Source organism: Salmo salar, unplaced genomic scaffold (assembly GCF_905237065.1).
Source record: "Salmo salar unplaced genomic scaffold, Ssal_v3.1, whole genome shotgun sequence".
Taxonomy (NCBI): Eukaryota; Metazoa; Chordata; class Actinopteri; order Salmoniformes; family Salmonidae; genus Salmo; species Salmo salar.
The window spans coordinates 96,084-168,172 of NW_025548770.1; the positions used below are offsets into that span (position 1 = coordinate 96,084).

The following is a 72,089-nucleotide window of genomic DNA, read 5'->3' on the forward strand; positions in this document are numbered from 1 at the left end:
CTCGTCTAGAGGTTGGTTAACACAGTGTCCAAAGAAGGGCCAGAAGTATACAGAATAACACCAATAACAGAGGAGGTCTGATCTTTGTGCCTCTGTAAATTTCTCATTCATCATCATTATTCATTCATGATTATTCATAATCATGGTAGCATCCACATGAATGTAGAAGTGTTCAGAAACATCTTCTATTCTTACTGACAATACAAGTGAAGTGACTCCAAAATGACAGGACATTATTCACCATTCAGTTTCTATTAGGAAAAACATCATCCATACACAACCAAGACAAACTGAAAAATGAATTCAACAAGTTTGTAGAATCACAAGCTTGATGTAATCACTGCAGGCATGGAATATGGGACTAAATACTAAACTTATGGCTACTTTAATACAATATAAGTGAATTTGTCCGAATATGTCCAACTTTTTCAAATGGGAGAACTAAATACATAAAGTGCTTTCCTTTCTTAACAGTAACACAGCTATGTATGAAAATACCCTCAAATAAAAGGTGACATTCTGTACTGTCACCTAATATGAAACATTATATCTCAAATCCAATATGCTGGAGCATAGCACCACATTTAAAACTGTAAGCTTCACTGTCCAAACACATATGGTGTGGACTTTGTTTGTCTGGTAAACACATGTGGATCTGGTGAACAGTTATCACTTGTTGACCAACTACAGGAATACTGACCTCAGAGTCTCCAGTCTGCAGTGGGGATTCCCCAGTCCAGCAGAGAGCAGCTTCACTCCTGAATCCTTCAGGTCATTGTTACTCAGGTCCAGCTCTCTCAGGTGTGAGGGGTTTGACTCCAGAGCTGAGACCAGAGAAGCACAGCCTTCCTCTGTGACTCCACAGCCTGACAGCCTGCAAAGAGTCAAATCATATTAAAATTCACTGCTATGCTTTGGTGGTGAAAATAGTGGCAGTATCATTTTTCAACATATTCAGATATCAGTGTCCTGAAACCTTACATATCTATTCGTAAATTAATGTATCATCATTAAAAATGACAAATTATCAAAGTTTTGCCTGCAGATAGAAACATGTATAGTACAAATATTTGAGTAGACTGATCAGACCAGTTTAAAAGCAGTATCAGTCAGAAGACAGACAGTGAGGTATCAGATTTAGATTGTATTGAGTATACAGTCCACACCATATCTATTTTGACAGTGAAGCAAACATTTTAAATGTGGCTCTATACTCCAACATTTTGGATTTCAGATCAAATGTTTCATATGAGGTGACAGTATATAATGTCACCTTTTATTTGTGGGTATTTTAATACATACAGTTGAAGTCAGAAGTTTACATATACCTTAGCCAAATACATTTAAACTCCATTTTTACAATTCCTGACATTTAATCCTAATAAAAAATTCCCTGGCTTAGGTCAGTTAGGATCACCACTTTATTTTAAGAATGTGAAATGTCAGAATAATAGTAGAGAGAATGATTAATTTCAGCTTTTATTTCTTTCATCACATTCCCAGTGGGTCAGAAGTTTACATACACTCAATTAGTATTTGGTAGCATTGCCTTTAAATGGTTTAACTTGGGTTAAACGTTTCGGGTAGCCTTCTACAAGCTTCCCACAATAAGTTGGATGAATTTTGTCCCATTCCTCCTGACAGAGCTGGTGTAACTGAGTCAGGTTTGTAGGCCTCCTTGCTCGCACACACTTTTTAATTCTGGCCACACATTTTCTATAGGATTGAGGTCAGGCTTTTGTGATGGCCACTCCAATACCTTGACTTTGTTGTCCTTAATCCATTTTGCCACAACTTTGGAAGTATGCTTGGGGTCATTGTCCATTTGGAAGACCCATTTGTGACCAAGCTTTAACTTCCTGACTGATGTCTCGAGATGTTGCTTCAATATATCCACAATTTTTCCTGCCTCATGATTCCATCTATTTTGTGAAGTGCACCAGTCCCTCCTGCAGCAAAGCACCCCCACAACATGATGCTGCCACCGCCGTGCTTCACAGTTGGGATGGTATGACGGCTGTGTGGTCCCATGGTGGTTAGACTTGCGTACTATTGATTGAACGTGTTACCTTCAGGCGTTTGGAAATTGCTCCCAAGGATGAAGCAGACTTGTGGAGGTCTACAAATTTTTTTCTGAGATTTTGACTGATTCCTTTTCATTTTCCCATGATGTCAAGCAAAGAGGCACTGAGTTTGAAGGTAGGCCTTGAAATACATCCAAATTATGTCAATTAGTCTATCAGATGCTTCTAAAGCCATGACATAATTTTCTGGAATTTTCCAAGCTGTTTAAAGGCACAGTCAACTTAGTGTATGTAAACTTCTGACCCACTGGAATTGTGATACAGTGAATTATAAGTGAAATAATCTGTCTGTAAACAATTGTTTCAAAAATTACTTCTGTCATGCACAAAGTAGATGTCCTAACCGACTTGCCAAAACTATAGTTTGTTAACAAGAAATTTGTGGAGAGGTTCAAAAACACGTTTTAATGACTCCAACCTAAGTGTATGTACACTTCCGACTTCAACTGTATGTGATTGACGATTAAAAATTTAATTCTGATGATGCCATGATTAAGAAAAATCATGAATAAATCATGAATCAGAATGAGTGAGAAAGTTACAGAGGCTACAACAAAACATGCTAACCTCTCACCATTACCAATAACAGAGGCTACAACAAAACATGCTAACCTCTCACCATTACCAATAACAGAGGCTACAACAAAACAGCTAACCTCTCACCATTACCAATTACAGAGGCTACAACAAAACATGCTAACCTCTCACCATTACCAATAACAGAGGCTACAACAAAACATGCTAACCTCTCTCCATTACCAATAACAGAGGCTACAACAAAACATGCTAACCTCTCACCATTACCAATAACAGAGGCTACAAGGCCTCCTGGGCCATATGCAGTGTTCCTCACTGAGTTCCCTGAATTCCTATCGGATCTTGTAGTCATAGCAGATAATATTCTAATTTTTGGTGACTTTAACATTCACATGGAAAAGTCCACAGACCCACTCCAAAAGGCTTTCGGAGCCATCATCGACTCAGTGGGTTTTGTCCAACATGTCTCTGGACCTACTCACTGCCACAGTCATACTCTGGACCTAGTTTTGTCCCATGGAATAAATGTTGTGGATCTAAATGTTTTTCCTCATAATCCTGGACTATCGGACCACCATTTTATTACGTTTGCAATTGCAACAAATAATCTGCTCAGACCCCAACCAAGGAGCATTAAAAGTCGTGCTATAAATTCTCAGACAACCCAAAGATTCCTTGATGCCCTTCCAGACTGCCTCTGCCTACCCAAGGACGTCAGAGGACAAAAATCAGTTAACCACCTAACCGAGGAACTCAATTTAACCTTGCGCAATACCCTAGATGCAGTTGCACCCCTAAAAACTAAAAACATCTGTCATAAGAAACTAGCTCCCTGGTATACAGAAAATACACGAGCTCTGAAGCAAGCTTCCAGAAAATTGGAACGGAAATGGCGCCACACCAAACTGGAAGTCTTCCGACTAGCTTGGAAAGACAGTACCGTGCAGTATCGAAGAGCCCTTACTGCTGCTCGATCATCCTATTTTTCCAACTTAATTGAGGAAAATAAGAACAATCCGAAATTTCTTTTTGATACTGTCGCAAAGCTAACTAAAAAGCAGCCTTCGCAAATGGAGGATGGCTTTCACTTCAGCAGTAATAAATTTATGAACTTCTTTGAGGAAAAGATCATGATCATTAGAAAGCAAATTACAGACTCCTCTTTAAATCTGGGTATTCCTCCAAAGCTCCATTGTCCTGAGTCTGCACAACTCTGCCAGGACCTAGGATCAAGGGAGATACTAAAGTGTTTTAGTACTATATCTCTTGACGCAATGATGAAAATAATCATGGCCTCCAAACCCTCAAGCTGCATACTGGACCCTATTCCAACTAAACTACTGAAAGAGCTGCTTACTGTGCTTGGCCCTCCTATGTTGAACATAATAAACGGCTCTCTATCCACCGGATGTGTACCAAGCTCACTAAAAGTGGCAGTAATAAAGCCTCTCTTGAAAAAGCCGAATCTTGATCCAGAAATTATAAAAAACTATCGGCCTATATCGAATCTTCCATTCCTCTCCAAAATTTTAGAAAAAGCTGTTGCACAGCAACTGACTGCCTTCCTGAAGACAAACAATGTATACGAAACGCTTCAGTCTGGTTTTAGACCCCATCATAGCACTGAGACTGCACTTGTGAAGGTGGTAAATGACCTTTTAATGACGTCAGACCGAGGCTCTGCATCTGTCCTCGTGCTCCTAGATCTTAGTGCCGCTTTTGATACCATCGATCACCACATTCTTTTGGAGAGATTGGAAACCCAAATTGGTCTACATGGACAAGTTCTGGCCTGGTTTAGATCTTATCTGTCGGAAAGATATCAGTTTGTCTCTGTGAATGGTTTGTCCTCTGACAAATCAATTGTAAATTTCGGTGTTCCTCAAGGTTCCGTTTTAGGACCACTATTGTTTTCACTATATATTTTACCTCTTGGGGATGTCATTCGAAAACATAATGTTAAATTTCACTGCTATGCAGACGACACACAGCTGTACATTTCAATGAAACATGGTGAAGCCCCAAAATTGCCCTCGCTAGAAGCCTGTGTTTCAGACATAAAGAAGTGGATGGCTGCAAACTTTCTACTTTTAAACTCGGACAAAACAGAGATGCTTGTTCTAGGTCCCAAGAAACAAAGAGATCTTCTGTTGAATCTGACAATTAATCTGGATGGTTGTACAGTCGTCTCAAATAAAACTGTGAAGGACCTCGGCGTTACTCTGGACCCTGATCTCTTTTTGAAGAACATATCAAGACTGTTTCAAGGACAGCTTTTTTCCATCTACGTAACATTGCAAAAATCAGAAATTTTCTGTCCAAAAATGACGCAGAAAAATTAATCCATGCTTTTGTTACTTCTAGGCTGGACTACTGCAATGCTCTACTTTCCGGCTACCCGGATAAAGCACTAAATAAACTTCAGTTAGTGCTAAATACGGCTGCTAGAATCCTGACTAGAACCAAAAAATTTGATCATATTACTCCAGTGTTAGCCTCCCTACACTGGCTTCCTGTTAAGGCAAGGGCTGATTTCAAGGTTTTACTGCTAACCTACAAAGCATTACATGGGCTTGCTCCTACCTATCTTTCCGATTTGGTCCTGCCGTACATACCTACACGTACGCTACGGTCACAAGACGCAGGCCTCCTAATTGTCCCTAGAATTTCTAAGCAAACGGCTGGAGGTAGGGCTTTCTCCTATAGAGCTCCATTTTTATGGAATGGTCTGCCTACCAATGTGAGAGACGCAGACTCAGTCTCAACCTTTAAGTCTTTACTGAAGACTTATCTCTTCAGTAGGTCCTATGATTAAGTATAGTCTGGCCCAGGAGTGTGAAGGTGAACGGAAAGGCTGGAGCAACGAACCGCCCTTGCTGTCTCTGCCTTGCCGGTTCCCCTCTTTCCACTGGGATTCTCTGCCTCTAACCCTTTTACAGAGGCTGAGTCACTGGCCTACTGGTGTTCTTCCATGCCGTCCATGGGAGGGGTGCGTCACTTGAGTGGGTTGAGTCACTGACGTGGTCTTCCTGTCTGGGTTGGCGCCCCCCCCTTGGGTTGTGCCATGGCGGAGATCGTTGTGGGCTATACTCGGCCTTGTCTTAGGACGGTAAGTTGGTGGTTGGAGACATCCCTCTAGTGGTGTGGGGGGCTGTGCTTTGGCAAAGTGGGTGGGGTTATATCCTGCCTGTTTGGCCCTGTCCGGGGGTATCATCGGATGGGGCCACACTGTCTTCTGATCCCTCCTGTCTCAGCCTCCAGTATTTATGCTGCAGTAGTTTATGTGTCGGGGGCTAGGGTCAGTCTGTTACATCTGGAGTATTTCTCTTGTCTTATCCGGTGTCCTGTGTGTATTTAAATATGCTCTCTCTAATTCTCTCTTTCTCTCTTTCTGTCTTTCTCTCGGAGGACCTGAGCCCTAGGACCATGCCTCAGGACTACCTGGTATGATGACTCCTTGCTGTCCCCAGTCCACCTGGCCGTGCTGCTGCTCCAGTTTCAACTGTTCTGCCTGCGGCTATGGAACCCTGACCTGTTCACCGGACGTGCTTGTTGCACCCTCGACAACTACTATGATTATTATTATTTGACCATGCTGGTCATTTATGAACATTTTAACATTTTAACATTTTGACCATGTTCTGTTTTAATATCCACCCTGCACAGCCAGAAGAGGACTGGCCACCCCTCATAGCCTGGTTCCTCTCTAGGTTTCTTCCTAGGTTTTTGGCCTTTCTAGGGAGTTTTTCCTAGGGAGTTTTTCCTAGCCACCGTGCTTCTTTCACATGCTTTGCTTGCTGTTTGGGGTTTTAGGCTGGGTTTCTGTACAGCACTTTGAGAATATCAGCTGATGTACGAAGGGCTATATAAAAATAAATTTGATTTGATTACAACAAAACATGCTAACCTCTCACCATTACCAATAAAGGAGGCTACAACAAAACATGCTAACCTCTCACCATTACCAATAACAGAGGCTACAACAAAACATGCTAACCTCTCACAATTACCAATAACAGAGGGGGTATGATCTTTGTACCTCTGTAAATTTCTCATTCCTCATTATTCACGAATAATTCCTGATTATTCATAATCATGGTAGCATCCACATGAATGTAGGAGTGTTCAGAAACTTCTTCTATTCTTACTGACAATTCAAGTGAAGTGACTCCAAAATGAAAGGACATTATTCACCATTCAGTTTCTATTCGGAAAAACATAATCCAAAACACAACCAAGACAAACTGTAAATGAATTCAACAAGTTAGTAGAATCACACGCTTGATGTAATCATTGCAGGCATAGAATATGGGACACATCACTAACTTTTGACTAAATTAATTTGTCCAAATGATTAAGACTTCTTCAAATGGGAGAACTAAACTCAGCAAAAAAGAAACGTCCTCTCACTGTCATTTGCGTTTATTTTCAGCAAACTTAACATGTGTAAATATTTGTATTAACATAACAACATTCAACAACTAAGACATAAACTGAACAAGTTCCACAGACATGTGACTAACAGAAATTGAATAATATGTCCCTGAACAAAGGGGGGTCAAAATCAAAAGTAACAGTCAGTATCTGGTGTGGCCACCAGCTGCATCAAGAACTGCAGTGCATCTCTTCCTCATGGACTGCATCAGATTTTCCAGTTCTTGATGTGAGATGTTACCCCACTCTTCCACCAAGGCATCTGCAAGTTCCTGGACATTTTTGGGGGAATGGCCTTAGCCCGCACCCTCTGATCCAACAGGTCCCAGATGTGCTCAATGGGATTGAGATCCGGGCTCTTCGCTGGCCATGGCAGAACACTGACATTCCTGTCTTGCAGGAAATCACGCACAGAACAAGCTGTATGGTGGTGGCATTGTCATGCTGGAGGGTCATGTCAGGATGAGCCTGCAGGAAGGGTACCACATGAGAGAGGAGGATGTCGTCCCTGTAACGCACATCGTTGAGATTGCCTGCAATGACAACAAGCTCAGTCCGATGATGCTGTGACACACCGCCCCAGACCATGACGGACCCTCCACCTCCAAATCGATCCCGCTCCAGAGTACAGGCCTCGGTGTAACGCTCATTCCTTCGACGATAAACGGGAATCCGACCATCACCCCTGGTGAGCCAAAACCTCGACTCGTCAGTGAAGAGCACTTTTACCCAGTCCTGTCTGGTCCAGCGATGGTGAGTTTGTGCCCATAGGTGACGTTGTTGCCGGTGATGTCTGGTGAGGACCTGCCTTACAACAGGTCTACAAGCCCTCAGTCCAGCCTATCTCAGCCTGTTGCGGACAGTCTGAGCACTGATGGAGGGATTGTGCGTTCCTGGTGTAACTCGGGCAGTTGTTGTTGCCATCCTGTACCTGTCCCGCAGGTGTGATGTTCAGATGTACCAATCCTGCACAGGTGTTGTTACACGTGGTCTGCGCTGCGAGGACGATCAGCTGTCCGTCCTGTCTCCCTGTAGCGCTGTCTAAGGCGTCTCATAGTACGGACATTGCAATGTATTGCCCTGGCCACATCTGCAGTCCTTGTGCCTCCTTGCAGCATGCCTAAGGCATGTTCACGCAGATGAGCAGGGACCCTGGGCATCTTTATTTTGGTGTTTTTCAGAGTCAGTAGAAAGGCCTCTTTCATGTCCTAAGTTTTCATAACTGTGACCTTCATTGCATTTACATTTACATTTAAGTCATTTAGCAGACGCTCTTATCCAGAACGAATCACAAATTGGTGCATTCACCTTATGATATCCAGTGGAACAACCACTTTACATTAGTGCATCTAAATCTTTTAGGGGGGGGGGGGTTAGAAGGATTACTTTATCCTATCCTAGGTATTCCTTAAAGAGGTGGGGTTTCAGGTGTCTCCGGAAGGTGGTGATAGACTCCGCTGTCCTGGCGTCGTGAGGGAGCTTGTTCCACCATAGGGGTTCCAGAGCAGCGAACAGTTTTGACTGGGCTGAGCGGGAACTGTGCTTCCTCAGAGGTAGGGGGGCCAGCAGGCCAGAGGTGGATGAGCGCAGTGCCCTCGTTGCCTACCGTCTGTAATCTATTAGTGTCTTAACGACCGTTCCACAGGTGCATGTTCATTAATTGTTTATGGTTCATTGAACAAGCATGGGAAACAGTGCTTAAACCCTTTTCAATAAAGATCTGTGAAGTTATTTGGATTTTTACGAATTATCTTTGAAAGACAGGGTCCTGAAAAAGGGATGTTTCTTTTTTTGCTGAGTTTAGATGCATAAAGTGCTTTCATATCTAAATGGTAAAAAATACAGTCTTGGCCAAAAGTTTTGAGAATGACACAAATATAAATTTTCACAAAGTCTGCTGCCTCAGTTTGTATGATGGCAATTTGCGTATACTCCAGAATGTTATGAAGAGTGATCAGATGAATTGCAAATAATTGCCAAGTCCCTCTTTGCCATGCAAATGAACTGAATCCCCCCAAAAAAGTCCACTGCATTTCAGCCCTGCCACAAAAGGACCAGCTGACATCATGTCAGTGATTCTCTCGGTAACACAGGTGTGAGTGTTGACGAGGACAAGGCTGCAGATTACTCTGTCATGCTGATTGAGTTTGAATAACAGACTGGAAGCTTCAAAAGGAGGGTGGTGCTTGGAATCATTGTTCTTACTCTGTCAAACATGGTTACCTGCAAGGAAACACGTGTCGTCATCATTGCTTTGCACACAAAGGGCTTCACAGGCAAGGATATTGCTGCCAGTAAGATTGCACCTAAATCAACCATTTATCGGATCATCAAGAACTTCAAGGAGAGCGGTTCAATTGTTGTGAAGAAGGCTTCAGGGCGCCCAAGAAAGTCCAGCAAACGCCAGGACCGTCTCCTAAAGTTGATTCAGCTGCGGGATCGGGGCACCACCAGTACAGAGCTTGCTCAGGAATGGCAGCAGGCAGGTGTGAGTGCATCTGCACGCACAGTGAGGCGAAGACTTTCGGAGGATGGCCTGGTGTCAAGAAGGGCAGCAACGAAGCCACTTATCTCCAGGAAAAACATCAGGGACAGACTGATATTCTGCAAAAGGTACAGAGATTGGACTGCTGAGGACTGGGGTAAAGTCATTTTCTCTGATGAATCCCCTTTCCGATTGTTTGGGGCATCCGGAAAAAAGCTTGTCCGGAGAAGACAAGGTGAGCACTACCATCAGTCCTGTGTCATGCCAACAGTAAAGCATCCTGAGACCATTCATGTGTGGGGTTGCTTCTCAGCCAAGGGTGTGGGCTCACTAACAATTTTGCCTAAGAACACAGCCATGAATAAAGAATGGTACCAACACATCCTCCGAGAGCAACTTCTCCCAACCATCCAGGAACAGTTTGGTGATGAACAATTTCTTTTCCAGCATGATGGAGCACCTTGCCATAAGGCAAAAGTGATAACTAAGTGGCTCTGGGAACAAAACATCGATATTTTGGGTCCATGGCCAGGAAACTCCCCAGACCTTAATCCCATTGAGAACTTGTGGTCAATCCTCAAGAGGCAGGTGGACAAACAAAAACCCACAAATTCCGACAAACTCCAAGCATTGATTATGCAAGAATTGGCTGCCATCAGTCAGGATGTGGCCCAAAGGTTAATTGACAGCATGCCAGGGCAGATTATAGAGGTCTTGAAAAAGAAGGGTCAACACTGCAAATATTGACTCATTGCTTCAACTTCATGTGATTGTCAATAAAAGCCTTTGACACTTATGAAATGCTTCTAATTATACTTCAGTATTCCATAGTAACATCTGACAAAAATATCTAAAGACACTGAAGCAGCAGACTTTGTGAAAATTAATATTTGTGTCATTCTCAAAACTTTTGGCCACGACTGTATATGTATGAATACCTTTAAATAAAAGGTGACATTCTGTACTGTCACCCAATATGAAACATTCTATCTCGAATCCAAAATGCTGGAGCATAGCACCACATTTAAAACTGTAAGCTTCACTGTCCAAACACATATGGTGTGGACTATGTGTGTCTGGTAAACACATGTGGATCTGGTGAACAGTTATCACTTGTTGACCAACTACAGGAATACTGACCTCAGAGTCTCCAGTTTACAGTGGGGATCCTCCAGTCCAGCAGAGAGCAGCTTCACTCCTGAATCGTTCAGGTCATTGTTACTCAGGTCCAGCTCTCTCAGGTGTGAGGGGTTTGAACTGAGAACTGAGATCAGAGAATCACAGCCTTCCTCTGTGACTCCACAGCCTGACAGCCTGCAACGAGTGAAATTATATTAAAATCACACTGCTATTATTTGGTGGTGAAAATAGTAGCAGTATATTTTTTCAACATATGAAACCTTCCATATCTATTCGTAAATTAATATATCATCATTAAAAATGACAAATGATCAAAGTATTGCCTGCAGATAGAAACATGTATAGTACAAATATTTGAGTAGACTGACCAGACCAGTTTAAAATCAGTATCAGTCAAAAGACAGACAGTAAGGTATCAGATTTAGATTGTATTGAGTATACAGTCCACACCATATCTATTTTGACAGTGAAGATAACATTTTAAATGTGGCTCTAAACTCCAACATTTTGGATTTCAGATCAAACGTTTCATATGAGGTGACAGTATATAATGTCACCTTTTCTTTGAGGATATTTTCATACATGTCTGTTTCACCATTTAGAAAAATGAAAGCACTTTATGTATCTAGTCCCCCTATTTAAAGAAGTCATAAGTATTCTGACCAATTCACTCATAGTGTACTAAAATAGTCCAAAGTTTTGTATTTGGTCCCATATTCCATGAAAGCAACGACTACATCAAGCTTGTGACTCAAACTCGTTGGTTCCATTTGCAGTTTGTTTTGGTTGTGTTTTGGGTTATGTTTTGCCCAATATTAAAATGGTGGATGTTTTCTAAGTGAGAAGATACATGCTGGAGTATAGCACCACATTTAAGACTGTAAGCTTCACTGTCCAAACACATATGGTGTGGACTATGTGTGCCTGGTAAACACATGTGGATCTGGTGAACAGTTATCACTTGTTGACCAACTACAGGAATACTGACCTCAGAGTCTCCAGTCTGCAGTGGGGATTCCCCAGTCCAGCAGAGAGCAGCTCCACTCCTGAATCCTTCAGGTCATTGTTACTCAGGTCCAGCTCTCTCAGGTGTGAGGGGTTTGACTCCAGAGCTGAGACCAGAGAATCACAGCCTTCCTCTGTGACTAGACAGCCTGACAGCCTGCAAAGAGTCAAATTATATTAAAATCACACTGCTATTCTTTGGTGGTGAAAATAGTAGCAGTATATTTTTTCAACATATGAAACCTTCCATATCTATTCGTAAACTAATATATCATAATTAAAAATGATATGAGGATATTTTCATACATATCTGTTTCACCGTTTAGAAATGAAAGCACTTTATGTAGCTAGTCCCACCATGTGCAGAAGTTATAAGTATTCTGACCAATTAACTTATAGTGTATTAAAATAGTCAAAAGAGGCCAAAGGGGGTGAATACTTTTGCAAGCCACTGTATATACATAAAATTCTTTCATTTCTAAATGGTAAAACATGAATACTCTCAAAAAAGGTGACATTCTGTACTGTCACCTAATATGAAACATTCGATCTCAAATCCAACATGCTGGAGCATATCTCCAAAATGTAAACTGTAAGCTTCACTGTCCAAACACATATGGTGTGGACTATGTGTGCCTGGTAAACACATGTGGATCTGGTGAACAGTTATCACATGTTGACCAACTACAAGAATACTGACCTCAGAGTCTCCAGTCTGCAGTGTGGATCCTCCAGTCCAGCAGAGAGCAGCTCCACTCCTGAATCCTTCAGGTCATTGTTACTCAGGTCCAGCTCTCTCAGGTGTGAGGGGTTTGACTCCAGAGCTAAGACCAGAGAAGCACAGCCTTTCTCTGTGACTCCACAGCCTGACAGCCTGCAACGAAATCATCATGACTTCACAAACACACTGTTAATTTAACACCAGTAGTGTAGAAGGACAACGGTCGATGCATTTGGTTCATATTCCCAAACAACATATATATTCATCTTCTGTCTCCTAGAATTGTATGGTCATATTGTAATACTAGATTGAATATCTGATTCAATATGTTATGCAATATAATATTATATACATATTGTAATACATATAATATTTCTTCCTGATGATTAGTTCTTATATGTCATTTTATGTACTCACAGAACAGCTCTGGAGGCTTTGACCACTGGCAGCAGCCTCAGAAGACCTTCCTCTGATCTGGAGTATTTCTTCAGGTCAAACACATCCAGCTCCTTTTCTGAAGTCAGCAACACAAAGACCAGAGCTGACCACTGTGCAGGTGACAGGTTGGGTTCTGAGAGACTTCCTGAGCTCAGGTAGCTTTGGATCTCCTCCACTAGAGAATGGTCATTCAGTTCATTCAGACAGTGGAACAGATTGATGCACCTCTCTGGAGAGGGATTCTCCCTGATCTTCTCCTTGATGTACTTGACTGTTTTTTCATGGGTCTTTGAGCTGCTTCTTGTCTTTGTCAGTAGATCTCGTAAGTGCTTCTGATTGGACTCCAGAGAGAGTCCCAGAAGGAAGCGGAGGAAAAGGTCCAGGTTTCCCATCTCACTGTGTAAGGCTTTATCCACAGCACTCTTGTAGAAAGAAACTTCAGACTTGTCTCTGAACAGCGCAGAAAGGTTCCTGGACGTTGATTGCGGTTCGGCCATTAGATTCTCATTGTTGTTGATGAATGAGAGGAACACATATACAGCAGCCAGAAACTCCTGAATGCTCAGATGAACAAAGCAGTACACCTTGTCTTGGTACAGAACACATTCCTCTTTAAAGATCTGTGTGCACAATCCTGAGTACACCGAGGCTTCATTGACATCAATGCCAGCCTCTTTCAGGTCTTCTTCATAGAAAATCAGATTGCCATTCACAAGCTGTTGAAAAGCCAGTTTTCCCAGTGACAGAATGCTCTCTTTATTCCAGTGTGGACCTGTCTCTTCTTTCCCAAGATACTTTTCATTGTTCTGTTTGGTATGAAACACCACAAGGTGTGTGTACATCTCAGTCAGAGTCTTGGGCATCTCTTCTCTCTTATGTTTCAGCATGTGTTCGAGGACTGTTGCAGAAATCCAACAGAAGACTGGAATGTGGCACATGATGTGGAGGCTCCTTGATGTCTTTATGTGTGAGATGATTCTGCTGGCCAGGTCCTCATCACTGAATCTCTTTCTGAAGTACTCCTCCTTCTGTGGGTCATTGAACCCTCGTACCTCTGTCACCTGGTCAACACACCCTGAAGGGATCTTATTGGCTGCTGCAGGTCGGGTAGTTATCCAGAGGAGAGCAGAGGGAAGCAGATTTCCCTTGATGAGATTTGTCAGCAGAACATCCACTGAGGTTGACTCTGTGACGTCCCAACAGATCTTGTTCTTCTGGAAGTCTAAGGGCAGTCGGCACTCATCCAGACCATCAAAGATGAACACAACTTTGTACTTGTCGTAGTTGGAGATTCTTGATTGTTTGGTTTCCATTGAGAAGTGATTGACAAGTTCAATCAAAGTGTGTTTGTCCCCTTTCATCAAATTCAGCTCCCGAAAAGGGAATGAAAACACAAATTGAACATCCTGATTTGCTTTTCCTTCAGCCCAGTCCAGAATGAACTTCTGCACAGAGACTGTTTTTCCAATGCCAGCGACTCCCTTTGTCAGCACAGTTCTGATAAGTTTGTCTTGTCCAGTTAAGGGTTTGAAGATGTCGTTACATTTGATTGCAGTCTCTGGTCTTGCTTGTTTCCTGGTTGTTGTCTCAATCTGTCTCAGCTCATGTTCATTATTGACCTCTCCTGTTCCACCCTCTGTGATGTAGAGCTCTGTGTAGATCTTATTGAGAAGTGTTGGGTTTCCTTGTTTAGCGATCCCCTCAAATACACATTGAAACTTCTTCTTTAGATTAGATTTGAGTTCACGTTGGCAAATCACAGCAAGCTCATCTGAATGAAGAAATAACACAAAGGATATTAATATTACATCTGTTTTAATGCCTACAGTATTGTAGGACTGTTATAAAGTTTTACATTATAACAATTATTCTCTTAACTGACAGTATAAACGTGTAAGTGTTTTCATAATGCATTACAGACTGGTGTGACTGATTATATTATTATTGGTATTATTGATGGTATTATTAATGATCTCTCTCTGTCTCTCTCTCTAAATTAATCACCACATCACATCCCTTCTGCTACTTGATGAGGTCACTAGGTGTTGTGTTAAGGCTGCTACAATATCTTGAGTTACACAGCTACTTTAGCTGTACTTTAGCTACAGCTTTTAAATGTTCTAAAACAGCATTCAACATGATGCAGAAAGATCTTACAGTTCTCCAGTGTGTCAGCAAGCTCCTTCTGGTTCATTTTCCTCAGGACGTGCAGTGTGATCTTCAGAGCCCCCTCTCTGGCACTGCTCTCCTGCTTCTCATCTTCAGCATCCACCACTTCCTCATCCTGCTTCTGACTCTCAAAGCCTTCTGGGAGTTCTGGACTAAGAATCCTCTTGAACATTTTCAGCTCGTTCTTCACAAATGTCATAATTTTCTCTTCAAGCAACTAAAATAAATCAAGTAAATAAGTTAAGCAAGAGAAGAAATGCTTTCTCATTAACACATTAATGAATGATTGACAGATCAACTTTACTTGAGGAAAACAAAAACAAATGTTCATAACAGGACCACATACACTGAATATAGAGTCCAGGTCTGTTTGATGACTCTGGGAAGACTGACCACTGAGAATCTCTGACTCTGATCTCTCCTGTTGGTTTCTGTGGACAAAACATGAGATTACAGTACACACACACACACACACACACACACACACACACACACACACACACACACACACACACACACACACACACACACACACACACACACACACACACACACAGGGAGGGAACGTTGTGTTTGTTTAATATTGTTTTAGGACTATGAAAATGGACTAAAGGATTAGCCTGTGGATTATGAAAACAACAAAAAGAAATGTGAAAATGGGAGAGGAGAAATGACTAGAGACAGTGTTGTTTAACTCACTGACCATGACCCATGAGTTCTTCTTACCTTTGTTCAGTAGAAAAGTCTCCCTCTCTAAAGTATATAGGTAGATACATAGACTGGTCACTCTTCATGGACACACAGCTGGGTACAGGGGAGGCTGGTCTCTCCTGCTTGATTGGTCTTCAACACAACAGAGACAAACATTACATCTCTCATCTACTCTGATCTCAGATGGGAAACATAAGAAGAGTTCCAAAACGCAACATATCACTTTACAGAAATGAGCTTTTATTGTTTAAAGAAATTATGTATTAATTATTACATCTCTCACAGACAAGGATTTGTTTAAAATCTATCACTTGATGGTTTCATTTCAGAGAGACAAAAATCATGATTTTTTTGCAAAATGCTCTATATCTCCCTCACTCTCAAATGTGACCGACCGGCTCAATTTGGTAATTAACTAAATAACTACATATATAGTGATTTTGGTTTATGTCAGTTTAATTGTTTGTTATGGTATAAGTTGTTATTTTATGATTGTAAGTGATAAAATGAACTAGTAATTCTCAGTAATTACTACTTTAGTAAGGAATAACACATTTTTTCAGCACCTCTGCAGTTGCTAAATAATTCCAATAGATGGCAGCATAAGACCACAATGATATTTCAGAATATTAGTTTAGTTTTCTCCCTGGATACACCACCACTCCCCACGCTTCCTGCAGAACCCCTGCAGTACCTCCGCAGACCCCGGATTCAGAACCCCTGATTTAGCAGATGCTCTTATCCAGAGAGATTTACAGTAACTGCATTCACCTTAAGATAGCTATTTATTTAGGAAATAAACTTAATGAATTATTCATAAAATTGTTATCTCACCTCTTAGCTTTGGTGTTATGTCCCCCAGAGAGATGCATTTTAGAGGCAGGGCCCCCCTCCTCTCTCTCCCCAGAGAGACTCATTTTAGAGGCAGGGCCCCCCTCCTCTCTCTCCCCAGAGAGACTCATTTTACAGCACTGTCCCCTGTAAACAGAGATCCAGCATGTTGGTTGTGGTTAACACAGTGACAACTAAACAGAGATCCAGCATGTTGGTTGTGGTTAACACAGTGACAACTAAACAGAGATCCAGCATGTTGGTTGTGGTCAACACAGTGACAACTAAACAGAGATCCAGCATGTTGGTTGTGGTTAACACAGTGACAACTAAACAGAGATCCAGCATGTTGGTTGTGGTTAACACATTGACAACTAATTATTGAATGTCAATTGTTGTATTCTATTCATTATCTCTTAGAAATAAAACATTTACTAACAGATACATCCAAACAGTCAGGTGATTTAATGCATCACATGAACATGTAATCATGACTGATATTTGCCACCTCATCTCCATGTTTAGTGTCAGTAATAATAATAATAATAATAATAATAATAATAATAACAATAACAATAATAATAATAATAATAATAATAATAATAATAACAATAATAATAATAATAATAATAACAATAATAATAATAATAACAATAATAATAATAATAATAATAATAATAATAACAATAATAATAATAATAATAATAATAATAATAATAATAACATAATATTAATAAGTCACTTTCTCTTTTAATAATTTCTCTCATTCTAGTGTGTTGCTTTGTTTAACAGGTATGATATTATTATGCTGTTACTGAATTCAGTTCATAATAACAATGTTAAGAAAAGTCTGTTCAGTGGTTTCAAACCAAATTACACAGGAAAGAGGAGCTCATTGTAGTTTAGAAAACAAATTTTACGATATTTTGAAAGACGATTTACAACTTATACATAAAAATATACAAATTGTAAAATAACCACAATATACGAATATATGAACAATATGTTTTTGAATTTGACTTGCCTACGCCCAGTTAGCGCCATTTTGTATGATTGAACTGTCACATAACTGTCCCAGGTGAAATGGACTTTTAGAGTGTTTTACTGTCAGTCACTATACTAAAATAACACCATACATTTAATTTCTCTACACACTTTACAATAATCACTGGGAAGATTCTTACCTTGTAGCCTGAATTCACAGCCAGAACATGTCAAGTCATTGAGATATTTTCCATTGTGCTGAGAGAGCACCTTCCTGATAACAAGTGGCTCTGTATCTATGTTCTAGGTACAGTCGATCTTTGGATGCAATAATATCTGGTCAAAGTCTAGTGACACAACACCATAGTATATCATAAACATAACAGCAGTTGGCCAGAAAAGGCCATGACATACTATAAAACAGGGTTTGTCAACTAGATTTGGCTTCGGGTGTCACGGTTGTCATAGAGAGGAGTGGACCAAAGTGCAGCGTGATTATCGTTCCACATATTTTATTGAACTGTGAAACTATTCAATACATACACATAAACTAAAGAACAAAAAAACAACAAACCGTGATGCAGAGGTGAAACATACACTACTCAAAAACAATCTCCCACAAACCCAGGTGGGAAAAACACCTACTTAAGTATGATCTCCAATTAGAGACAATGATGACCAGCTGCCTCTAATTGGAGATCATCCCAAACAAAACCCAACATAGAAATACAAAACTAGAAAACAACATAGAAAAACTAAACTAGAAAACCCCCCTGTCACGCCCTGACCTACTCTACCATAGAAAATAACAGCTTTCTATGGTCAGGATGTGACAGTACCCCCCCACAAAGGTGCGGACTCCGGATGCACCTAAACAAAAAAAAAAGATAAAAGGTAGGGTTAGGGAGGGTGACTATTGTCTATGGCGGCTCTGATGCAGTACGCAGAACCTTCTCATCCTGCGGATCCTCCAGCAGAGGCGGCGGCTCCGGTTCGGGGCGTAACCCCCTCTCCGCCCGCTGATCCCTCTGCTTTTGTGTCACCGGACCTTGGATCATCACTGGAGGTTCTGGACTGCGGAACGTCGCTGAAGACTCTGGACAGCGGGCCGTCTCAGGAGGTTCCGGACTGCGGGCCATCGCTGCAGGCTCCGCGCCATGGATCATCATTGCAGGCTCCGTGCCGTGGATCACCACTGGAGGCTCCGGGCCATGGATCATCCCAACAGCCTTCTTGCCATGGATTATCACTGGAGACTCCAGGCCATGGATCATCACTGGAGGCTTCGTGCCATGGATCATCACTGGAGGCTTCGTGCCATGGATCATTATTGGAGGCTTCGTGCCATGGATCATCACTGGAGTCTTCGTGCCATGGATCATCATTGGAGGCTTCGGACCATGGATCATCACTGGAGGCTTTTTACATGGAGCCGGAACAGGTCTCACCGGACTGGGGAACGTCGCTGGAGGCTCCGGACTGGGGGACGTTGCCGGAAGCTCTGGACTGGGAAGGCGTACTGGAGGCCTGATGCGTGGGGCTGGCACAGGTGGCGCCAGACTGGTAACACACACCTCAGGGCAAGGAGCAGGAACAAGACACACCGGACTGGGCAGGCGCACTAGAGACCTGATGCGTGGGGCTGGAACAGGTGGTGCCCGACTGGTGACACGCACCTCAGGGCAAGTGCGAGGAGCAGGAACAGGGCATACCAGGCTGGATAGACTCACTGGAGGCCTGGTACGTGGGGCAGGCACAGAGCTCACCGGGCTGTGAATGCGCACTGGCGACACAGTGCGCATCACCGCATAACACGGTGCTTGCTCAGTCACTCGCTCCCCACGGTAAGCATGAGGAGCTGGCTCAGGTCTCCAACCTGACTGTGCCAATCTCCCTAATTTTTTGGGGGGGTGTGTCTGCCTCTCGTGCTTCCCTTGTTGCCGCGCTCTCGCTGCCTCCACCTGTTCTCGTGGGAGGTGCTTTTCTCCTGCCCCTAATTCCTCCAAAGCCCTGGATATACTCCTCCTAACCTCCGCAATAGTCCACAGGTCCATATCACGTTGGAATGACAAGTGGACTACACGTCTCGAATGTTCAGAAAGTTAAGCTTACGTTGCAAAAATCTTATTGACTAAAATTACAAATGATGCAGTACTGCTGGCTGGTGAAGTAGGCTAGCTAGCAGTGGCTGCGTTGTTGACTTTGCCATACTTGTTGTAGTCAACACCATCAGCCTCATTCATCTATTCCTCCATCAATATCACCATCGTTGTTGTAGTCATCACCCTCAGCCTCATTCATCTATTCCTCCATCAATATCACCATCGTTGTTGTAGTCATCACCCTCAGCCTCATGAATCTGTTCCTCCATCAATATCACCATCGTTGTTGTAGTCATCACCCTCAGCCTCATGAATCTGTTCCTCCATCAACATCACCATCGTTGTTGTAGTCATCACCCTCAGCCTCATTCATCTATTCCTCCATCAATATCACCATCGTTGTTGTAGTCATCACCATCAGCCTCATTCATCTATTCCTCCATCAATATCACCATCGTTGTCATCGTCGTCGTCGTCATCATAATAGTCATCCTCCACCTCTTCATAGTTTCTGCCCTCAATAAAAGCCCTTCTGAACGATTCACATTGTCCTTCTGCATGCTGTATCTCATCAAGCTTTCCAGCAAGGACAGCTCTTTCCCCAAGACAACATCCATCTTGCTCTGTGTAATGTTGTAAGGCCTCCACGATCAGTTCCTGCTCTGTGTAATGTTGTAAGGCCTCCACGATCAGTTCCTGCTCTGTGTAATGTTGTTAGGCCTCCACGATCAGTTCCTGCTCTGTGTAATGTTGTAAGGCCTCCACGATCAGTTCCTGCTCTGTGTAATGTTATAAGGCCTCCACGATCAGTTCCTGCTCTGTGTAATGTTGTAAGGCCTCCACGATCAGTTCCTGCTCTGTGTAATGTTGTAAGGCCTCCACGATCAGTTCCTGCTCTGTGTAATGATGTAAGGCCTCCACGATCAGTTCCTGCTCTGTGTAATGTTGTAAGGCCTCCACGATCAGTTCCTGCTCTGTGTAATGTTGTAAGGCCTCCACGATCATTTCCTGCTCTGTGTAATGTTGTAAGGCCTCCACGATCAGTTCCTGCTCTGTGTAATGTTGTAAGGCCTCCACGATCAGTTCCTGCTCTGTGTAATGTTGTAAGGCCTCCACGATCAGTTCCTGCTCTGTGTAATGTTGTAAGGCCTCCACGATCAGTTCCTGCTCTGTGTAATGTTGTAAGGTCTCCACGATCAGTTCCTGCTCTGTGTAATGTTGTAGGGCCTCCACGATCAGTTCCTGCTCTGTGTAATGTTGTAAGGCCTCCACGATCAGTTCCTGCTCTGTGTAATGTTGTAAGGCCTCCACGACCAGTTCCTGCTCTGTGTAATGTTGTAAGGCCTCCACGATCAGTTCCTGCTCTGTGTAATGTTGTAAGGCCTCCACGATCAGTTCCTGCTCTGTGTAATGTTGTAAGGCCTCCACGATCAGTTCCTGCTCTGTGTAATGTTGTAAGGCCTCCACGATCAGTTCCTGCTCTGTGTAATGTTGTAGGGCCTCCACGATCAGTTCCTGCTCTGTGTAATGTTGTAAGGCCTCCACGATCAGTTCCTGCTCTGTGTAATGTTGTAAGGCCTCCACGACCAGTTCCTGCTCTGTGTAATGTTGTAAGGCCTCCACGATCAGTTCCTGCTCTGTGTAATGTTGTAGGGCCTCCACGATCAGTTCCTGCTCTGTGTAATGTTGTAAGGCCTCCACGATCAGTTCCTGCTCATGTGAGTAGAACATCTTGGCAGTGAAGACATCATCCTCAATCTACCGCTTCTCTTCACAAAGAGCACCAAGAGCCTTAGCTTGAGGTGCACCTCCCCATCATCCTCTGCTCCTCCTGCTCTCCAGGACCAATCAGTGCTGTCCACCTGCACTGCATCCTCATACACCAGGGCCTGTAGGAGCTGTGAGGACAAACCTCGTCTCCTCAGGTTGTAGTCCTTCACATGTGTTTTTATGCTACTACCGACCGTGGCCTTTTGGACAGGCAGTTGGCAATACCTTGACCATCTATTGATAACAGATAATCAATACCTTGACCATCTATTGATAACAGATAATCAATACCTTGACCATCTATTGATAACAGATAATCAATACCTTGACCATCTATTTATAACAGATAATCAATACCTTGACCATCTATTGATAACAGATAATCAATACCTTGACCATCTATTGATAACAGATAATCAATACCTTGACCATCTATTGATAACAGATAATCAATACCTTGACCATCTATTGATAACAGATAATCAATACCTTGACCATCTATTGATAACAGATAATCAATACCTTGACCATCTATTGATAACAGATAATCAATACCTTGACCATCTATTGATAACAGATAATCAATACCTTGACCATCTATTGATAACATATAATCAATACCTTGACCATCTATTAATAACAGATAATCAATACCTTGACCATCTATTGATAACAGATAATCAATACCTTGACCATCTATTTATAACAGATAATCAATACCTTGACCATCTATTGATAACAGATAATCAATACCTTGACCATCAATTAATAACAGATAATCAATAACTTGACCATCAATTAATAACAGATAATCAATACCTTGACCATCTATTGATAACAGATAATCAATACCTTGACCATCAATTAATAACAGATAATCAATACCTTGACCATCGATTGATAACAGATAATCAATACCTTGACCATCTATTGATAACAGATAATCAATACCTTGACCATCTATTAATAACAGATAATCAATACCTTGACCATCTATTAATAACAGATAATCAATACCTTGACCATCGATTGATAACAGATAATCTGTCACAGCTGTTGAAAGGAGTAGACCAAGGTGCAGCGTGGAAGATGTTCATCTTGTATTTATTTTACTCAGAACACTCTGACAATCAAACAAAACGACAGCAAAACAGTTCTGTCAGGTTTCACCAACTAAACAGAAAATAACTACCCACAAGGACAAAGGAAAAACAGGCTGCCTAAGTATGGCTTCCAATCAGAGACAACGAAAGACACCTGCCTCTGATTGGAAACCATACCCGGCCAAAACATAGAAAATAAAACATAGATTGCCCACCCACCTATCACACCCTGGCCTAGCTAAACAGAGAAAACACAGCTCTCCTAGGTCAGAGTGTGACATAATCAATACCTTGACCATCTATTGATAACAGATAATACAGACAGAAAATATGTTAAAGGTAATCCAATCTAAATAAAAATACATAAAAAATGACCTAAAGCTGCTATAAAATTACTCTGATTACCATCCAACAATAGATCATTAGCAACAGAAACCAAGTTCAGATACAAATAAACATTATTATTGTGTTTGACCACCCAGAATTATCATAGAACTGATATGAGCTGACTTGTTCCTATTGTTGAATATATATCTATAACCTGCATATTTTCAGGCCACAGAGGAACCTCCGTTCTAGCAGCAGACTGAAGGTTCCCTCCAGATTGGTCCTCAATCTGTTCCTCTGCAGTCTGTGGAGTGCAGTCTGGAAGAGACTGCTGGTGGGGGACCATCAATCTGTTCCTCTGCAGTCTGTGGAGTGCAGTCTGGAAGAGACTGCTGGTGGGGGACCATCAATCTGTTACTCTGCAGTCTGTGGAGTGCAGTCTGGAAGAGACTGCTGGTGGGGGACCATCAATCTGTTACTCTGCAGTCTGTGGAGTGCAGTCTGGAAGAGACTGCTGGTGGGGGACCATCAATATGTTACTCTGCAGTCTGGATGAGACTGCTGGTGGGGGACCATCGATGGAGGATGCTGTTCTTCCTCTCCATCGTCTTCAGTTTTCTGTCATCAGAAAGGTTCTAAATACTTTGACCAGGGAGATCAATTATATTCATTGATCTAACAATTACACTGTTAAAAACTGAGGAAGTACCTATCGAACTGCACAAGCTGAAAAACAGCTGTTCCATCTCCACTTTCCTGCTGTGCCCTGAAAATAAAACATGGATTACAGAGGACATACAATAATGCATGTCGAAAAATAACAACTTTGTTTAGTCATTTGAAATGCATTACATACATTGCAATTGTATGTTGCTGGAGCATTGCAACATATTGCTCCTCCCAGCACAGAGCAGGTTTTTGCCTCTCAAGGGTGACACTGACATTCCTGCCCCAATCCCTAATGGTGTCCAGTGTTGTTCCTACAACATAACAACACTGACATTCCTGCCCCAATCCCTAATGGTGTCCAGTGTTGTTCCTACAACATAACAACACTGACATTCCTGCCCCAATCCCTAATGGTGTCCAGTGTTGTTCCTACAACATAACAACACTGACATTCCTGCCCCAATCCCTAATGGTGTCCAGTGTTGTTCCTAAAACATAACAACACTGACATTCCTGCCCCAATCCCTAATGGTGTCCAGTGTTGTTCCTACAACATAACAACACTGACATTCCTGCCCCAATCCCTAATGGTGTCCAGTGTTGTTCCTACAACATAACAACACTGACATTCCTGCCCCAATCCCTAATGGTGTCCAGTGTTGTTCCTACAACATAACAACACTGACATTCCTGCCCCAATCCTAATGTTGTCCAGTGTTGTTCCTACAACATAACAACACTGACATTCCTGCCCCAATCCCTGATGGTGTCCAGTGTTGTTCCTACAACATAACAACACTGACATTCCTGCCCCAATCCCTGATGGTGTCCAGTGTTGTTCCTACAACATAACAACACTGACATTCCTGCCCCAATCCCTAATGGTGTCCAGTGTTATTCCTACAACATAACAACACTGACATTCCTGCCCCAATCCCTAATGGTGTCCAGTGTTGTTCCTACAACATAACAACACTGACATTCCTGCCCCAATCCCTAATGGTGTCCAGTGTTGTTCCCACAACATAACAACACTGATATTCCTGCCCCAATCCCTAATGGTGTCCAGTGTTGTTCCTACAACATAACAACACTGACATTCCTGCCCCAATCCATAATGGTGTCCAGTGTTGTTCCTACAACATAACAACACTGACATTCCTGCCCCAATCCCTAATGGTGTCCAGTGTTGTTCCCACAACATAACAACACTGACATTCCTGCCCCAATCCCTAATGGTGTCCAGTGTTGTTCCTACAACATAACAACACTGACATTCCTGCCCCAATCCCTAATGGTGTCCAGTGTTGTTCCTACAACATAACAACACTGACATTCCTGCCCCAATCCCTAATGGTGTCCAGTGTTGTTCCTACAACACAACAACACTGACATTCCTGCCCCAATCCCTAATGGTGTCCAGTGTTGTTCCTACAACATAACAACACTGACATTCCTGCCCCAATCCCTAATGGTGTCCAGTGTTGTTCCTACAACATAACAACACTGACATTCCTGCCCCAATCCCTAATGTTGTCCAGTGTTGTTCCTAAAACATAACAACAGTGACAGATGTGACAACATTTCTAATCAATACTGAAATTCTATGCTTAGTTTATTGATACAATGGTTTACCTGGAAGAGACTGTGCAATTTATTCAATTTCCCTGTTTGCCTCTGTTGCAACTTCTGTTGCTGGGGAAACCCTCTATGGCAGAGAGTCCACTACATCAAAACAACAGGAAATGTTAGGAACATCACTAGAGTCAACCAGCATCAAGTAAATGAATAACAATTCCAAGTGTACTAACGTAGCCTCTGGCGTTTTCCCATGGTGGAGAAGTGCATCAGTCAGGAGGTCAATAAGATGGGACGGCCTCATTTCTTTGGTGACCTTCCCAAAGCGCCTCAGATACGACCACAGCCTCTCCATCTGCTCCCCATCTGCCAGTCCAGCACCTTCCACATATCGGGTGTTGAATTTCATCTAGAAATATAAAATCATGTCATACCATGGTAAAAGGGTTATTTGGTTAAACCTTATAAAATATGAATAAATACCTACTGATAATATTAATGATCCTGTTCAAGTACCTGACATGGCAAGTCATGTCCATCAGCATGGAAACCTGGAACAACCAATCTGGTCCCATGCTTCAATTCAGGAAACTTTCTCTAAAAAGTTATGGACAAAATGTTCATGTTAAAACTATTGTTGGAGAAACTGCTTTTCAAATGTTAAAGTCAATGAGATCTTGAATTAAAAGGTTAATTACTTGCACATGTAGCTGCATCTGGAATCAATGTCCTCCATGAAGATGAGACTGATGTTCTGGCCTCTCATCCCCTCCTTCATCTCTCAGCAGGTTCACTGCATCTGGCATCAATGTCCTCCATGAAGATGAGGTTGATGTTCTGGCCTCTCATCCCCTCCTTCATCTCTCAGCAGGTTCACTGCATCTGGCATCAATGTCCTCCATGAAGATGAGGTTGATGTTCTGGCCTCTCATCCCCTCCTTCATCTCTCAGCAGGTTCACTGCATTTGACAAACTACAGAAGAAGTACATCATTATCTGCACTAAATAACTAAATACAATTTACTAAATTAACAAAATTAATCAACACTGAAATAAAATACTGAAAAAGAAACTGAAAAAACTCCTTATTACTGCATCCCACCTTTCAGCCTTTTTCATGTTCAGGAAGTGAAGCGGGTGGTCACGCTGGCAGGAAACCCCAACACGCCTGTCTCCTACAATTTCCTTGTTTGGGGTTTGGACCTGATGGCATTGTCTGCTTGAAATCCATGGCAACCCTAAAATATCTATAATAATATAAAGCACAATACAAGTATTATGTACTGAAATGCTTCCTTGCAGGTTAACCTCTTGACAATACAACAACAATAGAACAAGTCAGTAGCTAAGTTAATAAAAAAAGTAATACAATAGTAATAAACCCTTCATTCATCAGTACCCTGAACAAAGCTGGGTGTTTCTGGGATAGAGGGTTGATATTAAAGTCAGTAATACAATAGTAATAAACCCTTCATTCATCAGTATCCTGAACATAGCTGGGTGTTTCTGGGATAGAGGGTTGATATAAAAGTCTATATATTAAGATGTAAGCAATACAATAAGCAATACCCCCAGGCTATATGAATATAAAGAGACATGAGACAAAACAATCATAATGAATCAGATTACATGGAGAGGGGGGACCTGATACTAGATCATAATGAATCAGATTACATGGAGAGGGGGGACCTGATCCTATATCATAATGAATCAGATTACATGGAGAGGGGGGGACCTGATCCTAGATCATAATGAATCAGATTACATGGAGAGGGGGACCTGATCCTAGATCATAATGAATCAGATAACATGGAGAGGGGGGACCTGATCCTATGTCATAATGAATCAGATTACATGGAGAGGAGGACCTGATCCTAGATCATAATGAATCAGATTACATGGAGAGGGGGGACCTGATCCTATGTCATAATGAATCAGATTACATGGAGAGGAGGACCTGATCCTAGATCATAATGAATCAGATTACATGGAGAGGGGGGACCTGATCCTAGATCATAATGAATCAGATTACATGGAGAGGGGGGACCTGATCCTAGATCATAATGAATCAGATTACATGGAGAGGGGGACCTGATCCTAGATCATAATGAATCAGATTACATGGAGAGGACGGACCTGATCCTAGATCATAATGAATCAGATTACATGGAGAGGGGGACCTGATCCTAGATCATAATGAATCAGATTACATGGAGAGGGGGGACCTGATCCTATGTCATAATGAATCAGATTACATGGAGAGGGGGACCTGATCCTAGATCATAATGAATCAGATTACATGGAGAGGGGGACCTGATCCTAGATCATAATGAATCAGATTACATGGAGAGGGGGGACCTGATCCTAGATCACAATGAATCAGACTACATGGAGAGGGGGACCTGATCCTAGATCATAATGAATCAGGTTACATGGAGAGGAGGACCTGATCCTAGATTATAATGAATCAGATTACATGGAGAGGGGGGACCTGATCCTGATTCAGCACTCCTCCTTTGAGACACTGCCTTTATGAATAAGGAATGCTGTTGTAAAGTGTAGTTACAGCAGGTGTTTACTTCCATCTAGTGGAAGATTCCAATAAAACACTTTATTATCAGGATGGGGAGACGGCTGAGTGCAGTATCCATGGTGAGATGACAAAAGAGGAAAACACACTATATTGGAGAGAAGTACAAATAAAGTATTTCTGAACAATAAAGAACAGATTAAGATAATGAATACCTGGAATGACATATTATTACTAGTTAGTAGATCTCTTCTGTCATCATTATTTACCCATACACCGGTGACGTCAGAAGGGACGTGATTTCCTCATATGAAAGTGAAAGTAACTGTGTAGTCTACACCGTTACAAAATGACTGTAGAAAATGTAGCGCACATTTCTCTGCAACATTAGAAGCAGGATAAATGTGTTGATTTGAAGGACAGACGGGCAGACTCTGGTAAGTCTTGGCTACATATAACTATTATAAAGTTAGGTCGTAGTCAGACATTCAATTGACAGAGTAACCTTGAGATATGATTCTTTATCATGCTGACCAACCTGGGCCCGGTTTCTGCGATAGAATTTAGACTTAACGCTGGAAACGCATAATAAGTGGTAAACGATAATTAACTAAATACAGTGTTGAGTAAACGCTATTTTACAAATAAAAAGGTGTGTAAGCGCGTTTACGTGGGTTTACCCTCCACCACATCCCCGTTGAGGTGGTGTGCAGCGTAGAGTGCATAGTCATTTAGTCTCTATGGGCCAGATGGTGAGGGCCACAGCATAGTCCTTTAGTCTCTATGGGAAAAGAAACTGTTCAGATGGGGGTCTATAACATCCAATCACATACTCCTCAAGATGAGGCTCATGATTTATAAGTTATATACCTTTTAATCTTTACATATATTGTCTTTATTTAAACCAAGGTAGTTTGAGTTAGTAGCGATGAAGTAGCAACTGTCAGCTGCTGTAAACCTGTGACAGTCTTCATAAGAGAGCTGATCTCGGATCAGTTTAGCTGTTTATATCATATTGATACTGCTGTTAACCATCTGACAGTCTTCATAGGAGAGCTGATCTCAGATCAGTTTAGCTTATTATATCATATTGATACTGCTGTAAACCTGTGACAGTCTTCATAGGAGAGCTGATCTCGTATCAGTTTAGCTGTTTATATCATATTGATACTGCTGTAAACCTGTGACAGTCTTCATAGGAGAGCTGATCTCGTATCAGTTTAGCTGTTTATATCATATTGATACTCCTGTAAAGTCAGGTTACAGCAGGTGTTTACTGCCATCTAGTGGAAGATATTTTATTTTTATTTCACTTTTATTTAACTAGGTAAGTCAGAACAAATTCTTATTAACAATGACGGCCTACCCCGGCCAAACCTTGACGACGCTGTGCCAATTGTGCGCCGCCCTATGGGACTCCCAGTCATGCAGCCTGGACTCTAACCAGGTACTGCAGTGACGCAAGAGGCGGGACTGCACCACTCGGGAGGTGGCTGAGCTGAAACAGAAAGTAAATATGTTATTTTGTTCAGGATCCATTTTGAGACGACAGAGCAGAAAACACTATATGGAGATTATTGAAAAATAAAGTAAGTATTTCTGAACAATAATCTATTCTAATGGACAGAGTAAGAGAATGAATACCTGGAATGAGATATTACTAGTTAGTAGAACTGCTACTTGAGCTGAGTTGCTGACAGACAGCAGTTTTCAAAGTGGAAACTAATCAGTAGGTCTACATGTTATCAGTAAAACGTCTGGTAAAGATGGTGGAGGAGCTTTTACATTATATGGTTTTATGTTTATCTCAGGGTTTCTCAATCCTTTAGTTATTATCCACACCTGATTCAACTAATCATTAAATATTTTAAGACAGTTTAATATTTGAGGCATACAAATTAACATTCTCAAATTAAAACCTTTTGGGTTTGTAGGCCTGTTAACAATTATTATAGTCCTACAGTAACTCACATTCTGGAGGAAAAAGCACAGCTAAAATTGGTTTCCAGTAAATTATATGTTTATCAAAAATAATGTAAGAGAGATGTCTTGAAGAAACGCATCTGGGTTTAGAACTCTGTGTCTCAGTGCCCTGCAACAGTGGAAAGTTCGTTTTGCATGGCCCGGTGCTACAGGTGAGTGGAGTTTTATTTTAAGGAACAATGGAATGGTCTAAAATGCGTAAACTCTGCGCACCCGGGGAGCCGGGCAATGCAAAACGAATTCACCCAGTGACCGTTACATTATTTCCTTATATGAAATTGAAAGTAACTTTGTAGCCCACGCAGTTACAAAATGTCTGTTGAAACTGTGGCTCATATGTCTCTAGAACGTTAGAACAGTGGTGGAAAAAGTACTCAATTCTCATACTGGAGTTAAAGTAAAGATACCTTCATAGAAAATGACTCAATTAAAAGGGAAAGTCACCCAGTAAAATACTTCTTCAGTAAAAGTCAAAGTATTTGGTTTCAAATATAATTAAGTATCAAAAGTAAATGTAATTGCTAAAATATACTTAAGCATCAATAGTAAAAGTAAAGAAGTGATAGTTTAAAATTCCTTTTATTAAGCAAACCAGACGGCACAATTTTCTTGTTATTTTAATTTACGGATAGCCAGGGTCACACTCCAACACTCAGACATCATTTAAAAATGAAGCATTTGTGTTTAGTGAGTCCTCCAGATCAGAGGCAGTAGGGATGACCAGGGTTGTTCTCTTGATAATTGTGCAAATTGGACAATTTTCTGTCCTGCTAAGCATTCAAAATGCAACGAGTACTTTTGGGTGTCAGGGAAAATGTATGCAGTAAAAAGTACTTAATTTTCTTTTTGAATGTAGTGAATTAAAAGTAAAAGTTGTTAAAAATATAGATAGTAAAGGACAGATAACCCAAAAACGACTTATGTAGTACTTTAAAGTATTTTACTGAAGTACTTTACACCACTGCATTAGAAGACAGATAAATGTGATGATTTGAAGGAAAGACGAGCAGATTCTGGTAGGTAGGCTACAAACTATTATAAAGTTAGGTCGTCGTCAGACATTCAACAGTCACAGTAGGTTTGAGCTACAGTATGATCACTAATCATGCCGACAAACCTGATGGTCTCGGTTGGAAATGTTGTGAAAAAGTATCTGGCCTCGGCTATAAATATCTGGCATTACTCATCTCATATGTATATACTGTATTCTATACTATTCTACTGTATCTGTCTATGTATTACTCATCTCATATGTATATACTGTATTCTATACTATTCTACTGTATCTGTCTATGTATTACTCATCTCATATGTATATACTGTATTCTATACTATTCTACTGTATCTGTCTATGTATTACTCATCTCATATGTATATACTGTATTCTATCCTATTCTACTGTATCTGTCTATGTATTACTCATCTCATATGTATATACTGTATTCTATCCTATTCTACTGTATCTTAGTCTATGTATTACTCATCTCATATGTATATACTGTATTCTATACTATTCTACTGTATCTGTCTATGTATTACTCATCTAATATGTATATACTGTATTCTATCCTATTCTACTGTATCTTAGTCTATGTATTACTCATCTCATATGTATATACTGTATTCTATTCTACTGTATCTGTCTATGTATTACTCATCTCATATGTATATACTGTATTCTATTCTACTGTATCTGTCTATGCAGCGTTGACATTGCTCGTCCATATATTTATATATTCTTATTCTTATTCCATTACTTAGATTTGTGTGTATTAGGTATTTGCTGTGAAATTGTTAGATATTACTGCACTGTTGGAGCTACGAACACAAGCATTTCACTACACCCGCAACAACAACTGCTAAACACATGTGACTTCATTTCTTATGAAATTGTTTTTTCCCCACTCATTCATCTCTTTACGTTGCTTATTTATATTCAGTGGCCTGGCTGCATCCAGACTGTCAAAGGCCCATCCTGGTAGATCTGAACCTAATGCAGCTTGGAGTGATCAGATGACAGAAGTCACATTTAGGTGCCAGGTCTTCAGCAGGCTTGAAACGTGATACTGATTTTCATACTAAGAGGGACCAGGAGTCTGTTGATTGGCCAGTCATTGGGTTCATTTGTTGAAATCAAATCAAGCTTTATTTATACAGCACATTTCAGACATGGATCCAACACAATGGCTTCATAGGAAAAAACAAAAATAAACAATTATTTACCACAACAAACATAAGTGGATAAAAAACAGAAGGTTAACAACTGAAAGATGGAAATGCCATCGATTAAAATATTAAGAATTGGATGCAATATCCAACCCAAAATACCAGCTTGTTTTACTACATTGTTTGTTGTTACGTTCCCCACCAAGAAAAATCTCAAATGTTTCTCAAACAGAAGAGGGACTAACAAAGACTCACTGACAACAACCACAACTAAACAGGTGGGGTTTTAGGAGGGGCTCTGAAAGACACTATGGGGGTGTCCACTGGAAGTTGACTAGTAACAACAACTGGGACCTAAAAGACACCCACCATGAGACCCACTAAATCTGCCCAAGAAGAGGAAAACAAAAGAAAAACCCACACCAAACTTAAAGACAGGAAGCAAACCAAAAAGGTGGAGCAACTAAAGGTGTTGACTCTCCACATGTATCAAGACAACTGGAGCACTGGGCCAGACACTCTTAAATAGAACCTGGACCAGCTCAGGTGAAACACCTTCCCACTAACGAGATGGACAAACCAGCACAGGTGTAACACATACTGACTAACGAGGTGACACCAATCAGTGCGTCCTACGTGCGAACGAGCTAGACGTGCTAACGTGCTAACGAGCTAGACGTGCTAACGAGCTAGACGTGCTAACGAGCTAGACGTGCTAAAGTCCAACTTCAAAACATAAATGGAAAAACCAAAGCCTGTAACACCTTCCCCCTTAAGACAACAAATATATCCTACATTTCTTTTGGACAAGTTTGCTTACCACCAACAGAAAACAATTTAATTTCCCAATATAATCAACTACAATGCTTCACCTTCACCAATATAAACATGGTGTCTACTGGCTGTCAACTATTAAAAAGAATTAAAAAAAACACGTATTTCTAAATAATAATATACAATCGTATTTTTTGTCCTTTTTCTTTCCATAGAATCCTTCCTAAAACTCACTAGCTTCTAGAACTCTCGTCTTCCTAAAACTCACTAGTTTCTAGAACTCTCGTCTTCCTAAAACTCACTAGCTTCTAGAACTCTCGTCTTCCTAAAACTCACTAGCTTCTAGAACTCTCGTCTTCCTAAAACTCACTAGCTTCTAGAACTCTCGTCTTCCTAAAACTCACTAGCTTCTAGAACTCTCGTCTTCCTAAAACTCACTAGCTTCTAGAACTCTCGTCTTCCTAAAACTAACTAGCTTCTAGAACTCTCGTCTTCCTAAAACTCACTAGCTTCTAGAACTCTCGTCTTCCTAAAACTCACTAGCTTCTAGAACTCTCGTCTTCCTAAAACTCACTAGCTTCTAGAACTCTCGTCTTCCTAAAACTCACTAGCTTCTAGAACTCTCGTCTTCCTAAAACTCACTAGCTTCTAGAACTCTCGTCTTCCTAAAACTCACTAGCTTCTAGAACTCTCGTCTTCCTAAAACTCACTAGCTTCTAGAACTCTCGTCTTCCTAAAACTCACTAGCTTCTAGAACTCTCATCTTCCTAAAACTCACTAGCTTCTAGAACTCTCGTCTTCCTAAAACTCACTAGCTTCTAGAACTCTCGTCTTCCTAAAACTCACTAGCTTCTAGAACTCTCGTCTTCCTAAAACTCACTAGCTTCTAGAACTCTCGTCTTCCTAAAACTCACTAGCTTCTAGAACTCTCGTCTTCCTAAAACTCACTAGCTTCTAGAACTCTCGTCTTCCTAAAACTCACTAGCTTCTAGAACTCTCATCCCCTTGGAACGAGCCCAAACAAAACTCATCTCCAATACGGAAAAACATGCAGTCATAATAAATTGTGATCCATGGCAATGCACTGGCTAAACACAAAACACTCAACTTTTTAACTGCCCACCCTTGAGACAATCAGCAACCAAGTTGTCCTCACCACAGACATGTCTGATTTCAAGAGGAAACTCCTGCAATATCCATAGTAACTTTCCACCTCACTGCAGAGCTTCTCTCTCTATTCAGGGTTCACTAGATAGGCATGTTGTTGGATCGGGGCCCAGTCCCCAATGTCATGCTCTAGTACATTTGGGTTGGCACATCTGGGAATGAACCCTGATATTCTAAAAGCAGGATAACAATGTCAATATAATTGTACCCCAAAAATTGTCAGTTGGTTGCATGAATAAGTATTACATGAATTGTAAATATGAAATATCAAAACCAAATGTACACCCCTTTGTTAATACATATTGACAATAAAGAACCTAATGGTGAGGCATGAAATAATAAAAAAAATCTGATTTTGTCAGGCTGAATGTTTTAAATTTTTTAAATTTTACATTTTAGTCATTTAGCAGACGCTCTTATCCAGAGCGACGTACAGTAGTGAATGCATATATTTCATAAAAAAAAAATTGTACTTTTTTATTTTATTTTTTATAAATATGAGGTGATTTGAGTCATGCTTCTTCAGTAGTGGAATAAAGACAATTAGCACTTGAATGTTGTAAATAAATACTGGAGTGATGTAGGATTGTTAATAAAATTGATTATAGACCAATTTATTATACTGCGTCCATGTGTATAGGCTGCAAGTACGTTGAAATGAAGCTGTTTTCAAGTCATTGAAAAAACGACCAGAAAATACCTCTTTTCAACTTTCACTTTCAACTACAACGAACATATATTGGATGTCGGGCATAGTCTTATTTTCAACGTCTTTTCAATGACATGTTGCTAGGTGGGATATCCCCAATGTCAAAACACAGTTTTAACGTGTCCAAATCAATAACCAATAAGCAGAAACAGTTGGTGATATATTGAAAACCTAAACATTTCGAAGTGTTGCATTTTGATTCAAGTGGGTCACCAACATGGTAAGTGTAATACATTTTTTTTGTCACTTTTTGTTAAATCTCATAAATAGTAACTCTTCCAATTCAGAGTCTGGATTTTCCCCCTGAGGCTAATATCCATATCATGTTGAAATCAATAGAACAGGGGACAAACGTTTAGGGTTCTACATTGTGACATCATTAAAATACTCCTACTACAATGTTTAAACATTCTACATTGTGACATTATTTCATTGATATCATGAAACAACTCCTTCATGAATTTTCTGGTGTTTAATTAATCAGAGAGCTTTTATCAAAGTATCTCTTGTCACACTGATCACAGCCATAAGGTTTCTCTCCTGTGTGTGTTCTCTGGTGTTTAGTCAGACTGCTAGTTGTAGTAAAACTCTTCCCACATTGATCACAGCTAAAAGATTTCTTTCCTGTGTGTGTTCTATGGTGTATCTTCAGATGGCTAGAACGAAAAAAACTCTTCCCACATTGATCACAGCTATATGATTTCTCTCCTGTGTGTGTTCTATGGTGTACCTTCAGACTGCTAGAACAAAAAAAACTCTTCCCACATTGAGTACAGCTATATGATTTCTCTCCTGTGTGTGTTCTCTGATGTGCTGTCAGGCTACCTAACAGGGCATAACTCCTTCCACATTGATTACAGCTAAAAGTATTCTCTCCTGTGTGTGTTCTATGGTGTATCTTCAGCTGTCTAGATGAAATAAAACTCTTCCAACATTGAGTACAGCTATATGGTTTCTCTCATTTCTCTGTTGTATGTGTTCTCTGATGTGATATCAGGCTTCTTGACTGGGTAAAACTCTTTCCACATTGATTACAGCTAAAAGGTTTCTCTCCTGTGTGTGTTTTCTGGTGTCTCTTCAGACAGCTAGAACGAAAAAACTCTTCCCACATTGAGTACAGCTAAAAGGTTTCTCTCCTGTGTGTGTTCTCTGATGTGCTGTCAGGCTACCTAACAGGGCATAACTCCTTCCACATTGATTACAGCTAAAAGGTTTCTCTCCTGTGTGTGTTCTCTGATGTGCTGTCAGGCTACCTAACAGGGCATAACTCCTTCCACATTGATTACAGCTAAAAGCTTTCTCTCTTGTGTGTGTTTTCTGGTGTCTCTTCAGACAGCTAGAACTAAAAAACTCTTCCCACATTGAGTAGAGCTAAATGATTTCTCTCCTGTGTGTGTTCTCTGATGTGCTGTCAGGCTACCTAACAGGGCATAACTCCTTCCACATTGATTACAGCTAAAAGGTTTCTCTCCTGTGTGTGTTCTCTGATGTGATATCAGGCTTCTTGACTTGGTAAAACTCTTCCCACATTGAGAACAGCCAAAAGGTTTCTCTTCAGTGTGAATTCTTTGATGTATTTTAAGTTTTTCTGATGAGGTGAATCTTTTCCCACAGTCAGAGCAGCAGTGAGATTTCTTCCCTGTGGGTCTCTGCAGGTGTTTCTTGAGGAGTTCTGATCTGGAGAGACTCTTCTCTGCCTCGTCAGCATCATGAGGTTGTTGAGGCTCCCCAGAGGATCCACGATAGTCCCATCTCTCCTGTGTGAACAACAAAGTCATACAGATGGTTAAATGCCCACAACAGCAGAAATCCACTGTTTATTTGAGGTAAAAAGGGATGACCAGAGAGTACCCATGAAGTTGTACAACATTTGACAAGACAGTCAAGACCTAAGCAGTGTGCCAGATGACCTTTGGCCTCCAATATAGGCCCCTTTCTGTGTTTGCTAAAATTGCAGCGATGCACACGCAATTTGGTTGTAGAAACTCCTCCATTCTAATGAGGAAACCACTAGTTATGGATGTAGTATATCTGCTAATGAGGAAACCACTAGTTATGGATGTAGTATATCTGGTCATGAGGAAACCACTAGTTATGGATGTAGTATATCTGGTAATGAGGAAACCACTAGTTATGGATGTAGTATATCTGGTAATGAGGAAACCACTAGTTATGGATGTAGTATATCTGGTAAGGAGGAAACCACTAGTTGTGGATGTAGTATATCTGGTAATGAGGAAACCACTAGTTATGGATGTAGTGTATCTGGTAATGAGGAAACCACTAGTTATGGATGTAGTATATCTGGTAATGAGGAAACCACTAGTTATGGATGTAGTATATCTGGTAATGAGGAAACCACTAGTTATGGATGTAGTATATCTGGTAATGAGGAAACCACTAGTTATGGATGTAGTATATCTGGTAATGAGGAAACCACTAGTTATGGATGTAGTATATCTGGTAATGAGGAAACCACTAGTTATGGATGTAGTATATCTGGTAATGAGGAAACCACTAGTTATGGATGTAGGATATCTGGTAATGAGGAAACCACTAGTTATGGATGTAGTATATCTGCCTGGAGCAAAAATGGTGAGCGAAGATGATCGTTTTTCACAATGTATTCTGAATATTACAGCGCACTATCAGGACAAGATCAGGAGTGCTACTCAAGTAAACTCACATTAAGTTCTGTCTATTCACTAATTCAGCACTGTGGGGGAAAACTCAGGAGAGTTCTCATAGGCTGACAGCAAAAATAGCCTCCATTTACAGGTTGCATATGAGTGCATTTCACATTACTTTTGGATTATAATTGTAAAGCTCGTTTGAACCTCCTGCTTAATATGTTTGTGTTATTGTCGCAAATCAACTGCTTTACACTTAAAAAACACTTCAACCAGTAAAATGCTCTTTGGCTAGCTTTAACATCAGCCTGACAATGAGGGTTTGTACACTAAGTGTTTAACAAATTGGCCCATAACTTCACCTAACAATAACATAGACCTACTGTAGGACCCATAACTTTATCTAACAACGACATAGAAGGAGGACTAGAAATCATTTAATATTTCAGGTGAAACATGGACACTAAAATGTCTGTCGTGACGTTTCATAACCTGATCACCAGATAATTTTGTGAATAATCCCACTAGGCTACTCTGTAATGTGTTGTCATTCTAAATGTCCTGAATAAAGGAAAATAGCTCTGTGTGTTGAACAATAGCCTATCCATCAAGGAACAGTTCTCTACACATTATGAGCAAAGTAGGGATGTTGGATCCAACGTGGAGTGTATCTCTGTGCACAAACAGAGTAATGAGACCCTACTGTAAATCAGCCAGACAGTAACACATTATAAACATCGATTTGTTTGGGATGTTGGATCCAACGTGGAGCACGGCATAACTGTCTTTACCAGAGTAATGAATGAAGAAGCACTTTGGTTGTTGTTGCATGTCGTGATGTTTGTCATGTGACTGTCATTCAGAAAATGATTTCCTGGATCAGCTGATGATAGTTGAACATGTGACTGTAAATAAACAGCTACAGTATTAAGAATTATGTGTAATTATTGAAGAACCACGTTAATGACAGTATCCATTTGGGTGTTGTCAATAAAGTTAAGGTGACTCTTGGTTAGAACCATTGGATTTAGCAAACTCTGAAATGATTTAGGATTTCTGTGCCCATGAAAACTGTTTTTCCAGCGTAACATAAGGAGACACTAAATGTTACGTAGGTAGAGAGCATTTCAGAGATCTGAATACAAAAAACTGTCCTAACAGGACAATAAGCTAAACCACAAGGCCAAATCTACACTGGAGGAGCTTACCAAGATGACATTGAATGTTCCTGAGTGGCCTAGTTACAGTTCGGACTTAAATCATCTTGAAAGTCTATAGCAAGACTTGAAAACGGCTTTCTAGCAATGATCAACAACCAACTTGACAGAACAGGAAGGATTTTAAAAAGAATAATGAATATTCACATGAAGATCAGTCTCCTATTGGATGACATCACGACTTCCCATCAAGCCAACTCCTTGAAGGCCTTACTATGACATCACTCACTCCTTCTAGTTTGCAGTTGTTAAAAAAACACTATTTTGCTCAAAACATTTATTTGTTTCCCTTTAGTGTGTTTATACTTTACTGTATTTATATATCACTTTTCAACAGGAAAAGTTAAAAAAATCCCTGGAGGACTTCATGAACAATTCATACAGTACAAAAACATATTTGAGTGTAGAATGCCCTTTTAAAAATCACACATTAGTTCAACAACTGCAGAGTTTGTGTCGCTGTTATATAAGATAGTACTCACTGTATTTACTGGTGTTAATCAGATCAATGTCCCTGTTTTATTAGATAGTACTCACTGTATTTACTTGTGTTAATCAGATCAATGTCCCTGTTTTATTAGATAGTACTCACTGTATTTACTGGTGTTAATCAGATCAATGTCCCTGTTTTATTAGATAGTACTCACTGTATTTACTGGTGTTAATCAGATCAATGTCCCTGTTTTATAAGATAGTACTCACTGTATTTACTGGTGTTAATCAGATCAATGTCCCTGTTTTATTAGATAGTACTCACTGTATTTACTGGTGTTAATCAGATCAATGTCCCTGTTTTATTAGATAGTACTCACTGTATTTACTTGTGTTAATCAGATCAATGTCCCTGTTTTATTAGATAGTACTCACTGTATTTACTGGTGTTAATCAGATCAATGCCCCTGTTTTATTAGATAGTACTCACTGTATTTACTGGTGTTAATCAGATCAATGTCCCTGTTTTATTAGATAGTACTCACTGTATTTACTGGTGTTAATCAGTCCTCCAGTCTTCTCTTCTTCGTCCTCCTCTAATGTGACAGTAATCTCCCCCTCTTCATCCTTCATTCCAAAAACGTCTTCATTTTCTTTCACTTCCTCCTCTTCTTTCACAATAACATCCTCCTCCTCTTTCACTCTGAACGCGTCTTCCTCTTCTTTCTCTGTAACGTCTTTCTCTTCTTCTTTCACTGTAACAGCCTCACCCTCTACTTCTTGTTTTACTGTGACATCCTCCTCTTCCTTCTCCTCTTTCACGACAACGTTCAGCCCCAGAGCTTCTTTCTCCGTCCAACAGACCTCTTCTTTAGCAGGAGGAGAGTAGCTTAGTGAGCGCATGGTCGGGGGATGTTAGCTAGCTAGGCTAGTGCTAACTTAACCAGCCAGCTAGTTGACTTACAACGTAAATATTAAATTAAATGGGGTAGCTAGTTGTTTACACATAAGTATGTTTAAATCACAGTTACAGTTAAACCAGGAAAGTGTCTAAAGAACTTGAATGTTCAGACTTTGTCGGCTAGCGAGCTACCGAGGTGGCTGCAGTTGTTGAAGAAGCGTTCCGTCCACTAGATTATACGTCACACTAGAAACATCGCCTGAAAGACACATGTCGCCATCTGCTGTCTGGAGGGAGGAAACGCAGTTGAGGATGGAAAACAATTTTTATTCTTCATTGAATTATAATATTATAAAGCAGTTTAGGGAAACATTTTTTTCCTCTCCATCAAATATGAATATTATATCAACACGTACAAAGAGCAACAAGTGTTTGATTAGTTCAGATTTTTATGAGAATTTAAAACAAACTACATCTACTCCACATCTGTATTTCTGATTCAGTCAAATAACTAGATATCAAAATAAGCACCTAGTTATTGATACCCTTGATAAAGATGAGCTAAAATTACTGTATGAAATAAATAAATAAACTTTACCCACTACCAGGATATTTTAGCCCAAAACCTGGTTACCTCTCTGCTAGGAGGCTGAGACTTGGCCATAAGAGGATCTTCCAGCAAGACACATCAACATCCACAAAGAAATGGTTAATTGGGCACAAAAATCAACATTTTTAATGGCCATCTCAGTCTTCGGACTTGAACTCCATTGAAAACCTGTGGTTTGAATTGAACAGGGCAGTCCATAAGACAGACTAAATAAATCAAGGACATGGAGAGATTCTGTATGGAGGAATGGTCTAAGATCCCACCCAATGTGTTCTCTAATCTCATAAAACATTTCAGTGTCGTTATCCTCCCAAGGGGAGGGTGCTGGAGTATTGAAAACATGGGAGGCAATAATTCAGACCCCAACCTTTTGAGAATTACATTTTAAACTAAATCTCTTTCTCTGAGCAATTGTATTAGTATAAAATAATATAATTTCCTTTTTTTGTGTTGGTGTAACAATACATCATGTAGATGTATATAATGAACAGACTAGGTCTATACTGCTCCTACATGGTGTAACAATTCATCATGTAGATGTATATAATGAACAGACTAGGTCTATACTGCTCCTACATGGTGTAACAATACATAATGTAGATGTATATAATGAACAGACTAGGTCTATACTGCTCCTACATGGTGTAACAATACATCATGTAGATGTATATAATGAACAGACTAGGTCTATACTGCTCCTACATGGTGTAACAATACATCATGTAGATGTATATAATGAACAGACTAGGTCTATACTGCTCCTACATGGTGTAACAATACATCATGTAGATGTATATAATGAACAGACTAGGTCTATACTGCTCCTACATGGTGTAACAATACATCATGTAGAAGTATATAATGAACAGACTAGGTTCTATCCTATTCTGCTGTATCTGTCTATGTATTACTCATCACATATGTATATACTGTATTCTATCCTATTCTACTGTATCTCTCTATGCATTACTCATCTCATATGTATATACTGTATTCTATCCTATTCTACTGTATCTGTCTATGTATTACTCATCTCATATGTATATACTGTATTCTATACTATTCTACTGTATTTTAGTCTATGCCACTCTGACATTGCTCGTCCAAATATTTATATATTCTTAATTCCATTCCTTTACTTTAGATGTGTGTATTTGTTGTGAAGTTGTTACATATTATTGCACTGTTGTCCTTGAGTGGTCCAGCCAGAGCCCGGACTTGAACCCGATCAAACATCTCTGGAGAGACCTGAAAATAGTTGTGCAGCGATGCTCCCCATCCAACCTGACAGAGCTTGAGAGGATCTGCAGAGAAGAATGGAAGAAACTACCCAAATACAGTTGTGCCAAGCTTCTAGTGTCATACCCAAGAAGACTCAAGGCTGTAATCGCTGCCAAAGGTGTTTCAACAAAGTACTGAGTTAAGGGTCTGAACACTTATGTAAATGTAGGATTGGGCCGTTGTCATCAAACTTCCATGATTAGTAAGAGATCTAAGATACCACCCAATGTGTTCTCTAATCTCATGGTGTTTGGTTTACATGTGTAGTAGAGGGATATTTCCAGTGCAGTACATGTGTAGAAGGATAATTCCAGTGCAGTACATGTGTAAAGGGTGTAGAGGGATAATCCCAGTGCAGTATATGTGTAAAGGGTGTTGAGGGATAATCCCAGTGCAGTACATGTGTAAAGGGTGTAGAGGGATTATTCCAGTGCAGTACATGTGTAAAGGGTGTAGAGGGATAGTTCCAGTGCAGTACATGTGTAGAAGGATAATCCCAGTGCAGTACATGTGTAAAGGGTGTAGAGGGATTATTCCAGTGCAGTACATGTGTAAAGGGTGTAGAGGGATAGTTCCAGTGCAGTACATGTGTAGAAGGATAATTCCAGTGCAGTACATGTGTAAAGGGTGTAGAGGGATAATCCCAGTGCAGTACATGTGTAGAGGGATTATTCCAGTGCAGTACATGTGTAAAGGGATAATCCCAGTGCAGTACATGTGTAAAGGGTGTAGAGGGATAATCCCAGTGCAGTACATGTGTAAAGGGATAATCCCAGTGCAGTACATGTGTAAAGGGTGTAGAGGGATAATTCCAGTGCAGTACATGTGTAAAGGGATAATCCCAGTGCAGTACATGTGTAAAGGGTGTAGAGGGATTATTCCAGTGCAGTACATGTGTAAAGGGTGTTGAGGGATAATTCCAGTGCAGTACATGTGTAAAGGGTGTTGAGGGATAATCCCAGTGCAGTACATGTGTAAAGGGTGTTGAGGGATAATTCCAGTGCAGTACATGTGTAAAGGGTGTAGAGGGATAATCCCAGTGCAGTACATGTGTAAAGGGTGTTGAGGGATAATCCCAGTGCAGTACATGTGTAAAGGGTGTAGAGGGATAATTCCAGTGCAGTACATGTGTAAAGGGTGTTGAGGGATAATCCCAGTGCAGTACATGTGTAAAGGGTGTAGAGGGATAATCCCAGTGCAGTACATGTGTAAAGGGTGTAGAGGGATTATTCCAGTACAGTACATGTGTAAAGGGTGTAGAGGGATAATCCCAGTGCACTGGTTATTGACTGGAGACTTAAAATGCTGAAAACAGGTCCCTAGTGGAATGACAACAACATGGCTGCTTGTTAAAGAAGAGATGGAGAGAGAGACAGAGATAACCATATACATTGCACATGGACCGTAAGAAATCCTGAATGTATTGAAATGCCTGGGCTCGCAGGGGATGTGTTAGTTCATAACCCATCATTTATACCTGTTAGTTCATAACCCATCATTTATACCTGTTAATTCATAACCCATCATTTATACCTGTTAATTCATAACCCATCATTTATACCTGTTAATTCATAACCCATAATTTATACCTGTTAATTCATAACCCATCATTTATACCTGTTAATTCATAACCCATAATTTATACCTGTTAATTCATAACCCATCATTTATACCTGTTAGTTCATAACCCATCATTTATACCTGTTAATTCATAACCCATCATTTATACCTGTTAGTTCATAACCCATCATTTATACCTGTTAATTCATAACCCATCATTTATACCTGTTAATTCATAACCCATCATTTATACCTGTTAGTTCATAACCCATCATTTATACCTGTTAGTTCATAACCCATCATTTATACCTGTTAGTTCATAACCCATCATTTATACCTGTTAATTCATAACCCATCATTTATACCTGTTAATTCATAACCCATCATTTATACCTTTTGCTTGAAAGGGGTGGTTCAGGCAGGCTGGCCCGCTCCCTAACCATACTTCTTACTTGACAGGAACTAATGGGGATCCATAATAAACCCTAGGAAGAGTAGCTGCTGCCTTGACAGGAAATAATGGGGATCCATAATAAACCCCAGGAAGAGTAGCTGCTGCCTTGGCAGGAACTAATGGGGATCCATAATAAACCCCAGGAAGAGTAGCTGCTGCCTTGACAGGAAATAATGGGGATCCATAATAAACCCCAGGAAGAGTAGCTGCTGCCTTGACAGGAACTAATGGGGATCCATAATAAACCCCAGGAAGAGTAGCTGCTGCCTTGGCAGGAACTAATGGGGATCCATAATAAACCCCAGGAAGAGTAGAAGAGTAGCTGCTGCCTATATTTGTGTCTCTTTACTCTCGGATTCTAAAAAGCTAATTAGCATCAAAGTAGACGACATGGAAGACTACAAATCCCTCGCGAGCTCCTGCATGTCATCTCTAGCCAACACCTTTCACAGAACAGGTCACTGAATTGTCCATTGAAATACATTTTGACAATTGAATCATTGCTACATTAAGGCCTGATTGGTGGAGTGCTGCAGAGACGGTTGTCCTTTTGGAAGGTTCTCCCATCTCCACAGAGTAACTCTGGAGCTCTGTCAGAGTGAACATCGGGTTCTTGTTCACCTCCCTGACCAAGGCCCTTCTCCCACGATTTCTCAGTTTGGCCGGGCAGCCAGCTCTAGGAAGAGTCTTGGTGGTTCCAAACTTCTTCCATTTAAGAATGATGGAGGCCACTGTGTTCTTGGGGACCTTCAATGCTGAAGAAAGTTTTTGGTACCCTTTCCCAGATCTGTTTCACGACACAATCCTGTCTCAGAGCTCTATGGACAATTCCTTTGGACCTCATGGCTTGGTTTTTGCTCTGACATGCACTGTAAACTGTGGGACCTTACATAGACAGGTGTGTGCCTTTCCAAATCATGTCTAATCAATTGAATTTACCGCAGGTGGACTCCAATCAAGTTGTAGAAACATCTCAAGGATAATCAATGGAAACAGGATGCATCTGAGCTCAATTCTGAGTCTCATAGCAAAGGGTCTGAATACTCAAGTAAATACATTTGAAAAAATGTTTTTAAAAAAAAACTGTTTTTGGTTTGTCATTATGGGGTATTGTGTGTAGATTGATGAGGGGAAAAAATTATTAAATTTTAGAATAAGGCTGTAATGTAACAAAATGTGGAAAAGTGAAGGGGTCTGAATACTTTACGAATGCACTGTATACCGCTGGTAGAGTTTTCTACCATTGGCAGTTTTGTACACAGTCATGTGATACGTGGTACAGAAAAGTCCAATCTTAGGAGAGTACATGGGAGGCACTATACAGTGTGTCTGCAGGCGGCTATCTGGTCAAAACCACTGATACAGGTGCCCCTCCACCATCTGGTGGGATGGATCATGTCTACAGAGAAACTTAGATTCAAATACTTAGATGTGTGTGTATTGGGTCTATGTTGTGAAATTGTTAGATATTACTTGTTAGATATTACTGCACCGTCTGAGATAGAAACACAAGCATTTCGCTACACCCGCAGTAACATCTGCTAAACATGTGTATGTGACCAATAAAATGTGATTTTGATTTGAAATAAACGTCCTATTTATCAAAGGTGCTTTTGTCTGGGGTCAAAATGACTCCAAAGGATTTGAATTTGTTAAAAGTCCATATTGATACAGAAACACTAAACCATGATTTAGATTTATTAAGAACAAGTTGATTGACAAAGTCATGAAGAATTGAATAAAATACATTTTGGCTATGATAAAAGATATGCCTCTGGGGTCAAAATGATCCATGTCAGAAGTATGGTTCAATGCAAATATGTAGTGGGTGTAAAGTTTGTTTTAAATTCTCACTCATTAAAAACGAATCAATCAACACATGCTTCTCTTTGAACGACTTAATATAATATTAAACTTTTCTGAAATAAATGAAAAATAAACGTTTGGTTCCTCAACTGCGTTGCCCAGTCCAGTCAGCAGATGGCGATGTGCGTCTTTTAGGTTCAGGCGATGCTGCCAGTGTGACGTATAATCTAGTGGACGGGACGCTCCTTCAACAACAACAGCTAGTCAGACACCTCGGTAGCTTTCTAGCAAACATAGCTACAACATTCACGCTCTTTACACTGTTTTGGTGTATATTAGTCGCTGTGTATTAAACACACTTCTGTCGTATGTACTTGTTGGCCCATTTAATTATATATTTACGTTGTTTGTCAGCTAGCTGGTTTGCTAAGTTAGCTTAGAACTAAGCTAGTCGCTAATGCTAGCTAGCTAACATCCCCGACCATGAGTTCACTAAGCTACTCTCCTGCTAAAGAAGAGGAGGTCTGCTGGACGGAGAAAGAAGCTCTAGTGAAAGAAGAGAAGAATGTTACAATACAAAAACAAGTAGAGGGTGAGGCTGTTACCGTGAAAGAAGAAGAGAAAGACGTTAAAGTGAAAGAAGAGGAAGACTCGTTCAGAGTGAAAGAGGAGGAGGATGTTACAGTAAAAGAAGAGGAGGAAGAGAAAGAGGAGGATGCAGTTTTTGGAGTGAAAGAGGAGGAGGGGGGAGATGACTGTCACATTAGAGGAAGAAGAGGAGGTTGGAGATCTGTTTAACACCAGTAAGTACCGTCTCTGCAGTTGTTGAACCAATATGCAGTAAAGGGGTTCTACACTTTAATGTTGTTCTGTAGGAATGGCTGAAGCTACACTGTAACGTGTAGAACATCAAGAGTGGACCATCAACAAAACGTTAACAATTGATCAAATGCATCCAATGACAATGCCTGAAATACTGTAGTCCTCAATATCTCCGATTAGATTAGCCCAAGATGTTCTCTTAAAGGGGCAATCAGCAGTTGTTACATCCATTTGGGGACTTATACATTAATGATATGTACCCATCTGTTTCTTGAATAAATCACTTATAAATGCCTCATGAGCTTAGTTGAACTGTCGAACCCCCATCAGAACCCAAAATATAAGCTTCTTTTACTCCAATGTTTGTCAGTAAATATAAACAAACACTGTATATCCTCAAAACATGGTTAAAACTAGAATGTTGATATCATGGATGGTTACATTTCTCCAGCTCCATCCCTCAGCTTTTTACTGAAACGGGCAGGGAGTACGCTTTGTTATTGTTTCTACTGCTGATTGCTGCCCCGTTACTCCTCAAGGTCCAAGGACTGTATGTTATTTTCAGAGGTAGACTGGCTCTGTTCAGGTAAAATAGTCAAATATTCCATCGATTCTCAATTGCGATACGTTTCTAGAAGCATAAATCGCTGTACTTTCATATCAATTCAGAGTAATTTCACACAATATTTAAATATCACATCAAAATAATTTCACATAATACTTTCCGGACTAGTCTCCCAGTCCCCTGCTGCTGAAAAACATCCCCACAGCATGATGCTGCCACCACCATGCTTCACCGTAGGGATAGTGCCAGGTTTCCTCCAGATGTGACTCTTGGCAGTCAGGCCAATGAGTTCAATCTTGGTTTCATCAAGTCAGAGAATCTTGTTTCTCATGGTCTTAGAGTCTTAAGGTGCCTTTTGTCAAACTCCAAGAGGGCTGTCATATGCTTTATACTGAGGAGTGGCTTCTGTCTGGCCACTCTACCATAAAGGTCTGATTGGTGGACTGCTGCAGAGATGGTTGTCCTTCTGGATGGTTCTCCCATCTCCACAGAGGAACTCTGGAGCTCTGTCAGAGTGACCATCAGGTTTTTGGTCACCTCCCTGACCAAGGCCCTTCTCCCCCAATTGCTCAGTTTGGCCGGGTGACCAGCTCTAGGAAGAGTATTCCATTTATGAATGATGGAGGCCACTGTGTTCTTGGGGACCTTCAATGCTGCAGAATTATTTTTGGTACCCATCCCCAGATCTGTGCCTCGACACAATCCTGTCTCGGAGCTCTACGGACAATTCCTTCGACCTCATGGCTTGGTTTTTGCTCTAACATGCACTGTCAACTGTGCGACCTTATATAGACAGGTGTGTGCCTTTCCAAATCATATCCAATCAATTGAATTTACCACAGGTGGACTCCGAACAAGTTGTAGATACATCTCAAGGATGATTAATGGAAACAAGATGCACATGAAAGCAATTTTGAGTCTCATAGCAAAGGGTCTGAATACTTAAGTAAATAAGGTATTTTTGTTTTTTACTTGTTTTAACTTTGTCATTATGTCATTATGGGCTATTGATGACACCCCTCAGATACAAGAGCCTAACCATCAGAAAAAAACCTCTTCCTTAGCCTACTCCTCCCGCTGCTGCTTGCCTTCGTAAATTCTGATGTTATGCTCCTATAGTTTCTGGTGATGGTGATGCGTTGTGCCCTCTGGAGAGCCTTTTTCGGTTATGGGCAGAGCAGCTGCCATACCAGGCGTTTGATACAGCCCGACAGGATGCTCTCGATTGTGCATCTGTAAAAGTTTGTGAGTGTTTTTGGTGACAAGCCGACCATTACACTGGATAATCACAGCTAGCTAGCTGCTACCGAGTGGCCCAGCCTCGAAGCTAGCCTTGAGCCAGGCCCATCTCCCGGCCTGCTCAGTGGACCCTATGATCACTCAGCTACACAGCTGATGCCTCCCAGACTCTTCACTAAGACGACTAGAAGCCACTACATCACCGGATTCCTGCCGTAAGCTCTGGACCTTTGCACCAGATTGGCTATAGTGGATAATTCCCTTGTCCCGAAGCTAGCACCAGTTAGCCTCGAGCCAGGTGCTTCTCCCGGCCGATCCATCACGACTGGTCTGCCGACGTAATTCCGTCCGATGTGCCCTCCACCGGCCTTTGCCAGACGTCGGTGACGCCCTTGTGCCGGGTTAGCACCAGTTAGCTTCGAGCCAGGCGCATCTCCCAGCTAGCGTAGTAACGACTATCTACCGGCTTCCCTGTTTCGTATATTCCTGTTCACTGGACCCTATGATCACTTGGCTACATAGCTGATGCCTGCCGGATTGTTCATTAATCACGGGTCTCCATTTTGTTTATTTTGTTTATCTGTCGGCCACAGCCTCGAACTCAGGCCCTGTGTGTAGTTAACTGACCCTTTCTGCCCATTCATCGCCATTTTACCTGTTATTGTCTTAGCTGATTAACTGTTGTCTTAGCCGTTGTCTTAGCTAGCTCTCCCAATCAACACCTGTGATTGCTTTATGCCTCGCTTTATGTCTCTCTAATGGCAATATGCCTTGTATACTGTTGTTTAGGGTAGTTATCATTGTTTTATTTTACTGCGGAGCCCCTAGTCCCACTCAACATGCCTCAGAGAACTCTTTTGTCCCACCTCCCACACATGCGGTGACCTCACCTAGCATAACTGGTGCCTCCAGAGATGCAACCTCTTTTATCGTCACTCAACGCCTAGGTTTACCTCCACTGTACCCGCACCCTACCATACCCCTGTCTGTACATTAGGCCTTGAATCTATACTACCCAGAATTCTGCTCCTTTTATTCTCTGTTCACAACGCACTAGACGAGCAGTTCTGATAGCCTTTAGCCATACCCTCATCCTACTCCTCTGTTCCTCGGGTGATGTAGAGGTTAACCCAGGCCCTGTGTGTCCCCAGGCGCTCTCATTTGTTGACTTCTGTAACCGTAAAAGCCTTGGTTTCATGCATGTTAACATCAGAAGCCTCCTCCCTAAGTTTGTTTGACTCACTGCTTTAGCACACTCCGCCAACCTTGATGTCCTTGCCGTGTCTGAATCCTGGCTTTGGAAGGCCACCAAAAATTCTGAAATTTCCATCCCCAACTACAACATTTTCCGTCAAGATAGAACTGCCAAAGGGGGAGGAGTTGCAATCTACTGCAGAGATAGCTTGCAAAGTTCTGTCATACTTTCCAGGTCTATGCCCAAACAGTTCGAGCTTCTAATTTTAAAAATGAATCTCTCCAGAAACAAGTCTCTCACTGTTGCCGGCTGTTATAGACCCACCTCAGCTCCCAGCTGTGCCCTGGACACCATATGTGAATCGATTGCCCCCATCTATCTTCAGAGTTCGTTCTGTTAGGTGACCTAAACTGGGATATGCTTAACACCCCTGCCGTCCTACAATCCAAGCTAGATGCCCTCAATCTCACACAAATTATCAAGGAACCCACCAGGTACAACCCTAAATCCGTTAACATGGGCATCCTCATAGATATTATCCTGACCAACTTGCCCTCCAAATACACCTCTGCTGTTTTCAATCAGGATCTAAGCGATCACTGCCTCATTGCCTGCATTTGTTATGTGTTCGTGGTCAAACGACCACCCCTCATCACTGTTAAACACTCCTGCGAGCAGGCCTTTCTAATCGACCTGGCCGGGTATCCTGGAAGGACATTGACCTCATCCCATCAGTATAGGATGCCTGGTTGTTCTTTAAAAGTAATTTCCTAACTAAGCATTTTTTAAATTAGCATGCCCCTTTAAAAAAATGTAGAACTAAGAACAGATATAGCCCTTGGTTCACTCCAGACCTGACTGCCCTCGACCATTACAAAAACATCCTCTGGCGTACTGCACTAGCATCGAATAGTCCCCGCGATATGCAATTTTTCAGATAAGTCGGGAACCAATACACACAGTCAGTTAGGAAAGCAAAGGCTAGCTTTTTCAAACAGAAATTTGCATCCTGTAGCTCTAACTCCAAAACGTTTTGGGACACTGTAAAGACCATGGAGAATAAGAGCACCTCCTCCCAGCTGCCCACTGTACTGAGGCTAGGAAACACTGTCACCACCGATAAATCCACGATAATGGAGAATTTCAATAAGCTTTTCTCTACGGCTGGAGATGCTTTCCTCCTGGCTACCCCAACCCCGGCCAACAGCTCCCCACCCCCATAGCTACTTGCCCAAGCCTCCCCAGCTTCTCCTTCACCCAAATCCAGATAGCTGATGTTCTGAATGAGTTGCAAAACCTGGACCCCTACAAATCAGCTGGGCTAAACAATCTGGACACTCTCTTTCTAAAGTTATCCGCCGCCAGTGGCAACCCGTATTACTAGTCTGTTCAACCTCTCTTTCGTATTGTCCGAGATTCCTAAAGATTGGAAAGCTTCCGCGGTCATCCCCCTCTTCAAAGGGGGTGACACTCTAGACCCAAACTGTTTCAGACCTATATCCATCCTGTCCTGCCTTTCTAAAGTCTTCGAAAGCCAAGTTAACAAACAGATCACTGACCATTTTGAATCCCACCGTATCTTCTCCGCTGTGCAATCCGGTTTCCGAGCTGATCACGGGTGCACCTCAGCCACGCTCAAGGTACTAAACGATATCATAACCGCCATCGATAAAAGACAGTACTGTGCAGCCGTTTTCATCAACCTGGCCAAGGCTTTCGACTCTGTCAATCACCGTATTCTTATCGGCAGACTCAACAGCCTTGGTTTCTCAAATGACTGACTCGCCTGGTTCACCAACTGCTTCTCAGACAGAGTTCAGTGTGTTCCTTGATGGACAGGCTATTGTACAACACACAGAGCTATTTTCCTTTATTTGTTGTTAGGTGAAGTTATGGGTCCTACAGTATGTCTATGTTGTTGTTAGGTGAAGTTATAGGTCCTACAGTAGGTCTATGTTGTTGTTAGGTGAAGTTATGGGTCCTACGGTAGGGCTATGTTATTGTTAGGTGAAGTTATGGGTCCTACAGTAGGGCTATGTTATTGTTAGGTGAAGTTATGGGTCCTACAGTAGGTCTATGTTGTTGTTAGGTGAAGTTATGGGTCCTACAGTAGGTCTATGTTATTGTTATGGGTCCTACAGTAGGTTTATGTTATTGTTATGGATCCTAGAGGACACTATGTATGTCATGCAACAACAACCAAAGTGCTTCTTCGTTCATTACATAGGTATATTTGTTGTTAGGTGAAGTTATGGGCCAATTTGGCAAACAGTGTACAAACCCTCATTGTCAGGCTGATGGAAAAGCCAAAGAGCATTTTACTGGTTGAAGTGTTTTTTAAATACAAAGAGGTTGATTTGCAATGATGACACTAACATTATATTAAGCAGGACATTCAAACGAGCCTTACAATTATAATCTAAAGTAGTGTGAAATGCACTCATAAGCAACCTGGAAATGGAGGTTACTCCCCTGAGTTTCCCCCATTCACATTCAGAATACATTGTGAAAAACTAAAATCTTTTCTCACCATTTTTGCTCCTGGCAGATATACTACATCCATAACTATCGGTTTCCTCATTAGCAGGGAGGAGTTTCTACAACCAAATTGCATGTGCATCGCCCTCGTGCCGCAATTTTATTAAACACAGAAAGGGGCCTATATTGGAGACCAAAGGTCGTCTGGCACACTGCTTATAGTTTCAACAACATGAGTAACTTATTTATCGTCTTAGATGTTACTACTAATGTGAAAACAAGACAAAATATGACTGTTCTTGCTCATTTTAAGACAAATGTCAAATAATCATTACATTCATTACAGACGTCAATTGTTGTAGAACATCATGGCTACGCTGTTGGCATCACCTTTTACAGTGGATTACCGCTGTTGTTGGCTTTTAACCATCTGTCTGACTTTGTTGTTCACACAGGAGTGAGACGGGACTACCGTGGGTCCTCTGGGGAGCCTCAACAACCTCATGATGCTGACAAGGCAGAGAAGAGTCTCTCCACATTAGCACACCTCAAGAAACACCAGCAGAGATCCACAGGGAAGAAACCTCACTGCTGCTCTGACTGTGGGAAAAGATTCACCACCTCATCAGGCATGAAAATTCATCAGAGAATCCACACAGGAGAGAAACCTTATAGCTGTGGTCAATGTGGGAAGAGTTTTGATACATCTAGCCATCTTACTGTACACCAAAGAACACACACAGGAGAGAAACCGTATAGCTGTACTCAATGTGGGAAGAGCTTTAGTCATTCAAACAGCCTGATATCACACCAGAGAACACACACAGGAGAGAAACCTTATAGCTAACACTAAGGTGTTAGTCTTTGGTTTTTCCATTTTGTTTTGAGGTTGGACTTTAGCACGTCTAGCTCGTTAGCACGTCTAGCTCGTTAGCACGTCTAGCTCGTTAGCCCGTCTAGCTCGTTAGCCCGTCTAGCTCGTTAGCATGTATAGCTCGTTAGCACGTCTAGCTCGTTAGCACGTCTAGCTCGTTAGCCCGTCTAGCTCGTTAGCCCGTCTAGCTCGTTACCACGTCTAGCTCGTTAGCACGTCTAGCTCGTTAGCACGTAGGACGCACTGATTGGTGTCACCTCGTTAGTCAGTATGTGTTACACCTGTGCTGGCTTGTCCATCTCGTTAGTGGGAAGGTGTTTCACCTGAGCTGGTCCAGGTTCTATTTAAGAGTGTCTGGCCCAGTGCTCCAGTTGTCTTGATACATGTGGAGAGTCAACACCTTTAGTTGCTCCACCTTTTTGGTTTGCTTCCTGTCTTTAAGTTTGGTGTGGGTTTTTCTTTTGTTTTCCTCTTCTTGGGCAGATTTAGTGGGTCTCATGGTGGGTGTCTTTTAGGTCCCAGTTGTTGTTACTAGTCAACTTTCAGTGGACACTGAGAGAGCAAAACTGCAACATTGTTATAATACTTTTATTGCATCAAATGGTTGTTTTATGCAACAGAATAGAGGGTTCTTAGAACTATTGTGTCTGTGTGTTCTACTGAGGATGGGCCTCTGGGAGAAAACACTGACAGGAGATTTACAATGTCTTTTGGGTGATAAAACCTAAAGAGACTGCATTCCAGAGCATGAGTTAATGTTTCTGTTCTATATGGTACCAGGGAGAGATGACCTCAGGGCCAGACCCTGGTCTCTACATAGAGTACTGTTTTTACAGCAGATACTGTCTGCTGAGAATTATAAGTATCTTTCATACAAATCTTAACCTTGTGACCCGTTCTATACATCTGTTGTTGGTCATGTAGGTTGAAAGGGGTGTATCTTGGCTGTAAAAGACCATTGTACTTTTGTATCGTGGCTCTCAACGAATCATCTGGGGGTGATTTGTCGACCAGCCATCATTTTCGTAGAACACTCAATTGATTCACTTTATTTGTGTGTGTTGTATTGACCTGCTCCCGTATTAATAAGTGAATAAAGATTTAGTTTTAGAATAACGCTGACTTGTGTGATAAGTTTGTTTCCTCAATTGATATTAAAGAAATTAACCTCCACATTTGGCGATGGGGATGTGAATCTTGACCTGACTCCTGACGACCTGGGTAAATGACCTGGCTCCTGACGACCTGGGTAAATGACCTGGCTCCTGACGACCTGGGTCAATGACCTGACTCCTGACGACCTGGGTTAATTTCCTGACGACCTGGGTAAATGACCTGACTCCTGACCGACCTGGGTAAATGACCTGACTCCTGATGACCTGGGTAAATGACCTGACTCCTGACGACCTGGGTAAATGACCTGGCTCCTGACGACCTGGGTAAATGACCTGACTCCTGACGACCTGGGTAAATGACCTGACTCCTGACGACCTGGGTAAATGACCTGACGACCTGGGTAAATGACCTGACTCCTGACGACCTGGGTAAATGACCTGGCTCCTGATGACCTGGGTAAATGACCTGACTCCTGACGACCTGTGTAAATGACCTGACTCCTGACGACCTGGGTAAATGACCTGACTCCTGACGACCTGTGTAAATGACCTGACGACCTGGGTAAATGACCTGGCTCCTGATGACCTGGGTAAATGACCTGACTCCTGACGACCTGGGTAAATTACCTGGCTCCTGATGACCTGGGTAAATGACCTGACGACCTGGGTAAATGACCTGGCTCCTGATGACCTGGGTAAATGACCTGGCTCCTGATGACCTGGATAAATGACCTGACTCCTGATGACCTGGATAAATGACCTGACTCCTGATGACCTGGGTAAATGACCTGGCTCCTGATGACCTGGGTAAATGACCTGACTCCTGACGACCTGGATAAATGACCTGTCTCCTGACGACCTGGGTAAATGACCTGACTCCTGACGACCTGGGTAAATGGTGCACGAGGGATCCCTCTAACTTGGGATCTCAGGGAGACTTCGGGAACGGAGCAGATGAACCCACCTTTGATCTGAGTGGATGCCACAACTCAAACCTAATTTAAAAAATAATGAGGTGAGCGAAACACGCAAAGTGGAGATTTTAGAAAATCCTCGTAGGCTCTGAGTGTGTATTCCTGTGTGAGGGGGGCACCTTGGAGGTGTAAACAGGGCCCAGTCAGGAGGCTCTGAGTGTGTATTGCTGTGTGGAGGTGTAAACAGGGCCCAGTCAGGAGGCTCTGAGTGTGTATTCCTGTGTGGAGGTGTAAACAGGGGCCCAGTCTGGAGGCTCCGAGGCTGAGTCAGCTATCTGTGAACTGGATGAAAACTAGAATCTGTGTTTACTAGTTAAGACCATTTATGATATAGTATAAGATAGTAAGGTGCACCTGTAATTGTTTTAAACCTGGACCCCATTTTAGAAGTATTGAGAGATGTAAATGTATGACTTACATTATCCTAGGAACTAACCATGAGATAAATGTGAAAATATTCCTGCAGGTTAAAATATTGTTGAAAAACAACTAATTGATTAGGTATGTTTGGGAATAGCATTGTGTGACTGTGATATGAGAGTTGTGTGACTGTGATATGAGAGTTGTGTGACTGTGATATGAGAGTTGTGTGACTGTGATATGAGAGTTGTGTGACTGTGATATGAGAGTTGTGTGACTGTGATATGGGAGTTGTGTGACTGATATGAGAGTTGTGTGACTGTGATATGAGTCTTAATCTGACGTTTGGATAGTAACATATAGAAATATGCTTAATCAGATGATTGAAATGTGGATAATAAGCGGGATAATATTTTAGAAAGCAGAGGAAGGTCTATAGTTCCTGGGAGGCTTGATTTTGCCGTGGTCTCTGGGAGGTTAGAGAACCGTTGAGGATCCCATGGTCATTGTCCGGGAAACAAAAGTTTATTTTTGGTTCTGCTGGGAGGATGTTTGGAGAGATGCTTCGTAGCTATGGAGAGTCCCTGAAAAAGCAAATGGAATGGTTGTCGTGACTACCTGAGAATTTCTTACGTTTTATATGGATTCTGTGATGAATTGTATGTGTGTATAATGATTACTAGAGATTTGATGAAGTAATACTGGGAATATAATTAGATACAATTTAAACAACCCATATGTAGACGAACGTAGGCTTTGAGTTGGTATCTTTAATGGATCATTTGATAAAGATGAGGTTTAAGCATTATTAAACTGTCTACAAAGTCTGAGCAGTTGTCTCAGAAACTGATGGGAGTGTGTCCACTTTAGGGTAAGTTACCCTAACGATGTAACTATAAAACGCTTATTGGATTTTCTCCGTCCGGGTACTACATTTCAAATACATGTAAATCTACATTTGAAATGGGGGGGTTCTTCCTGGTATGAGAGGAGTTGGGGGGAGTTTAGTTAGTTAGTTAACGAAGCTAACATTAGCTAGTTCATTATCACAAAAGTGAGAACTGCTCTAGATTGGAAACTTACGTTAATGAGTGTAAAGCCATGTTGGCTTTATGGAAACGATATACAATATATGGGAAAGAATATAGTTGAGGAAATAATCCAAACCTAGTTGTGCCTAGTTAGGACATAACGTTAGCTAGCTAGCTAACGGTACTGTACTGTAGCTCATACAACGCCGACGGTCAAACCCGGCTTTCTAATATTTACGTTCATTAACTATAGTAACGTTATGGAAGATATTCACAGAAAACCATCATTGTCTTCGTTATTCATTATTAGTATGTTATATTATTATAATACATTATTTCGAGACATATTCAGAGCCAAACATCAACCCAACTTAACCTTTTTAACTGTTGTCGCATCCAAACTTGTCACCATCGTTTTCAGTTGTAATTGCGAAGTTCCCGGAAGAAGTCCAGCAACAACGGAGGTTCCTCGATGAACCCACCTTCTAACAAGTTCTTTGAAGAACCTTTTGGGGCTGTTTTTCATTGACCAAGAACCCTACGGTTCTTAGGGGATCTGAGAACAACTCCAATTGAACCCTTCATTTTTAGAGTGTAGTCGGCTCTATTTACTCTCAGATTCAAACATGATGATTAGTATCAACGATCAAGTCAGCTGCTGCTGCTCCAATACAGTATGAGGTGAGACGGTGAACTGATGTTGAACTGGGCAGTCAGCTGCTGCTGCTCCAACACAGTATGAGGTGAGACGGTGAACTGATGTTGAACTGGGCAGTCAGCTGCTGCTGCTCCAATACAGTATGAGGTGAGACGGTGAACTGATGTTGAACTGGGCAGTCAGCTGCTGCTGCTCCAATACAGTATGAGGTGAGACGGTGAACTGATGTTGAACTGGGCAGTCAGCTGCTGCTGCTCCAATACAGTATGAGGTGAGACGGTGAACTGATATGAGTCTGGTCTATCATTGTTACTGCACATTGTGGTGGAATTTCTAACCAATAAGGAGAGACTTTGTCATTTCTTCAAACAATCAACCTTTATTTGATAAGAATTGCAATAAAGTAGCTGGTCAGCCCTACACTCTGAGGTGGAAGGCCGAGAGCTCGATGACACAAGGAGTTCAGAAGCCTTATATAGTCAAACTATCTTGTGCATATAGAAAACATGTGATCTTGGTTTGTATACGTGTGTGGAGAACGAGACACAGACTAACTGTGAATTGGTCGTCTCGTTCTGTAGCAACAGCTAGTTATTCTAGTTTTCTAGTGAGGTGTCAAAACAACAGGAAATCACTCTAGACACAGTTCCTCTGAAGTAGATCAATGGTTCCCTGAATTGGGCCAAGCGCCTTTGGCCTGTCTGTCGAGAGGGTGTGTGGTTGCAGACCCACATAAACATACACATAAACTTCTCAACCTTAAAGAGATCCTTCAACACATTAGAAGTCATATCAACTTAAAGAGGTTAACATAGATTTTCCCTCACAAGAGATAAATCAGACCCAGACTGAACTGTGTGATGTAGTAGAGAGTTGTAGTTTCTCTAGAGATAAATCAGATTCAGCCTGAACTGTGTGATGTAGTAGGGAGTTGTAGTTTCTCTAGAGATAAATAAGATCCAGACTGAACTGTGTGATGTAGTAGGGAGTTGTAGTTTCTCTAGAGATAAATCAGACCCAGACTGAACTTTGTGATGTAGTAGGGAGTTGTAGTTTCCAACAGGCCAATATTCTACATAGCTTAGCGCATAAAACGTAATTAACTACAATGACCATAATGCACTGCGTGCCTACTTGTCTTGTCTGTGTTTCTTTTACACCTGCTATGTAAAAGAGACAGAAGAATGCACAATGGTCAATGCTATCTGGGATCCTTGGGACATCCTACCCTAAACCCTAACCTTAACCCCTACCTTAACCATTTTAAATGTCAACTTCAATGGGCTAGGGACGTCCCAAGGATGTATCTCTACCTAGAAATACATGATCTAAGTGATTGATAGTTGGTATTCAGCAGTCATAAAGCCTTATTTACTTTAATGAACTACTAAAATAGTGATTTAGTCAGACAGCATAGACAGCAGCTGTAAACTTTATTGACTGACTGATCCATTCATCCTTCCATCCCTCCTCAGCCTTCCTCTCCTCTGAAGACCCAGTGAGGGTTGAGCTCAGTCAGAGAGCTGTTGAGGGACTGGTTAGGAAGAACACTTCTACAGCCAGAGAGGTGAGAGGTCACACATGGTTTAGATGGTAAATATTTATGTCCCCTTAGCGGTTCATCACGTCAGCAAAAGGGAATATGTTCCATCATCTATGTTTATTTACATTAGTGCAAATTGTCCTCTGATATTGGTGTAATTTCTCACCCCTTTTGGCTGTATGAAAGTTAATTTCCCCTCAGACACACATTTGTTCTTTGATATTATGAAGATCATTTGTGTCAAATGTACTTTTCCCCTCATTCACCCCATCTCTTTACATTGCAGATGCATATTCAGTGGCCTGACTGTGTCAAAGGCTCATCCTGGTAAATCTGAACCTAATGCAGCTTGGAGTGATCAGATGACAGATGTCACATTTTAGTGCCAGGTGTAACTGAGGCCATAGATGCTCCATATCCATTACTTTGAGTGTTTTATATATTACTAAGTGTTAATTTCTGTGTTGCAGGGGCAGTCAATGTTTACCACTCCACCACACCTTCAGCAGGCTTCAAAAGTGGGATTGATACTGTTTTCATACTAAGAGGGACCAGGAGTCTGTTGATTGGTCAGTCATTGGGTTAATTTGTTGAAATCAAATCAAGCTTTATTTATACAGCACATTTCAGACATGGATGCAACACAATGGCTTCACAGAAAAAGAAACTAATAAAAAAAATGAAAATAAACAGAAATATTTAGTACACAAACAGAAGATTAACAACTGAAAGACTAATGAACATTCTAAGGAATTGCCATTGATTTAAATATTAATTGGATGCAACATCCAACCCAAAATATAACTTGTTTTTTAGGAGGGGCTCTGAAAGACACTATGGGGGTGTCCACTGAAAATTGACTAGTAACAACAACTGGGACCTAAAAGACACCCACCATGAGAACCACTAAATCTGCCCAAGAAGAGACAAACAAAAGAAAACCCACACCAAACTTAAAGACAGGAAGTAAACCAAAAAGGTGGAGCAACTAAAGGTGTTGACTCTCCACATGTATCAAGACAACTGGAGCACTGGGCCAGACACTCTTAAATAGAACCTGGACCAGCTCAGGTGAAACACCTTCCCACTAACGAGATGGACAAGCCAGCACAGGTGTAACACATACTGACTAACGAGGTGACACCAATCAGTGCGTCCTACGTGCTAACGAGCTAGACGCGCTAACGAGCTAGACGTGCTAACGAGCTAGACGTGCTAAAGTCCAACCTCAAAACATAAATGGAAAAACCAAAGCCTGTAACACCTTAAGACAACAAATATATCCTATATTTTTGTTGGACAAGTTTGCTCACCACCAACAGAAAACAACTTCCATTTCATATTATAATCAACTAAAATGCTTCACCTTCACCAATATAAACATGGTGTCTACTGGCTGTCAACAATTAAAAACAAGAAAAACACACTTATTTCTAAATAATAATATACAATTGAAATATTTTTTTCTCCTTTTTCTCTTCTTTCTATAGAATCCTAAAACTCACTAGCTTCTAGAACTCTCGTCTTCCTAAAACTCACTAGCTTCTAGAACTCTCCTCTTCCTAAAACTCACTAGCTTCTAGAACTCTCGTCTTCCTAAAACTCACTAGCTTCTAGAACTCTCGTCTTCCTAAAACTCACTAGCTTCTAGAACTCTCGTCTTCCTAAAACTCACTAGCTTCTAGAACTCTGGTCCACTTGGAACGAGCCCAAACAAAACTCATCTCCAATACGGAAAAAGTCAAAATAAATTGTGATCAAATGTACACCCCTTGGTTAATATGTATTGGCAATAATTAACTTAATGGTGAGGCATGGAATAATAAAACATGTATATTTTGTTTGAAATATGAGGTGATTTGAGACATGCTTCTTCAGTAGTGGAATAAAGACAATTAACGCTTGAATGTTGTGAAGAAATACTGGAGTGATGTAGGATTGTTAATAAAATTGATTACAGACCAAATTATTATACTGCGTCCATGTGTATTTATTTCTTTATTTTAACCTTCATTTAACAGTAACCGAAAGGTTGCTGGATTGAATCGCGAGCTGACAAGGTAAATCTGTCGTTCTGCACCTGAACATGGCAGTTAACCCTCTGTTCCCCGGTAGGCAATAATTGTCAATAAGTCAGTTATGAACAAATTCTGATTTTCAATGACGGCCCAACGGTCTAACCACTTGGCTACCTGCAACTAAGTTGAAATTAAGTTGTTTTCAAGTCACTGAAAAAACGGGGCATAGTCTTCTTTTCAACGTCTTTTCAATGACATGTTGCTAGATGGGATATCCCCAATGTCAAAACACAGTTTTAACGTGTCCAAATCAATAACCAATATGCAGAAACAGTTTGGGATATATTGAAAACGTAAACATAAAATGTGCTATATACACAAACATCTGCCACAATAATCATATTACTTGCATTTTTTAAAACAAGCAGCTTATAAACTGCACAAGCACCAAAAACGCTGTTGTTTTGACAAGTAGCAATAAATCACTGATATCGATTAGGGGGGAAATCAGGTTGTAGGTGCTGTTGAAACTAACAACTAAACAAAACACATGGAAATGGGAGAAATATTTTACCTCACAGATTAGAGGACAACCTGCAGAAGACAGTCAGCTACATTTTGGAGTGATGCATTTAAATGTAGGGGTTGCTAAACAAAGGAACACAACACTTATTCATCGATATCATGCTAAAATCATTTGTGTGACAGGAGGGAGTTGAAGTTGCAAGTCCTGTTAAAACGAACAGCTCAAAAACCACACGGAATCTGGGAGTAATGTGTACATCCCTGGTTAGAGGACAACTTGTAGAAAGCTGCTAGATACATTTTGAAGTGTTGCATTTTGATTCAAGTGGGTCACCAACGTGGTAAGTGGAACAACTCTTTTTTTGTTAATCACTTTTTGTTAAATCTCATAAATAGTAACTCTTCCATTTCAGAGCCTGGATTTTCCCCCTGAGGCTAATATCCATATCATGTTGAAATCAATAGAACAGGGGACAAACATTTAGGGTTCTACATTGTGACATCATTAAAATACTCCTACTACAATGTTAAAACTTTCTACATTGTGAGATTTCATTTCATTGATATCATGAAACAACTCCTTCATGTATGTATTTTCTGATATTTGATCAGAAGTCTTTAATCAGATTATCTCTGGTCACAGCTATAAGATTTCTCTCCTGTGTGTGTTCTCTTGTGTACTGTCAGACCGCTAGATGAAACAAAACTCTTCCCACATTGATTACAGCTATAAGGTTTCTCTCCTGTGTGTTCTCATCGGTGTATAGTCAGATAGCTAGATTGACTAAAACTCTTCCCACATTGATCACAGCTATAAGATTTCTCTCCTGTGTGCGTTCTCTGGTGCATTGTCAGATAGCTAGATTGACTAAAACTCTTCCCACATTGACCACAGATATAAGATTTCTCTCCTGTGTGCGTTCTCTGGTGCACTGTCAGATAGCTAGATTGACTAAAACTCTTCCCACATTGACCACAGATATAAGATTTCTCTCCTGTGTGCGTTCTCTGGTGTGAAGTCAGAGAGCCAGATGTGGTAAAACTCTTCCCACAGTGATTACAGCTATACGATTTCTCCCCTGTGTGTGTTCGTTGGTGCACTGTCAGCTCTCCAGATCGACCAAAACTCTTCCCACATTGATCACAGCTATAAGGTTTTTCTCCTGTGTGTGTTCTCTGGTGCACTGTCAGCTCTCCAGATCGACCAAAACTCTTCCCACATTGATCACAGCTATAAGATTTCTCTCCTGTGTGTATTCTCTGGTGTTGAGTCAGAGTGATAGATGCAGCAAACCTCTTCCCACATTGACCACAGCTATAAGGTTTCTCTCCTGTGTGTGTTCTCTGGTGTAGAGTCAGAGTGCTAGATGCAGCAAACCTCTTCCCACATTGACCACAGCTATACGATTTCTCTCCTGTGTGTGTTCTCTGGTGTTGAGTCAGATAGCTAGATTGACTAAAGCTCTTTCCACATTGATTACAGCTATAAGGTTTATCTCCTGTGTGCCTTCTCTGGTGCATTGTCAGATAGCTAGATTGACTAAAACTCTTCCCACATTGACCACAGATATAAGATTTCTCTCCTGTGTGTGTTCTCTGGTGCATTGTCAGATAGCTAGATTGACTAAAACTCTTCCCACATTGACCACAGATATAAGGTTTCTCTCCTGCGTGCGTTCTCTGATGAATTTTAATGCCTGATGAGGAAGTAAATCTCTTCCCACAGTCAGAGCAGCAGTGAGTTCTCTTCCCTGTGGATCTCTGCAGGTGTTTCTTGAGGTGTTCTGATGTGGAGAGACTCTTCTCTGCCTCTTCAGCATCATGAGGTTGTTGAGGCTCCCCAGAGGATCCACGATAGTCCCATATCTCCCCTGTGTGAACAACAAAGTCAGACAGATGATTTAAAGGCCCACAACAGCGGTAATCCACTGTAAAAGGTGATGCCAACAGCGGAGCCATGATGTTGGACAACAATTGACGTCTGTAATGAATGTTAAAATTATTTGACAATTGTCTTAAAATGAGCAAGAAGTCATATTTTTGTCTTGTTTTCACATTAGTAGTAACATCAATGATTGTAGGCTAGAAATAAGTTATTCATGTTGTTGAAACTCTAAGCAGTGTGCCAGACGACTTTTGGTCTCCAATATAGGCCCCTTTCTGTGTTTGCTAAAATTGTGGCACGAGGGCAATTTGATTGCAGAAACTCCTCCCCTGCTAATGAGGAAACCGATAGTTATGGATGTACTATATCTGCCTGGAGCAAAAATGGTGAGCAAAGAGTTTAGTTTTTCACAATGTATTCTGAATGCGAATGTTACGGATACAGGTATCCTGTGTGTGTGTTTCTTTTCTCTCCTTCTCTCCTCACAGGTGACAATCATCACTCCCCAATCAGTCATCAATCAGAAGACACCTATTCCTTTTCCCCTCAACCTATCACAGCCCCTTTCCCTTGGTTTAAAAACCCAGTCAGTTGTTTTCTCCCCAGATCAATCTTTGTGTTCATTCTCTCTCGCTGTGTGTTGATCTCTTTTGTTTTGAAACTACATGTCACTTTGTCCAGCCCACCTGTGAGTATTGTTTTGTTAAAGTGTTGACTGTTTGTTTGGTGAGAAAAGGGGGTACCAAGACAAGTCGCCCATGGGCATACATTACCCGTAGGAATACTGTGTCTAAGTACCCTAGTTAGAACTGGGCGGACAACCCTCTGTATTTTTGTTTAGTTAGCTAGTTGTTGTGGAAATAGGCTAGTCTAGTTTTAGGGGTGTTTTTGATTATTGTTTCTTTGCTTGGGTCCAACTCAGCCCCTTTTCTCACACCCCTTTACCGTGTGTTTAAAATAAACCTTTTGAGTTTGACGGTAGATTTCAGTTGTCTGTGGTTTTTGGTTCTCACTGTTACTTGTCACGATTATAATTTGCATGATTTATGTTACGGGTCTCGTATCCATCCCCCCCCCTAGACCGCTGGGCCAAAGGGATTCGTAACATAAGTGGGGGCTCATCCGGAATTTGAACCCAGGACCTCTCGCACTCCCAAGGAAGAATCATACCCCTAGACTCGTAACAGCGAATGTTGGAAAACTCAGGGGAGTAACCTCCATTTCCAGGTTGCATATGAGTTCATTTCACACTATTTTGGATTATAATTGTAAGGCTCGTTTGAATGTCCTGTTTAATATAATGTTTGCTACAGTATTAAGAATTATGTGTAATTACTGAAGAACCGCATTTCACCAGGCCAGTCAACAAGTTCTCATTTACAACTGGCCAAGACAATGCGCTGTAAGCCTTTTTGAAATCGGACAATGTGGTTACATCAAGGAGAAGTGTATCTTTAAAATGGTGTAAAATAGTTGTATGTTTGACAAAGTTGAATTATGACGTTTTGAATCTGATATTTCACTGGCTGTGCCCCGCAGGTGGACGCAGCCCTGAGAAGTTAAATTATTTGACAATTAAGACAGTCAAATTAGCAAAAAGGCATTTTGTCTTGTTTTCACATTAGTGGAAACTAGAAATAAGTTATTCATGTTGTTGAAACTCTAAGCAGTGTGCCAGACGACTTTTGGTCTCCAATATAGGCCCCTTTCTGTGTTTAATAAAATTGCGGCACGAGGGCAGAAACACCTCCCTGCTAATAAGGAAACAGCTAGTTATGGATGTAGTATATCTAAAATGGTGAGCAAAGATTTTAGTTTTTCACAATGTATTCTGAATATTACAGCGCAAGATCGGGAGTGCTACTCAAGGAAACTCACATTAAGCTCTGTGTCTATTCACTAATTCACCACCGTGGGGGAAACTCAGGGGAGTTCTCAGAGGCTGACAGCAAAAACAGTCTCCATTTACAGGTTGCTTATGAGTGCATTTCACATTACTTTTGGATTATAATTGTAAAGCTCGTTTGAATCTCCTGCTTAATATGTTTGTGTTATTGTCTAAAATCAACTGCTTTATACTTTAAAAAACACTTCAACCAGTAAAATGCTCTTTGGCTAGCTTTGATACCAGCCTGACAATGAGGGTTTGAACAGTAAGTGTTTAACAAACAGTAACATGGTAGAGGTCGACCGATTATGATTTTTCAATACCGATTATTGGAGTACCAAAAAAAAGCCGATACCGATAAATCGGACGATTTTATATATATATTTGTAATATTTTATTTGTAATAATGACAATTACAACAATACTGAATGAACACTTATTTTAACTTAATATAATACCATAAATAAAATAAATGTAGTCTCAAATAAATAATGAAACATGTTCAATTTGGTTTAAATAATGCAAAAACAGTGTTGGAGAAGAAAGTGAAAGTGCAATATGTGCCATGTAAAAAAGCTAACGTTTAAGTTCCTCGCTCAGAACATGAGAACATATGGAAGCTGGTGGTTCCTTTTAACATGAGTCTTCAATATTCCCAGGTAAGAAGTTTTAGGTTGTAGTTATTATAAGAATTATATTACTATTTCTCTCCATACATTTGTATTTCATATACCTTTGACTATTGGATGTTCTTATAGGCACTTTAGTATTGCCAGCCTAATCTCAGGAGTTGATAGGCTTGAAGTCATAAACAGAGCTGTGCTTCAAGCATTGCTAAGAGCTGCTGGCAAACGCAGTAAAGTTTGAATGAATGCTTACGAGCCTGCTGCTGCCTACCACCACTCACTCAGTCAGACTGCTCTATCAAATATCAAATCATAGACTTAATTATAATATAATAACACACAGAAATACGAGCCTTAGGTCATATTCAATTTAATATCGCTCTTCACCGACCCAGGAAGGGGTGGGGCCAAACAGGTGTTGTACCTCGTTTCCCTCCTTCAGGGAACAGTAATTATAGTCATAAAGTTACACTCCCTTTCAGTTGGTCAACTTCGGTACAACATACTATGGGGAAATACAATCATTCCCCAACTGACCCAAACAGATACTAAATGAAACGGCCCCTGGCAGACCACCCAGACCTGACCCCGCAAGATGCGTCAGTTTTATTAATTGTGTTTTGTTTGAAACACTCCTGTCAATGTTGAGTAAGGACGCACACCTGATTACACATATAGAAGTAGGACTAGTCTACCTGGTTACACATATAGCAGTAGGACTAGTCTACCTGGTTACACATATAGAAGTAGGACTAGTCTACCTGGTTACCCATATAGAAGTAGGACTAGTCTACCTGGTTACCCATATAGAAGTAGGACTAGTCTACCTGGTTACCCATATAGAAGTAGGACTAGTCTACCTGGTTACACATATAGAAGTAGGACTAGTCTACCTGGTTACACATATAGAAGTAGGACTAGTCTACCTGGTTACACATATAGAAGTAGGACTAGTCTACCTGGTTACACATATAGAAGTAGGACTAGTCTACCTGGTTACCCATATAGAAGTAGGACTAGTCTACCTGGTTACCCATATAGAAGTAGGACTAGTCTACCTGGTTACACATATAGAAGTAGGACTAGTCTACCTGGTTACCCATATAGAAGTAGGACTAGTCTACCTGGTTACACATATAGAAGTAGGACTAGTCTACCTAATTACACATATAGAAGTAGGACTAGTCTACCTGGTTACACATATAGAAGTAGGACTAGTCTACCTGGTTACCCATATAGAAGTAGGACTAGTCTACCTGGTTACCCATATAGAAGTAGGACTAGTCTACCTGGTTACACATATAGAAGTAGGACTAGTCTACCTGGTTACCCATATAGAAGTAGGACTAGTCTACCTGGTTACACATATAGAAGTAGGACTAGTCTACCTGGTTACACATATAGAAGTAGGACTAGTCTACCTGGTTACACATATAGAAGTAGGACTAGTCTACCTGGTTACACATATAGAAGTAGGACTAGTCTACCTGGTTACACATATAGAAGTAGGACTAGTCTACCTGGTTACACATATAGAAGTAGGACTAGTCTACCTGGTTACCCATATAGAAGTAGGACTAGTCTACCTGGTTACCCATATAGAAGTAGGACTAGTCTACCTGGTTACCCATATAGAAGTAGGACTAGTCTACCTGGTTACCCATATAGAAGTAGGACTAGTCTACCTGGTTACCCATATAGAAGTAGGACTAGTCTACCTGGTTACACATATAGAAGTAGGACTAGTCTACCTGGTTACACATATAGAAGTAGGACTAGTCTACCTGGTTACACATATAGAAGTAGGACTAGTCTACCTGGTTACACATATAGAAGTAGGACTAGTCTACCTGGTTACACATATAGAAGTAGGACTAGTCTACCTGGTTACCCATATAGAAGTAGGACTAGTCTACCTGGTTACCCATATAGAAGTAGGACTAGTCTACCTAATTACACATATAGAAGTAGGACTAGTCTACCTGGTTACCCATATAGAAGTAGGACTAGTCTACCTGGTTACACATATAGAAGTAGGACTAGTCTACCTAATTACACATATAGAAGTAGGACTAGTCTACCTGGTTACACATATAGAAGTAGGACTAGTCTACCTGGTTACCCATATAGAAGTAGGACTAGTCTACCTGGTTACCCATATAGAAGTAGGACTAGTCTACCTGGTTACACATATAGAAGTAGGACTAGTCTACCTGGTTACACATATAGAAGTAGGACTAGTCTACCTGGTTACACATATAGAAGTAGGGACTAGTCTACCTGGTTACCCATATAGAAGTTGGACTAGTCTACCTGGTTACACATATAGAAGTAGGACTAGTCTACCTGGTTACACATATAGAAGTAGGACTAGTCTACCTGGTTACACATATAGAAGTAGGACTAGTCTACCTGGTTACCCATATAGAAGTAGGACTAGTCTACCTGGTTACACATATAGAAGTAGGACTAGTCTACCTGGTTACCCATATAGAAGTAGGACTAGTCTACCTGGTTACACATATAGAAGTAGGACTAGTCTACCTGGTTACACATATAGAAGTAGGACTAGTCTACCTGGTTACACATATAGAAGTAGGACTAGTCTACCTGGTTACACATATAGAAGTAGGACTAGTCTACCTGGTTACCCATATAGAAGTAGGACTAGTCTACCTGGTTACACATATAGAAGTAGGACTAGTCTACCTGGTTACACATATAGAAGTAGGACTAGTCTACCTGGTTACCCATATAGAAGTAGGACTAGTCTACCTGGTTACCCATATAGAAGTAGGACTAGTCTACCTGGTTACACATATAGAAGTAGGACTAGTCTACCTGGTTACCCATATAGAAGTAGGACTAGTCTACCTGGTTACACATATAGAAGTAGGACTAGTCTACCTGGTTACACATATAGAAGTAGGACTAGTCTACCTGGTTACCCATATAGAAGTAGGACTAGTCTACCTGGTTACCCATATAGAAGTAGGACTAGTCTACCTAATTACACATATAGAAGTAGGACTAGTCTACCTGGTTACCCATATAGAAGTAGGACTAGTCTACCTGGTTACACATATAGAAGTAGGACTAGTCTACCTGGCCTGTGTGCAAATGTAGGTCTATAAATGTGCCCATTTGGGGATGTCTGATAGTATTTCTGATTGTCTTAACGCACCACCACTAATGAGTTGGAGCTTCTCAAAGTATTTTTTTCTTCAAATCAAAAAGCAAGTAAACAAAGTCTAATCAAAATCAATTGCAAATGAGAATAGTTCCTCAAAGTATTTAAAAAATATATTTCCAGCTCTCACCCTTTCGATAACCACTCAGCATAAAAGGGAAAAATGTAATGCTCTGATCCAGTGGAAATGTCATAAAATACCTGATTACTTCTTATCCTTTGCACAAATAGCCTACAGCTGTGTCTGTCCAGAACTCACTGGCAGGGAATAAGGCCCAGAATATTTTATACAATGTTGCAAGCTTGCTATCACAAGTTTAGGAGGACCCAGTTGATAGTTGATATGTTTTAAGTTCGTTGTAGACAGGCCATGTGCAGCCAAAGTGATTTATAGGATATTTATTACCTGCAGGCTGCAATGTTTTTATTTGTTGGCTTTATGTAGGTTATTTTTACATAGTTGGCAATAAAAATTCCTTTTAGATTTGTATAATTTTCTTTTAGATTTAGATAGAATGTAGATTAATCACAGACAATGATTTTAAAATCTTCCATGAAAATGTGCATATGAAAATCCTAACTGGCACCAGATCAGTAGAAATGGTCAGATAAATTGCCACTCGAAATGGAAAAGGTTCGAGTCATCCCTCGAGTCATTTGTGTGTCTTAATTATTTGGTCAAACAGTGTGCTTAAAGCATCAGACCAGTTCAGTACATATAGTTGATTTTATAAAAACACATGGGGTGATTGGTAGAAAGAACAGATGACTCTTGGTTGACCAAGATGTATTTTAGGTGGGGACAGCACTAGAACATGATTTTGGGGCCTCTGAGTGGTGCAGCGGTCTAAAACACTGTATCTCAGTGCTTGAGGCGTCACTACAGACACCCTGGTTCGAGTCCAGGCTGTGTCACAACTGGCCGTGATTGGGAGTTACAGTGAGGGAAAAAAGTATTTGATCCCCTGCTGATTTTGTACATTTGCCCACTGACAAAGAAATGATCAGTCTATAATTTTAATGGTAGGTTTATTTGAACAGTGAGAGACAGAATAACAAAAAAATCCAGAAAAACACATGTCAAAAATGTTATAAATTGACTTGCATTCAATGTTTGGGGCATCGCGACTGGTTACCTATTTTGATGTGATATGAAAGTATTGTGTGAAATTATTTTGATGTGAAAGTATTTTAAATAATTTTGATGTGATATGAAAGTATTATTTCAAATAATTTTGATGTGATATTTAAGTATTGTGTGAAATTATTCTGAATTGATATGAAAGTACAGCGATTTATGTTTCTAGAAACGTATCGCAATTGAGAATCGATTCACATTTAGATGGATTATTTGACTATTTTAGCTGCCAGAGCCAGTCTACCTCTGAAAATAACATACAGTCCTTGGACCTTGAGGAGTAACGGGGGCAGCAATCAGCAGTAGAAACAATAACAAAGCGTACTCCCTGCCCGTTTCGGTAAAAAGCTGAGGGATGGAGCTGGAGAAATGTAACCATCCATGATATCAACATTTTAGTTTTAACCATGTTTTGAGGATATACAGTGTTTGTTTATATTTACTGACAAACATTGGAGTAAAAAAAGCTTATTTTGGGTTCTGATGGGGTACGACAGTTGAACTAAGCTCATGAGGCATTTATAAGTGATTTCTTCAAGAAACAGATGGGTACATATCATTAATGTATAAGTCCCTAAATGGATGTAACAACTGCTGATTGCCCCTTTAAGAGAACATATTGGGCTAATCTAATAGGAGATATTGAGGACTACAGTATTTCAGGCATTGTCATTGGATGCATTTGATCAATTGTTAACGTTTTGTTGATGGTCCACTCTTGATGTTCTACACGTTACAGTGTAGCTTCAGCCATTCCTACAGAACAACATTAAAGTGTAGAACCCCTTTACTGCATATTGGTTCAACGACTGCAGAGACGGTACTTACTGGTGTTAAACAGATCTCCAACCTCCTCTTCTTCCTCCAATGTGACAGTCATCTCCCCCTCCTCCTCTTTCACTCCAAAAACTGCTTCCTCCTCTTCTTTAACAGGAGGAGAGTAGCTTAGTGAACTCATGGTCGGGGATGTTAGCTAGCTAGCAATAGCGACTAGCCTAGTTCTAAGCTAACTTAGCAAACCAGCTAGCTGACAAACAACGTAAATATATAATTAAATGGTCCAACAAGTACATACGACAGAAGTGTGTTTAATACACAGCGACTAATATACACCAAAACGGTGTAAAGAGCGTGAATGTTGTAGCTATGTTTGCTAGAAAGCTACCGAGGTGTCTGACTAGCTGTTGTTGTTGAAGGAGCGTCCCGTCCACTAGATTATACGTCACACTAGCAGCATCGCCTGAACCTAAAAGACGCACATCGCCATCTGCTGACTGTACTGGGCAACGCAGTTGAGGAACCAAACGTTTATTTTTCATTTATTTCATAAAATATTAATATTACATTAAGTCGTTCAAAGAGAAGCATGTGTTGATTGATTCGTTTTTAATGAGTGAGAATTTAAAACAAACTTTACACCCACTACATATTTGCGTTGAACCATACTTCTGACATGGATCATTTTGACCCCAGAGGCATATTACATATTACATTTACATTTACAGCGACTGACAAATTGGTGCACTCACCTATAATATCCAGTAGAACAACCACTTTACAATAGTGCATCTAAATCTTTTAAGGGGGGGGTTAGAAGGATTACTTTATCCTATCCTAGGTATTCCTTAAAGAGGTGGGGTTTCAGGTGTCTCCGGAAGGTGGTGATTGACTCCGCTGTCCTGGCGTCGTGAGGGAGCTTGTTCCACCATTGGGGTGCCAGAGCAGCGAACAGTTTTGACTGGGCTGAGCGGGAACTGTGCTTCCTCAGAGGTAGGGAGGCGAGCAGGCCAGAGGTGGATGAACGCAGTGCCCTTGTTTGGGTGTAGGGCCTGATCAGAGCCTGAAGGTACGGAGGTGCCGTTCCCCTCACAGCTCCGTAGGCAAGCACCATGGTCTTGTAGCGGATGCGAGCTTCAACTGGAAGCCAGTGGAGAGAGCGGAGGAGCGGGGTGACGTGAGAGAACTTGGGAAGGTTGAACACCAGACGGGCTGCGGCGTTCTGGATGAGTTGTAGGGGTTTAATGGCACAGGCAGGGAGCTCCGCCAACAGCATATCTTTTATCATAGCCAAAATGTGGTTTATTCAATTCTTCCAAATTTTCATGACTTTGTAAATCAACTTGTTCTTAATAAATCTATATCATGGTTTAGTGTTTCTGTATCAGTATGGACTTTTAACAAATTCAAATCCTTTGGAGTCATTTTGACCCCAGACAAAAGCACCTTTGATAAATAGGACGTTTATTTCAAATCAAATCACATTTTATTGGTCACATACACGTGTTTAGCAGATGTTATTGCGGGTGTAGTGAAATGCTTGTGTTTCTAGCTCCGACAGTGCAGTAATATCTAACAAGTAATATCTAACAATTTCACAACATAGACCCAATACACACAAATCTAAGTATTTGAATCTAGGTTTCTCTGTAGATATGATCCATCCCACCAGAGGGTGGAGGGGCACCTGTAACAGTGGTTTTGACCAGATAGACACCTGCAGACACACAGTATAGTGCCTCCCATGTACTCTCCTATGATTGGACTCTTCTATACCACGTATCACATGACTGTGTACAAAACTGCATTCATTAAGTATTCAGACCCCTTCACTTTTTAAACATTTAGTTACATTACAGCCTTATTCTAAAGTTGAATAA

The 72,089-nt window shown here is 40.9% G+C and overlaps 2 long non-coding RNA genes across 2 annotated transcripts; one reads left to right on the forward strand and one right to left on the reverse strand.

Annotated features, from left to right (window-relative positions):
* Window positions 1-25,048: 25,048 nt before the first annotated feature.
* On the reverse strand, window positions 25,049-25,664 carry LOC123733279 (uncharacterized). Its single transcript, XR_006763718.1, has 3 exons — window positions 25,576-25,664; window positions 25,322-25,497; window positions 25,049-25,235 (listed from the first exon to the last, which is right to left on the reverse strand). It is a non-coding gene; the product is annotated as an uncharacterized lncRNA (long non-coding RNA).
* Window positions 25,665-29,030: 3,366 nt separating this feature from the next.
* On the forward strand, window positions 29,031-31,795 carry LOC123733282 (uncharacterized). The gene is made up of 2 exons (XR_006763719.1): window positions 29,031-29,207; window positions 31,542-31,795. It is a non-coding gene; the product is annotated as an uncharacterized lncRNA (long non-coding RNA).
* Window positions 31,796-72,089: the final 40,294 nt, after the last annotated feature.